The sequence below is a fragment of the Corythoichthys intestinalis genome, chromosome 5, assembly GCF_030265065.1.
Source record: "Corythoichthys intestinalis isolate RoL2023-P3 chromosome 5, ASM3026506v1, whole genome shotgun sequence".
Lineage (NCBI taxonomy): Eukaryota > Metazoa > Chordata > Actinopteri > Syngnathiformes > Syngnathidae > Corythoichthys > Corythoichthys intestinalis.
The window spans coordinates 27,943,504-28,015,592 of record NC_080399.1 but is presented as its reverse complement, the minus strand read 5'-3'; the positions used below and the strand labels follow the sequence as shown (position 1 = coordinate 28,015,592).

Here is a 72,089-nt window from a genome sequence, read left to right as displayed (position 1 = left end):
TGCTCATTTGGCGCACAGAAAGAAAACGGTTTTCTCGGGCTTATCCTTTTTTTTCCATTTAATTTTTTTCTTATGACTGTGGTCAAGCCTGCCTTTTGCCTGAATGTCAAGTTAAAGCTTGCTACTTGTAATAATGCACAGCTCCATCTCTGCCGTCCTACCTACCTCTCTCGGTCTTTTGTCCTCAGTCGGAAAAACACCCAAAAAATCGGATTTGTGCATTAAGACCTGCGGTCTGAACCTAGCAATATTTACTAGAAGCGTGCGAAATTTCCGATTCTTAAATTATTCGCGATACGGTCGTGGAAGATTTGAGAACGATTCAAAAAGATCCAAATTCCGATTAGTGAAATATTCCAAATAAAGCGAAACTAAAACAGTCAGCGCGGTCTTCGGAGCGCAATGGGAAACGGACCGACAACTTATGTCGCAAGACAAAAAACCCATTAATACCTGACTGTGACCAACAGCCGCTTCAATTGCCTACGTTGCTACAAACTACGTCCAGATAATGCTACGGTAGATATCAAATGTATATAGAACTAGATGCGAAATGACAGACTTGCCGGCGTTAGTAAACCTAATTAACTTTTTATCTAAAATACTCTTAAATCGGCAAAATCTTGACTCTATCTTTAAATGATGAAACAGTTTTACAACTTTCACATGTCGAAAGTAGACATAAGGGAAATTATGGAATAACGGGAGCAATTTTAACAACTTTAACTGTTGATTCACAACATTAAATTAATGTAGTTTGAAGCAGCCGATGCAGAATGGGGACTTTAGTATTTTATTTACTGTTTTGAACTGTTAACTTGATAGTGAAATAGAAGTTTATTTGAGCCTGAGAGGATTTTTGTAAAATTTTTGTCACTAATGTATGAACCATTAAAAGCAGCTAATGGCTGGGGGGGGGGCAGAGGTGCATCAATTATCGATTTATAATTGAATTGTAGCCTCTGAATCGTAATCGAATTGTTAGGTGCCCCAAGATTTCCACCTCTAATATTTACATAACCATCTTTCAGCTAAAAATGAACCATTTCAGGTTTTCATGACTATATCCCTAAAATCTTCATGGACATAGTTTATGTTAGCTTCATGAGAATCCCCCACCTGCTCTAAACTGCTTGCACCAAAATAAAAGCATGGCTGAGGATGTGTTTGCCAAATCAGCACATCTCTCCTCTCATTTTTGCTTCACGAAAAGTGTTTTTAGGTCCACATACGGTGTTTTTAGGTCCACATGGTCTGCTACATTGGTATCACTTTTGCACATCGACTAACTTGAAAGGAATTCTTTTCTTTTTCTGGGCATTAGGTTCATTACAGGTAATAACGGTTAGGTTACGTAGAGAATGATTGAATGATTCAAATATATTTGGCTTTTATTTCAACCTGATTTTATCCTTATCATAAAATTTACTGTAGTGTGTTCAGTGGTGATTGGAACAAATTAGGCGATTTCCGTGTAAAACACAGTTCGTTATACGAAAGAAAACTAAAACCATGATTCGAAAGCCACTCCGGAACAAATTAATTTCTTATCTTGAAGCACCACTGTATGTGTGTTTGATGTATTTTTCCAATACATTCTACATGAAGTGGAACAAAATAGCTGCACATAACAGGGAACACTTTAAAGCAATTTACACACACTTTATTTAACACGTGAGGATTAAGCAGAGAGATTGATGTAGTGCTTGACAGATGTGTGTCTTTTGGAGAAGCAAAACAGATTACAACTTGTATATACTGTATCTGGTGATCACAGAACTCACTGTCATCATGTTAACAGCAAGTAATTGCATTACACGTGATGCAACGAAGGTTGTAAATTATATCCCTAATGCTGTGTCAGCGATATTGTATGTAATCCAAACGCCAGTGTAGAGTTTAGTAGAGGCACATATATCGTAATTTTGAAGAAAGACTTTAAAGTTAAAAGTTTAGTTCCCCTTTAATGACTATGTGCCGATTACGACTCACCAAAGCAGCCTAGCATCTGCAGTGAGACCAGCGATGGAGATGCCGATGTGGTTGTCAACATGGAGAATCTTCTTCTGGTGGGCCGCCAGTTCTGACTGAGCTCTCTGCACACAAGATATGCAGTAGATCAAGTGAGCTTATATTCTAGTAAATGTGTGGTTATGTTCTCGCACACGGTAAAAATGCTTTACATACAGTGGGGAGAACAAGTATTCGATACACTGCCGATTTTGCTGGTTTTCCCACTTGCAAAGCAAGTAGAGGTCTGTAATTTGTATCATAGGTTCTCTTCAACTGTGAGGGACGGAATCTAATACAAAAAAACAGAAAATCACGTTGTATGATTTTTAAATAATAAATTTGCATTTAATTGCATTAAATAAGTATTTGACACATCACAAAAATCGAACTTAATATTTGGTATAGAAACCTTTGTTTGCTATTACAGATACCAAACGTTTCCTGTAGTCCTTGACAAGGTTTGCACACACTGCAGCAGGGATTTTGGCCCACTCCTCCATGCAGATCTTCTCCAGAGCCTTTAGGTTTCGGGGCTGCTGCCGGCCAACACAGACTTCCAGGGTTCAGATCTGGTGACTGGCTAGGCCCCTCCAGGAACTTAGGATGCTTCTTACGGAGCCACTCTTTAGTTGCCTTGGCTGTGTGCTTTGGGTCGTTGTCATTCTGGAAGACCCAGCCACGACCCATCTTCAGGGCTGTCACTGAAGGAAGGAGGTTGTCAGCCAAGATCTAGCGATACATAGCCTCATCCATCCTCCCCTCAATACGGTGCAGTCGTCCTGTACCCTTGGCAGAGAAGCAGCCCCAAAAAATGATGTTTCCTCCTCCATGTTTCACGGTTGGGATGGTGTTCATGGGGTTGTACTCATCCTTCTTTTTTCCTCCAAACACGAGGAGCCAAGTTTAGACCAAAAAGTTCAATTTTGGTCTCATCCGACCACACGACCTTCTCCCATTGCTCCTCTGGATCATCCAGATGGTCAGTGGTAAACTTCAGACGTGTCTGGACATGCACTGGCTTCAGCAGCGGGACCTTGCGAGCGCTGTAGGATTTTAATCAATGACGGCGTAATGTGTTTCCGATGGTTTTCTTCGAGACTGGTTCCAGCTCTCTTCAGGTCATTGACCAGGTCCTGCCGTGTAGTTCTGTGCTGATCCATCACCTTCCTCATGATCAGTGATGCCCCACGAGGTGAGATCTTGCATGGAGCCCCAGAACGAGGCAGATTGTCCGTCAACATGAACTTCTTCCATTTTCTAATAATTCGCTCCAACAGTTGTTACTTTCTCACCAAGCTGCTTGCTTATTTTCCTGTAGCCCATCCCAGCCTTGTGCAGGTCTATTATTTTATCCCTGATGTCCTTACACAGCTCTTTGGTCTTGGCCATTGTGGGGAGGTTGGAGTTTGTTTGTTTGAGCATGTGAACAGGTGTCTTTTATACAGGTAACAAGTTCAAACAGGTGCAGTTACTTCCGGTAATGAGTGGAGAACAGGAGGGGTTCTTAAAAAAGAACTAAGAGCCGAAATATATACTAGTTGGTAATGTATCAAATACTTATTTCATGCCGTTAAATACAAATTTATTATTTTAAAATTATACAATGGCATTTTCTGGATTTTTAAATTAGATTCCATCCCTCACAGTTGAAGAGAACTTATGATACAAATTACAGACCTCTACATGGCTTGCAAGTGGGAAAACCAGAAAAATCGGCAGTGTATCAAATACTTGTTCTCCCCACTGTAATTAGCACAAAGAAGCAATTCAAAAGCATCACAGTACCTTCAGTGCAACCAGGACTGCCTGTGTTTTGGATTTGAGTCCTACAGTGGCAGAGCCTTGCTTCACAGCCTCCATGGCGTACTCAATTTGATGAATGCGACCCTGAACACAACATTCATACCATGAAGGATGCATTAGTGCAAAATCGCCACATTTATTCTACAAATAAACATTTAGAGACTCAAAAGACACTTCACCTGTGGGCTCCATACAGTCACGTCGTTGTCATACTGATTGCGAAACTGCACATAAGAACAAAAACAGCACATCAAAAACACTGGATCATAACAACATGAAAATGAAACCAAAGTGTCTTACATAATTGTCTTGTGTCGCCATTCGCTTAAGCCAAATAAAACTGTTGCTTACAGACTCAAGCACCAGACTTTTTGAGTGGGAGGGTTTTATGTTACCTGTTAAATAATTTATTATCGTAACACAAGATATTGGAAGGTAGGAGCCACCAATGAAAATACAGCTGCGATCAAATGAAGTTGGGAGGGGAAAAAGTGATAATGACTGCATAAAAAACAGCATATGAACAAATATATTAACTTATTGGCTGTCATTGACAATGATAGACGTCCAATCTGTTTTGACTGGGTGGTGCTGGCAGCAATCAAATATAACTTTCCAGTTTACCCTTGTCTAAATCAAACGATTGATTATAGTCGTTTAAAAGAGATAGTTAAAGAGATTTTTATTATTATTTTGTTTTTTATTGTCAATATTTTCCTTGTGTTGTTATTGTTTGGGTTTTGGACCTTGAGTTTGTTAATAAGTTTTATCAATAAAACTTTGAATGAATGAATGCTTTATTTGGACATGAGAAGAAAAAAAAATAGACAAACAAAACAAACAAAAACAAAATAAAAAAAATCAGACAGAACCAATGATATTCTCGAGACAACAGCAACAATAGTTAAGACAATAATAATAATGATAATAATAAACAAGATCAGAATTTATTCATCGTGTCCAAAAAGGAGTAGGATGAAGCATTTGCTTATTAAAACCTACCCCCCATTTCTATTCCTTAATTATATCTATCCGCCCTATGTAACTAGTACTCATATTAACAAAGAAATAAACTAAATAACCATATACATAAGATGCAAGAAAAAACAAACATAAACAGGACTTAGCCCCTAACAGATATGTGAAAACCCCCTATAATTGAACCCCTTCCTCTTCACTATACCCAGTGAAAACCATGTGCTTGTACCACTTCCTAAACTGGGTCATGCTTGGACATTGCTTGAGCCCCTCATCTAGTTTGTTCCACAGCTTCACTCCACAAACAAACACAAATACCTTTTAATGTGGTCCGTACCCTCTGATGCTGTAAGTGAAGCTCCCCCCCTCAAACTGTATTGTCCTTCTCTGTTAAAAAATAATTTCTGTATATTGCCAGGAAGTGACCTGTGTAAAGCCTTATACATTAGCTGAGCTGTTTGAAAATGAACCAAGTCCATGAATTTTAATGTTCTGGAATTTAAAAATAATGTATTTGTATGATCCCTATAACCAGTGTTATTTACTATTCTTATGGCTCTTTTTTTGTAAAATGGATAGTGAATTTATTGTGCATTTATAAGTATTACCCTGGACTTCTGCACAGTAGTGTAAAGTATGTGGAGGGATTTATGGTCAAGACTGTGTTTTGCTTTACTCAGGACTGAAATGCTTCTTGATAATTTACTTTGTATATGTTTTATATGAGCATTCCAGTTAATCTTCTCATCAATAACTACCCCAAGAAACTTGTTTTCATAGACCCTTTCAATATTTACCCCATCTATCTGTATTTGTACTTCACTATTGTACTACTATGGAAGTGTATCTGTACGTATAGCAAATATTTTTGTCGTAACCTTCTATATACACTAAAACTACGTTGATGTTAACTTTCATTTTCCATGTTTAGTTGTAAATGCAGTTCACTTGACTGAATCAAAAACGAAAGTCCGCTTCAGCGCTAACCTCGCGCTCGTCTCAAACAGTACAAAGTCGTCTTTCGCCGTCATGCTCGCTTGTCAAATAGAGACACACCAGCTCAATCTGGACTCAAACATACTTTAATGCAAGCTCCACCAAACAAAGAAACAAGCTGAAGGCGTTTTGGGGGCTTTCGCGATGCTAACGTTAGCTCGGGCTAAGCTGTTTTGCTTACTCACAGTACACTCCAAACTTGACTAGCTAACTAGCTAATGGTAGCCATTGGAGACCAAGCTATGTGTGATATCTTTTCCAAAAAACGGTTCAATGACGCATTATATGTCTAACCGTTGTAAATAATGTTATACCGGGCGGTGTTTAATTCATACTGACCATATTTGCGTGGGTTACGCGGCGTCTGTCTCCTTCTTTGCCGGGTGGCTCTTTGCTCGATTGGTTTTCCTGACCACAGTGACATCACAGGAAAACGAATCGAACTTCGCTCTGAAAAAGCCACCGTTTTGCCCAATCAGACAAATTAGATTGCTATGCTATTATATACAATTACATGGTGTAATCGTCTATTAAGAATAACTATATTTGTAGTTACTATAATTAATACATTTTTCAAAAATAATTCTACATACTCTAATACACTATGACAGAACAAGTATTGAGTCAAACGAACACCAGGCGGCAGCACTAAACCTGAAAAAGGCTATTGAACGTTCTGTCATTCAGCCGCATAGCAAGTAAATCCAGCTGCTGCCCACAATACTCGCCTTCCACGCCGCACATTGTCATCCACCAGGGCCGTTCCTGACCACTTTGGTATCCAAGGCAACATATTTACTGGTGATCCCCCCCTTCGCAACAATAGCTATTTTGACCACAAATATTTAAGCACTCACTCTGTACTTCTTTTTCCACTAGCAGTTTGTGTGTGGGAAGGTACTGGACATGGCGGGCGTGGACTTGGTACTGATGTGGATAAGGTGATTGTAAAAGATGGCCCGGGATGTACGGAGGTAGAATGAAAATATTTCAGAAGACTATCTACAAAGAGAAGAAAGTGGGATGTGGCATTATATGAGTCAGATAGCTGTTGATTGTAAAACCCGCATGACATAACCACAATAGCTTCTAACTTTGAGAGCCTACTGTACCTGGCTTAACCAGGTGTTCGGATCCGGCCACTAACTTTGACTGGCGTGGTTGGAAAAAAAAAACAAAAAACAAAACAAAAAAAACAACAACTAATGATGCACTGCAACTACACACGAACATCCATTAATAATGGATTAAATAATATATGATAATAAAAAATGAAATAATTTTTTACATGAACGGAATTGCCATTTAAATTAGTTAATGACACATTTAATAACAAATGTTTGTATTTAAATCTATGGCACTTTTAGTCCCCCATACCACAGAACTATGAAATTATTAATTGCATATTTAGAGGTGTATTTATTTAATTAACCTTGGCACTTTTAGGCAAGGCAAATTTCTTTGAATAGCACAATTTAACACAATGTAAAAGTGAAAATACACTTTATCCAACTTTCTCTGAAATGGGAGAGGGGTAAATTTAACTGACACCAATCCACAGCTGGCTGAATACTGAAAATATTTGTATAACAACAGACCCTGCTAATGATACAATATAATTTAGCTTTAGCAGTATGTCATCTAAACTCTTTGTAAATAACCTCTAGCTTGCAATTGCACGAAGTATACGTGTTTGTGCAATTAAAAAAATTTTTTTCATCACAACAAACCTCTGTTTTTCACGTTTATGCTCTTATTCTTTCTTCTTCTTTCTAGGAGACCCGGTGGGCTTTTGTCTTTTCATGACGTCTTCAACGTAACGTCGCTCAATTGCGGAGGGAAAAAAATAACATAGCTCGCTGGTCTTGGGGGGGGGGGGGTTAGAGACTGTGATGAAATTACAGCATCACAGGAAACAGTGAAATGGGCAGAAGGGGCATTAGAAAAATGATTTCATCATTATTTAAAGACTTATTACTATTTGTATTGTTGCTCCTTTGTTTTATTGTCCTTTATAATTTTTTGGAATACTGCTATTCACAAATATTATTTGAACATTTTTCTTGACGCCCTTTTGGAGGCTGCGACGGCCTAGCCTTTGCCTAGCTCGCCTTATGGACCATACGGGTCTGCCTCCCACCCCCCTTTTTGGGTGCCCTCCGCATCCCATGACGCGGAAAGGGCTTAGGGGCTCAGGGATAGGTTCGTTGAAAGAGTGGAGCCTCTAAAAAAATTCATAGGGGTGGTCAAATGAGTCTGTTTAAAATCTTGGGTTGGCACAGCAAAACTAAAAGCTATAATTTCAGGTTTTTATTACAGTGCTGGACAAAAGTATTCGCACCTCTGGAATTCTGTCAGATAATGCTCAATTTCTCCCAGAAAATGACAGTTACAAATGCTTTGGTAGTAATATCTTCATTTATTTTGCTCGCAATGAAAAAACACAAAAGAGAATTGGAAGACATAAATAAATCATTATCATTCTACACAAAACTCCAAAAATGGGCCAGACAAAAATATTTGCACCCTTTGAAAAATCATGCGATGCTTCTCTAATTTGTTTAATTAACAGCACCTGTTACTTACCTCACCTGTGGCACATAACAGGCAGTGGCAATAACTAAATCACATTTGCAGCCAGTTAAAATGGATTAAAGTTGACTCAACCTCTGTCCTGTGTCCTTGTGTGTACCGCATTGAGCATGGAGAAAAGAAAGAAGACCAAAGAACTGTCTGAGGACTTGAGAAGCAAAATTGTGAGGAAGCATGGGCAATCTCAAGGCTACAAGTCCATCTCCAAAGACCTTAATGTTCCTGTGTCCAGTCAGCAGTGTCGTCAATAAGTGTAAAGCCCATGGCACTGTGGCTATCCTCCCTAGATGTGGACAGAAAAGAAAATTTGACGAGAGATTTCAACGAAAGATTGTGCGAATAAAAGTATTGAAATTGATAGAACTTCACTCTTTTTTGTCACAAAAATGTACTAATTGAACAGTAAACTATGATATGACATATACTATGAGTATTGACTACTCCGGTTAATGTGTGGCTATCAATAATGCTACAATTGATTAAGCATAAATAAAACAATAACAGGATGTTAGAACAATGAATTGAAATGAAGACTGCATGTGTGCGGTTTTGGGATAATTTTAATAATTCACACGTGTTATTTCTATGTCACAGCATTTGAGTCAATACTTTGGATCAACCTCCAAAAGATGACCTTTAAAATGAAGAGCGAGAAACTTCTCTGACTCATATGTTATAAAAACAAAACAAAACCCAAACTGCACAACTTCCAATACCCAGATAGTATAATACAAAAACTGTATCTAGGACTAAAATACTAGTAAAACATAAAATTAACTTTTAATAATCATTATTATTATTAATGATTTCTTTTAAGCCCCTTTTAGACTTATATCCCAGTAAATTCCTGTGTGAAGTGAGGCAGGATTTACCTGCGTCATTGCTTTCACACATTGAGAGATATCTCGGGAATAACGTGGTTTGGACACTTTCACAGACTTGTCTTGTGTTGCCGACTCAGCATCCTCTGTGCGGGGAGGTGCTGCTGGCGCGATTTTATGACCCGGACATTACATCATTTTTGGTCAGCATCTGCAACAAAATAAACCACACATTTCCAAAGATGGACTATTGACTCTCTTCCTCGGCTCTACGATCCAGTACCAAGTATGTTTTCAGTTTAATTTAGCTATTTCCAGTTCGCCATGTTGATAATTGCGATGTTTGTTTACCGCTTTTCATCTTACTTTGGAGGATGATATTTGATATTTACGTCATCAGCCATCGCGCTGTGACCCGGGAATTTAACGCCTGCTTTCACACATACCTCTTCCGGAAAGGTCACAGACAATATACTAAGACGAGACTCGGTAAATGCCCGTGTCATCTCCGTGTCAATCTATACGGGAAACTGCTTTCACACATAAGGGCTACCCGTTTAAATCCCGGGATTTTAACGGTGTTTAGGTATGTGTGAAAGGGGCTCTATTTTCCCATGATTTCTCCCTTGTGATAGTAAAAATATATTCATAATTAGACTCATGTTACCAACTATTTTAATTGTGAATTTAAATCAAATTACGATATTTATTTTGTGCATCATTTTTCATGTAAATCAAACCGAAAAATGTAAAAATATATATAAAATAAAATATAAATCACATTTTTTTGGTCTGTTTTAACAAAAAAAAAAAATCCTTTACAGTTTCTTCCAGGTGGTAAAATGGTAGCCTGGTACACCAGACTCAACGCTGTTCCAGCTATTGAGTCTGGCCACCATTCCCACGGAAACAATTTCCAGGGCGGAGCAAGCCACAGCAAACAGACAGCGGAGTGGACCAATCAGCGACGGGCAGACGTGACGTTAGTAAAATGGCGACCGCAGGACGATGGACTTGCGCGCGGAAGTAAACATACGAAGAGAGCGGAGTTTATTCGACATGGCTAGCGCGAGACAGACTGTTGTCAATGACTCGTGTCGATGTGTTTTTGGTCATTTAAAACTGATTTTACCGTGGATTGGAACATATTCTCGGCTCTGCCGTTCACCATCTGTGCTGCTGAAGAGACGACTTTCGACGCGCAAGAGTGACGTTGCTCGTGAAGAACACGTCACGCAAATAAACGAATCTGATTTGTCGATTGATTTTGTATCTGCTCGAAAAGGCCGTTAATGGGATGGTTCCCAGACTATTTCTCTCAGTGTTTGAAAAATACAGGGAGAATAGTCTGGCAGAGTCAGGCTAGTAAAATGGTGACACAGGCATGGAATAATCTTTTTAAGTTTTTAATTTTAATTGATTTTTTTCGTCCCAGGTAGTGGGTGTCAGTTATTATTATTACATTTCATGTAAGCCTGCATTTCTGTTTTAATTTTTTTTAAAAATTGAATTAAAAACAAAGAAACAAAACATTCTAAATTGTTTATACATTCTGGATAGTGTTACTTTATCATTTAAATACTGCAATATAAGTACTGGGATAGTGCATTTGTTTTTGGGGGGATGTGCACAAATGGTGACAACATCTGCTGTTTAAGATTTTCCTCAACTAAAAGTAGATTTCTGACAAATATGGTGCAGTTCCGTAAAAAAAAAAAAAAAAGTTGGGGTGAGTGGTTTCTGGCTATCTGTCCACCTACGTCGGTGTGCAGGGGCCATTACATCAGCGCGCCGCCAACGTTCTTCTTTTCCTCCTTTGTGATTGAGATTGTAGGCGCTGTGCTGAGATCAGCATGTTTCCTCAGAGGGGCCTCATTTAAATCTGCCAAACGACCCCCCTCCCTTTTTTTTTTAATTTTTCAAATGGAGAGCAGCCTGAGTCACGGTGCGCACTGCCCAGCCACAGCATACGTCTCAGCTGGCACACGTTGCCAGGAAGTGAGGGAACGAGTCAGTGGGAAGGCTGGCGGGTACACCCCAGTCACGCTCCCATTTGTGGGACCATTCATAACTTCTTTAAAACTTATTCATACTGGGTTCACTTGATTTTTTTCTATGATTATGTAAAGGGAATCATCCTCTACACAAGGGGTCGGGAACCTATGGCTCGCGAGTCAGATCTGGCTCTTTTGACAGCTGCATCTGGCTTGCATACAAATCTTTAATTATTTAAAAAAAAAAAAATTTGAAAAATCGTTATACTCCTTTGCGCAATGTGCGAAACGGCGACTGGACCCGTCATAGGCTGGTGTTGACTAGTAATGAGCAGATGTGACTTCTGCGGTGTATGTTAACATTTTTCTAATGCTCCGACAACACTACCGCACTTCGCGCTAGATATCATTAAATAGCAACCTACAGTGTATCACAAAAGTGAGTACACACCTTGCATTTCTGCAGATATTACAGTATATATATATATATATATATATATATATATATATATATATATATATCATAAGTATATCTTTTCATGGGACAACACTGACAAAATGACACTTTGACACAATGAAAAGTAGTCTGTGTGCAGCTTATATAATAGAGTTAATTTATTTTACCCTCAAAATAACTCAAAATATAGCAATTAATATCTAGACCCCGGGCAACAAAAGTGAGTACACCCCTTAGAAACTACGTACAGTGGGGAGAACAAGTATTTGATACACTGACAATGGGAAAGCCCATTGGCAGTGTATCAAATACTTGTTCTCCCCACTGTACATCCCTACACTGTAAAATATTATAAGTTGACTTTACTAAAAAAAAATATGCAAACTTGCTGCCTTAAAAAAATTAATTTATGTTGACTTAGATGAATTAGATTTGATTAACTTAATTATTTTGAGTTGGCAGTACTCAAATTAACTTAAAAATTTTGGATTATAGTCACTTGTTTATTGTGAGTTGGCAGTACTCAAATTAACTTAAAAAAATTGGATTATAGTCACTTGTTTATTTTGAGTTGGCAGTACTCAAACTAACTTAAATAACTGGATTACAGTAACTTGCTTATTTTGAGTGTACAATACTCAAATTAACTCAAATAATTGGATTGTAGTAACTTTTTTTTTTTTTGAGTGCAGTATTCAAGTGATAATTGTGTATTAATTATCTTTAGTTTTCCATTTCATCCATCATATTCAGGTCAACTTAATTTTCTTGACCTAAAAGAATTCCACAATAGAAATTACAACTGCACATACTAATTTTATTAAAAACACATTATCTAATAGTAATGACCCCCAAAACACAATAAATGGAGAACACTCATTGGATTAACTCAGTGGAATTAAAGTTTACTTTAAAATGCTCAAAAGTGCATTTAATGGGAGACACTGGCTCCTGGCAGGCTGAACAGTGTTTGGTTAATTCTCAGTATCAATGAACAATCAGTGGATTAATTATAAACCCACTTTTGCCAACATTTTGCACTTCATACAAAGTACAGTATAAGTACCTAAGATAACCTTTTGCGACAGAAATTACTGAATAATACCTGAACTGCATCAATGTTCACTCCTATCCTGTGATTTCCAAAGACTAACAGGAGAGATCCTATTTTCATAATTTCAGGACATTAACTTAGCATTGAAGACATGGCAACAAACTAGTTGCCCATTATTTTTATTTATTTATTTAATAGGGACAGTGCACATTGATGAACATCTAAAAAGATGTAAATATGCCAGATTGTAGCAAGTATATGCTAATTTACATCTGTAGTCCCTAAACAGGTGACACAAAGATACAAAAAGGAAAGAAATAACAAAATATTACAATAAAACAACAATACGTTACTAAGAACTTAAAAGTCAGTGATTGCAAGACTGATTTGCTTTCAACCACTGCTTGAGCTGAGTTTGAAAGTTCGTATTGTGGGACATTGCCTGATGGCCCATTACAACATGAGCTTGAGCTCTGGTAAAGCTAACAGTTCTGATTTCTTCAACAATATTAGTGATCACAACGAACTACAATCAACATTGCCCCATGGTTTAAACTGTGCAGCAGTGATAAAATAAATATAAAAATACAGAACTCTTTTTAAAACACACAACTCAGTTCAAATTCAAATTTCACTTTAACACCTGAAACAGTGAACAAGATACCTTGTTTTTTTCACATCACCAGAAGAGTACATGCAAAACGTGTACTGGAGTTATACACCTCAGAAACCTAAAATCTTACCAAGAATATGTGTCTTATTTTTATTCAAATTCTAATTTCATATTAAGCTCTATCGTCTAAAAAAAAAGTCTAATTTCTAGTCAAAAGTATGTCATTAGTAGATATATATTTTTTTTCAATCGAAGAAAAAGTAACTTTAAAAAAATCAATTGTAGAAAAAAAGGTTTGAATGTGAAAAAATATTTGAGACTCAGAAATTCACATTTCAACACTTTATTTTTCATTGAAACTGTTTTCTTTGATCGAAGCAATCCTTTTTGTGTTTGAGCCATATTATGGGTAGAGGACATTTGTGTCCAAATCATTCAATCCCAATAAAAGTTGCTTCAATCAAAAAAACTATTTTTAATCAAAGAGAAAAAAATCTTTTGCAAAAATTTTTTGAATTTAAATATATATTTTTTTATTGACGTGTCACTTTTTTTGAAAAGCAAAACGTTTTAAACGCCTTTTTTTTTTTTTTTCTGAAGTGGAAAAAGTTTTGAAGGCACTTTTTTTCGGTTGAGTCATTTTGACACGAAGATACAACTTCAACGCTACTTCCGACATGTTTGAGTGGCAGGTGATTACGCCAATGGCATAAAAGCAGGCAGCAAGAATAATGGCCACCAGGGCTCCATCCAGCCATCGGACTCTGCTCGAGTCCAAGCCAAAAATAGGGCACCGGTAGGGGGGTGTGACATCGGCATCTCACCGGAGTGTCCGCGATGGTACGGTGCCCTGTCTCGGCACACTGGCGGACCCCGATATCACCCCCCCTCCCCGGCGCGGAGGCCGGCTGTTGAGTGGACGGCCCACGAGTGACACAACACTCATTCAAAGCTGAAGCGACGGGGCTCCCGAAGGGGGCTCCCGGCGCGGATGCCGGCGACTCGCCGGTAGTCCACTCGCTTACTGGGCAGGCTAGTGTCGGGCCACTCGTCAGCCACTCACGTACCGGCGCGTCGCGACACTGCGGTTGGACCACGATTGCCAACTATCACGTCAGGGCAGCGGGTGAAGTTCCCTTTGTTGAATGACATTAAGCAGCAGCGCACCATACCATCGCAGGCACTCCGGTGAGATGCCGATTTCACACCCACGTACCGGTGCCCTATTTTCGGCTTGGACTCAAGCAGAGTCCGATGGCTCGATGGAGCTCTGGTGGCCATTATTCTTGCTGCATGCTTTTATGCCATTGGCGTAGTCACCTGCCACTCAAACATGTCGGAAGTAGCGTTGAAATCGTATCTTTGTGTCAAAATGATTCAATCGAAAAAAAGTGCCTTCAAAAACTTTTTCCACTTTAAAAAAAAAAAAAGTTTAAAACTTCATGCTTTGCAAAAAAAGTGACACGTCAATAAAAAAATATATATATTTCAAAAAATATATATTTTCAAAAAAACATTTTAGCAAGAGGTTCTTTTTCTTTCATTAAAAATATTTTTTTTGATTGAAGCAACTTTTATTGGGATTGAATGATTTAGACACAAATGTCCTACCCATACTATGGTTCAAACTCATTTCACATTTCTGCTTTTGTGTGCAGTGAAGGTAGAATAAACAGTGCTCTGAAAGTTACAGTCTTGATATATGCAAGTAACCATTTGCCTCAGCTTAAGATGTCTTCGCAAATGGGTAAAGAAGTCTGCTTCTTAACCAGGCTCCACAAAGTTGCACAACTGACAGTCAAATGCAGTTTCTCCACTTTTGTCTGCATCTTTTTGAGAGTGGCATGTCGATAGGTGTACTTTGAGTGCATTAAAATATTTAAATGTGCAGAGGCAGTCCTTATGAAGACATGGGGAGTAGGGATGTCCGAGTGTGGTATCCATGTTTTAAGCGGTAATGCTTAAGCAAGTAGCCTCTCTTTCCAGCAGAAAATGTGCAGTACTTACAAGTCCACTGCATTAGAGAATACTGCTCTGGTTGACCTGAAAAGACATAATAATTTCAGCATTGAGAACTTGTTAGAAAAAAAAGTTACATTTTTTCTTAACAGTTACAAATTAAAATGTCCAATTATTTTTAATCACAAATTAAAATCTGCAATGAATTAGTTTAATATTCACAAACTGTGTAATAATGAGTTATTTTTAAATTACTGTAATTGATTATTTTTTTAACATTCAAATTGAGATGTACAATTAATTTCTTAATCCATCTGTAAAAACATTAATGCATGTTTGTTATCCCAACCCAACAAATACAAATATTAAATAATTCATTGATCAGTGTATGAGACATACCTGTAATTGCAGAGACTGAGGTATGTGTGGACTTCTGACCATTTGCTTCAGCCTGATTGGGGGACTGTGAAAAAGAACACAAAATTAAGGCAACAATTTCAAAATATAGGCACATAAATGACCAACCTTCAACACACCAGGTTGTTATAGCATCGACTGTGATCTCTGCACTCTGAAATGTGATCTAGTCCTCCGTTTTTGCGATTAATGCATTTTAAAACAATTTCAAATTATCAGTGCAGTTTGATCAAACATGGAGGGGGAGCACTGCACATGAAGAAAAGCAAATGGAAGTGCAGATGACAAACACTCTAAAGCAGGGGTCCCCAAACTTTTTCCTGTGAGGGCCACATGACTTTCCCTTCTCTGATGAGGGGCCGGGTCAGTTTGTAACAGAAACAGTGTGACGATTGCAGCAGTGCCTAAATGTAAAAATGTATTGTTTTTCAGAAAGCCACAATTAAATTACCCTTTCTGGATTCTTCACGCAACAAAATAAAATAAAAATAATACCATAATATAATATGATATAATATCATATAATAATAACACTATTAATTAAAGAGATAATAACCAAATAACCCTGTTTGGGTTCTTCACAGAAAAAAAGCCAGGAAATAGATAACACTATTTGGGGGGGGGGTTCAGGAGGCCGGACCAAATGTGGAGGCGGGCCGGATACGGCCCGCGGGCCGTAGTTTGGGGACCACTGCTCTAACGAAAGAACCGATTACGTTGGCGTACATAAAGTCTGAGTGTGCATTTAGCTCTTACCTGAGCCGAAATAGACAGGCTGAAGCTGACTTAATTCTAGCACTAACTCTGTAAATAAATCACTTTATCGACATTTCTAACATTTTTACGTGAGAAAGTAGCCGTTTAGATCCACAACGTGGAAATTCGGCGCTACTCAAGCTGGCCGTAGTGACTAAGGCACTTCCTGTTATTTTCACAAAATAAAACACCCACTAACGATAGAATTACTGTTTTTATTTTGAAAACAGGAAGCGAACCTCCTCTCGGTCTAGCTAACTTAACTGCTCGGTAACACAGGAAGCGAACCTCCCCTCGGTCCAGCTAACTTAAAACCGCTCGGTAACTGTTTTAAATCGGTTTTAAAAACCTCTCCCATCGCCTAAAAAACGTTACGAGCCCCGTCTGTCAACTTAATCGCCAAGAATTCAAAACGCCGGCATAAATGGTAGTCTACCATAAACTGTAGTCTACATTTGTTTCTGAAAATTATGAGGTTACTGTCACGGTCATATAGCATGCTTGCTAGCGGTGATATTTGATGTAATTGACACTTTTCCTCCCTGGCAGCACACAGGCTACTACACTACAACAAGACAAATAGACGGTTTACAAAAGAGTAAAATATTTACTTACCAAATCAGTGTGCTGAGGACAAATAAACCCACAATGGCGAAAATAAATGAGAAAGGTGTTGGAAAGAGCGCGAAAGTAGGCAGGGCAGATCTGCGCATGTCTGATAGAACGCGCAAAGGACACTGGGTACAATAAATTATTTTTTCTAATTTGACTTAACTGGGATATATCAAGTTAAGCAAGTTCTCCAACCCCAAATTACTACTTACTTATTTAAAAGTAGTGTTCACAACAGGTTGATGAAAACTGAGTTTAGTTCACTTATCAAATTTAATTAATTTGAATGTTAGCATTTACAGTGTAGATTTCCAAATTGAGTATTGCTTACAGTGCACAAGAAAGCCCGCAAACAGTTTACTGAAGACATGTCAAGACATGTCTCTTAACTCAAGGAGATTAAAATAAATGTCAAATCCACTATCCGACTGTTAGAACAGACACACAAATATAAATGATATACTGTAAATGTTTAATGAATATCCATCTTACAGTCTTGTTTAACTGGGAGAATTTGTTCCAAAAGACAGGCTTTAATTTGTTATCATTATGCATATATTCACTGGCATCGTCACAAACGTGATCACACAAAATGCAACCATGCATCACATCCCCGCATTTCCTCCTTCTCCTGAGTCCTCACAAATAAAACATAAAATTTGTTTTTTTTTCAGGCTCGTGTCTACAAATAAAACATAAAATTTCAGGTTTTTTCCAGCTCGGGCGAGCAAATCAAGTCAATTGATCAAGCTTGGGCCGCGTCGGGCTTTAATACCCGCGGGCCGGGCTGGATTTTTTAGGCCCGATCATGTAATGTTAGCATATCGTACACCTATTCAGTCTGTTTTTCTCTATTGTATTTTAAATTGCCTTTCATGACATGTCTGTTCTTGGAGCTGGATTCTATCAAATAAATTTCCCCCTAAAAATGCGACTTATACTCTGGTGCGACTTATATATGTTTTTTTCCTTTTCATTGCACATTTTATGGCTGGTGCGACTTACACTCAGGTTCGACTTATAAGGTCAGGTCCAAAAAATACTGTAATTACTGTCAAATTAACCGTAAAACAAGACCGTTAAACAAACAAACAAACCACAGAGGTGGTTGTTCTTCTTCTTGTGGAAGCTCACTTTGAAATCCTACTCCTCGGCCGTTCAAGAACCAATCGTCTTGAAACTTTTTGTATCAGGGCTGAAGACAAAAATGAAATAAAATTAGAGATAAATGTATTGAAATAAAATGTTGAAAAAAAAAAAAAAAAAAAGATAATAATTTCAATTGTACCAGGTGGATGGGATGTATGGGGGAAAAATAAAATAAAATAAAATTGTTTTTCACTTTAATTAGAGGGTGTTCTCAGAGTTCGTACTGAATAGGTTTATTGCTGTTTGTGCTCGTTTACTGCTCTTTACTCAGCAGCATTTCACCAATTACATTTGCTGGGGGTGCTGCAACATTTTAACAAGCAAACAATAAAAGTGTTGCTAACATGTAGTACAGCTCTGCTCCGTGATTACACTAATTAATAATGGCTGCAAGCGCAATGGGTGGGACCGGGCACTCCTTTCTGACTCATCACCTCACTGCTGATGATTTAATTTATTCAATTTTTTGAAAATTTATATTTGTCATTTTTTCCCTCCGGGTTTGGGGATGTATTTCAAAGCGATCAGCTCTGAAGGCACGTGAGCCTATACATTGACGTCACACAGTCAAACACAATGGACATGAGCCAAATGCACAAGAAGTGCAAAACCAGCAACACTAAAGTCCTATTAAAATGCTCCATTTCCCCATTAAAAGCCATTGAAGGAGTTAGCCACCTTAACATTAAAAATGTTTAGTATTCAGAATATTTAGATATATATAATTAGTTGCAGGGTCACACTGTGGCTTTTGACGTTTAATAGCACTACAGGCAATGGTAAAAAGCTATTCTTCTGAAATAGTGGGGCGCGGCCGCATTGTGAATGTGACCCTGGAGAACAAGCGTTTTTTTCTTCTTCACTTTACTAGTACCAGAACATAGACTTCATAATGGTATTGACGGGTCAGATCGGTCATGCACTGTGCCTCGCCTTCACGTAAGGGGGCCGTCCACATCAAGAGGAGTTATTTACAAACACACGCACGCAGCGATCTAACGCTAGATTTCCGTTGAAAAAGTACGAAAGCTGTACCCCATACAAACGGGAAGGATTGTCTCAGAGTGATTTGATGGAGGATTCAAGGTAATTGTTGTATTTTTCGTACCATGCATCCATTTTGAAACGTGAAAAAAATCAATAGAAGAAATTAGTGTAAATAAACTACTGCGTAGGCATCATAGTTTGCAATATTTACGTAAAATAAATGATAAATGCACGTTTTTTTTCTTTTAACCAAGAATCGAGACTGTTTTATGTCCATATCTATAAAGAATTCGGGGATTTAAGCATTTTTTTCACAAGAATTTTCACCGGAAAAGCTCTGTTTACATTAGGCGGCCGCTAGCTACATTCACTAACAGACTGGCATTGTACTTTGATATTTTTATGTAAAATAAATGCTAACTGCACATTTTTTTTTTTGCTTTTAACCAAGAATCGAGACTGTTTTACGCCCATTTGAGCATTTATTAACAATAATTTTCAACAAAAAAGCTCTTTGTCTGTGATTCCATTCGGTCAGCTTTGACGGCCTCGCAACAATGCAAGCCCCCTATTTATCGATCCCGCGCGCCGTGTCCCTTCAATACATTATGAAGTCTATGACAAGAATAAAGTGTGATTGCAATTCCAATACAGTAGATGGCATTGAAACTCTCTTTGTCAGAGTGTGCAAGGCAGTATTAACTCTGTTTTTTTTTTTTTTTTTTTTTTAAACTGCATATACATGTTTTAATTCAGGTAAAAAGTCTAAAACCCATCCATCCATCCATCCATCCATCCATCCATCCATCCCCTGGCTTATCTGAGGTCAGGTCGTGGGGGTAGCAGCTTCAGAAGGGAAGCCGAGACTTTCTTCTCCCCAGCCAATTCAGCCAGCCCTTCTTGGATCCCAAGGCATTCCCAGGCCAGCCGGGAGACATAGTCTCCCCAGCGTGTCCTGGGTTGACCCCGTGGCCTCCTCCCTGTGGGACGTGCCCAGAACACCTCACCAGGGAGGCGCCCCGGAGGCATCCTAATTAGACCCCCGATCCACCTCATCTGGCTCCTCTCGATGCGGAAGAGCAGTGGCTCTACTCTGAGCCCCTCCAGGATGACCGAGCTTCTGAACTTATCTCTAAGGGAGAGCCCAGACACCCTACGGAGGAAACTCATTTCGGCCGCTTGTATCTGGGATCTTGTTCTTTCGGTCACGGTCCACAGTTCGTGACCATAGGTGAGGGTAGGAACATAGATCGGCTGGTAAACAGAAAACTTTGACTGACCGATGCAGAGTCCCCATCACTGCAGACACAGTATTTTTCTTTGATTGATTTTTTAAAAAATTTGATTGAAGCAACTTTTTTGATTGAAGTAATGTTGATTTGTGTTTGGGCCACATTTTGGCAAGGACATTTTTGTCTTTAATATTCAATCAAAAAAGCAGCTTAAAATATATATATATACAGTGGGGAGAACAAGTATTTGATACACTGCCTATTTTGCTGGTTTTCCCACTTGCAAAGCACGTAGAGGTCTGTAATTTGTATCATAAGTTCTCTTCAACTGTGAGGGACGGAATCTAATACAAAAAAACAGAAAATCACGTTGTATGATCTTTAAATAATAAATTTGCATTTAATTGCATGAAATAAGTATTTGATACATCACAAAAATCGAACTTAATAGTTGGTACAGAAACCTTTGTTTGCCATTACAGATACCAAATGTTTCCTGTAGTCCTTGACAAGGTTTGCACACACTGCAGCAGGGATTTTGGCCCACTCCTCCATGCAGATCTTCTCCAGAGCCTTCAGGTTTCGGGGCTGCTGCCGGGCAACACGGACTTTCAGCTCCCTCCATAGATTTTCTATCGGGTTCAGATCTGGTGACTGGCTAGGCCACGCCAGGACCTTAAGATGCTTCTTACCGAGCCACTCTTTAGTTGCCTTGGCTGTGTGCTTTGGGTCGTTGTCATGCTGGAAGACCCAGCCACGAGCCATCTTCAGGGCTCTCACTGAAGGAAGGAGGTTGTCAGCCAAGATCTGGCTATACATGGCCCCATCCATCCTCCCCTCAATACGGTGCAGTCGTCCTGTACCCTTGGCAGAGAAGCAGCCCCAAAAATGATGTTTCCTCCTCCATGTTTCACAGTTGGGATGGTGTTCTTGGGGTTGTACTCATCCTTCTTTTTCCTCCAAACACGACGAGCCGAGTTTAGACCAAAAAGTTCAATTTTGGTCTCATCCGACCACATGACCTTCTCCCATTGCTCCTCTGGATCATCCAGATGGTCAGTGGTAAACTTCAGACGTGTCTGGACATGCACTGGCTTCAGCAGCGGGACCTTGTGTGCGCTGTAGGATTTTAATCCATGACGGCGTAATGTGTTTCCGATGGTTTTCTTCGAGACTGTGGTTCCAGCTCTCTTCAGGTCATTGACCAGGTCCTGCCGTGTAGTTCTGTGCTGATCCCTCACCTTCCTCATGATCAGTGATGCCCCACGAGGTGAGATCTTGCATGGAGCCCCAGAATGAGGCAGATTGTCCGTCAACTTGAACTTCTTCCATTTTCTAATAATCGCTCCAACAGTTGTTACCTTCTAACCAAGCTGCTTGCTTATTTTCCTGTAGCCCATCCCAGCCTTGTGCAGGTCTATTATTTTATCCCTGATGTCCTTACATAGCTCTTTGGTCTTGGCCATTGTGGAGAGGTTGGAGTTTGTTTGTTTGAGCATGTGAACAGGTGTCTTTTATACAGGTAACAAGTTCAAACAGGTGCAGTTACTTCCGGTAATGAGTGGAGAACAGGAGGGGTTCTTAAAAAAGAGCTAAGAGCCGAAATATTTACTAAATGGTAATGTATCGAATACTTATTTCATGCAGTTAAATACAAATTTATTATTTAAAAATTATACAATGTGATTTTCTGGATTTTTGTATTAGATTCTGTCCCTCACAGTTGAAGAGAACTTATGATACAAATTACAGACCTCTACATGGCTTGCAAGTAGGAAAACCAGCAAAATCGGCAGTGAATCAAATACTTGTTCTCCCCACTGTATTTTCAAAAAGAAAAATCACTTCAATCAAAAAAAGAAAAATTTCAATCATAGAAAAAGTTTTTGAATGCGACAAAATACTTGAGATTGAAAAATTTGTATTTGAAGACTTAACTTTTCATTGAAAGGTTTTTTTTGATTGAAGCAATCCGTGTTTGGGCCATATTTTGGGTAGGACATTTGTGTAAAAATCATTCAATCCCCCTAAAAGTTGCTTCAATTAATAGAAAATATTTTTAATCAAAGAAAAAAAAATCATTTAAAAATGAAATTGCCCTCCCCTATTTTTTAAAAATTATATGCAAAGCAAATGACCGTCTAAGGTTCTAGTCACATGATCAGTTCGAAATACAATTTCTGGCCCTGGCCTCCCCTTAAAATCCGCTCATGTTTATGACATAACACAAAAGTACAAAGAGCTATTATTGCAAATACACAAACATATACAATATGTGAGGATAAAAGTTGTGCGAAGGTGCTGTACAATGACACCTGTGCAAGTGATGAGTAGAGTTGTCTAACAATTTAAAGTGACTAGAAGTGCAGTAACTGTGATAGCGCTACATTTAAAAAATAACTTCACCTAATAACAGTATTGTTGGCTTATCTTATCAGCTACGCAGATGACTTTATAAGCATCATGGCAGAAGAAGGAGCATCGGAGCGAGAGAGGACAGAAAGGTCAGTCGATCAATAGTCACAAAACAAAAGCGCAGAGGAAGAAGACACGAGATAAGATCACTTCATGTTTGAATTTATGGTTATTAGAGGGGAGGCCTTTAGCTGTACAATGCACTTTTGTAATAACCGTAAACAACTGTTGCGGCACGTGATAATCAACACAAAATGAAAGTGACGTCGACAAAATATAAAGGACTAGTATGGAGAAACAAGTCCCTGAAACTGAAACACATCAAAACAAGCATCGAGAAGTGATTAAGTGTTAAATCTATTTTTTGTTGCTCTTTTTAAAACACCAAAGCCGTTTTGAATTACATTTGGGATCAAGGAAGTACATTGAAGTTATACATTTAGGCTGTGATGCTTTCAACATGATACTGAAGTGCTTTAAGATCATAATTTGAGGTACATTTTATAGATATAGAATGGAATGTAGTACACGCACATTCATACTTCACATTTCGGTGGTACGAGCAGAAAAAAAGGCAAAGCAACGAGCGGGAGCTTTTGCCGCAGAGGCAGAGAAATGAAAGCATTTTATTGGGCGGTGGCCAGCTGTCATAAGCGCATAATGTTTAAGTTTCTATAAATACCGCAGGATGCTCTCCAAGTTGATCAGGCGTGATTGAAAGCCAAATGACTCCTCAGGCCAGAGCGGCCAAGTTTCCCTTAAGATGCTTTGGTAGGAGCCGCTCGTTTCCGCCTCGTGTAGGCAGTCTGACGCACTGCCACTTTCACGCAGATTTAAATGCTAAGTTTCTTGGAAACTGCCTTAAACAATATAAAAACCTGAAAAAGAAGCAGAGACACAAAAGTATGCGCCTTTTCAGGCATTTTTGTCAGCAAAGTGTGGTCACACCCAGATTTTGTGCTTCTTTTACAGGCTCTCCCATAGAACGCTGCTGTCATGCTTAGTCTGACCATATGGGTGCTTATCTGTTAGGCTTGTGGGCATCACAATTTTGTCAAATGCTCATTTTGTCCTTCTTTTTGAGTCCGTGTAATGACAATTCAAATGACAAACTCACTGTGGCGTTTGGGAAAGGATGTCGGATGTGACTCATTCAAATAGAAAATAAAAAAAGGAGTGAGGTGCCTCTGACTAATCGATAGTAGGAAACTAACGGATAAAGTACAGGAACACAGAGGAGAGCTTGTGGCTGTTAGAAACTCCATTTATCACGATTACACAAGAAGGAATGAAGTGGTGGCCATTGTGCTTGCCAAGTCAACTGCATAAGATCTTCTATAAGGATCCATCATCCATTTCATCTGTGGCTGTTCCTCTAAGAATAGACTTGCCATGTTGGCTGTGTAGTGGAAGTCGACGTAGGGAGAGGGGCATCACTCACTGTTTAGAGGACTCCACACTCGGCAGAACTGAGGAGAGGTCTAACCTCTGACAAGGCCAATTAAGTAAATGCCAGACGGTAGTAGATTCCAAAAAGTCATGAAGCTCTTTGAAAGAAAGTGCCATCAAACAGAAGATACGTCCCCCCAAAATACAGCAAAGACAGAATATTGACAAACATTTTTGCAACATCCTTCTGAAAAAAGCACACAAAAATAACATTTTAACTGTTCTTATTTTGTTTTTGACAAGCTTTCAATAAGGATATTTGAAATCTAATGAGAATTGGTGAAGTAATCATATTTTTTCAAGATGAAAAATGTCTTGAGAAAATGGCCGAAGAAGATGAGCGATGTTTTTTTCATTCAAATGTCCAGAGGTGGGTAGAATGGGCAAAAATTTTTCTCAAGTAAGAGTAATGTTACTTCAAAGTAATATTACTCAAGTAAGAGTAAAAGTAGTCATCCAAAAAATATACTCAAGTACAAGTAAAAAATGTATCCAGTGAAAAGAATACTCAATTAATGAGTAACATTGTGAGTAACTGCTTATTTTTGTATTATTTAATGTTTTTAACTAGGGCTGTCAAAATTATCGCGTTAACGCGCGGTAATTAATTTTTTAAATTAATCACGTTAAAATATTTGACGCAATTAACGCACATGTCCCGCTCAGAAAGTATTCTGCCTTTTGGTAAGTTTTACAGCAAGGCTTTTTGCGCTGTCCAACGGCGAACTCTTGTGGTCGCTTTGCGACATGGTTTATTATTTTCTTCTTTTCTTTCTTCATTATGGCTGCACGACGTCTCGGGCTGATAATGTTGTGCTTATATGATCCTTGGACAAGATTTGTCCGTAAGTATGGTTGTTGTAAAGAATGTACTTATTATGTTAGTAAGTGAAATGTTCTATTTTTTGTATGAGACGCTTTTTGTTTATGTTTAGTGAACCTGTATAGCGTGCTAAGCTAACGTTGTTGCTAATGCAATGCTTGTGTACTTTTATTTTGTAGTTTTGCGACGGTCTAAAGAGGACAATGGTTTGAGGCCATTTTATTAATAAATCAGATGAAAAAGGAAGAAGTCTAATTATTAAGGCGTCGTTCACTAGCTGTCTAGCTTTGGAAAAAGTAGACGCTTCGGAGTGAGGACAGCATAGACAGATTTAAATGACAGTAGAGTGAAATGCCCACTACAGTCCTTATGTACCGTATGTTGAATATATATATCCATCTTGTCTTATCTTTCCATTCCAACAATTTATTTTACAGAATATATATATAATTTACAGAAAAATATGGCATATTTTATAGATGGTTTGAATTGCGATTAATTGCGATTAATTACGATTAATTAATTTTTAAGCTGTAAATAACTCGATTAAAAATTTTAATCGTTTGACAGCCCTATTTTTAACCCTTTAACACTGAACGTGTTGGCAGCGACGCGTTTACGCATATCGTCTTTGAAGCTTCGTCACGCTGTAATAATGAAACCCACGTTCCGCTGGTTGGTCTCATTTGAAAGTGCGGAAGTTGATGTCCACACCATGTTTTATTTGAAGTCAATCGACCAAGAAAAACGGGAGATAATGTCATTTGAATTTTATATTTTTATTGCACTCATAAATATGCATTAAAAAACAGCATGGATCATGTATCTATCTCCATATTTCCATCATTTCTTGTCCTTTTTCAAAACTGAAAGCAGCACAAAAGACTACATATCCCAAGAGCCTTTGTGTTGTCAAGAAGGACGAACCGAATGTGATCATTTTTAATAAATTTCTGAGCGAGGCGCCAAGTTCGCCAACTAATGAAAGGGAGGCATGCCAGGCAAGCAACGGCTGGTTGGTTTGAGCGAGCGACTTTGAAACGTGCAGAATGAATGTAAAACTACATTTAGCGCAAGCTAATGCATTATTTCATTAACTCAAGGAAGAAGATGAGCCGTATTTGTCGTTGTTTTCTTTGGTTGAGTCGCCATTTCTGCAAGTAGAAGTGACAGCAGCGCGCAAACGGCGAAAGAGTAGTAGTAGTAGCGTTATATGTACTCCGTTACATTTACTTTAGTAGCTTTTGGAGTAAAACTGTACTTCTGAGAGTAGTTTTACTAAGCCATGCTTTTTACTTTTACTTGAGTAGATTTGTGAAGAAAAAAAAAAAATGCTACTCTTACTCCGCTCGCTACTTTGAGCCGACATGGAGGGTCTAAGGATGGGGGATACCCAGGACTTGAATTTATTTATTCATCTTTGTTGCTTCATTTGCTGTTTCTGATTGTGTATCATATTGCCTCTGCAAAGCCCTGTGAGACAACGTTGTTGTGATCCAGGGCTATACAAATGAATTGAATTGAATTGAAAAGTACAAAGAGCTATTATTGCAAATACACATACATATACAATATGTGAGGATAAAAGTTGTGCGAAGGTGCTGTACAATGACACCTGTGCAAGTGATGAGTAGAGTTGTCTAACGATTTAAAGTAACTAGAAGTGCAGTAACTGTGATAGTGCTACATTTAAAAAATAACCCTTTGCAAAAAGTTTGCGTGTAGTTCCTTCGTAGTTACTATTACGAAATTAAAAGGATCATATCTCTGGGTTTCCGTGGTCAATCGTTGCCAAATAAGAACTGGGAGAGAGGTTTAAATCTGCGCTTTCGAGTCATGGTGAGGGCAGTGCTTTATGTCAAATACTTAATCTTTTTTATGGTGCTTTAAGGACGCCACTTGATTGAACTGGCTGGTATGATGATAGAATGGTAAGCTTGCGTCTGATTGGTGTAATGGAGTCATGTGATTATTGTTGCAACGTCGGTTAAATTAGTAGCGCTACTCTTGGCAATGGCATCGCCAATATTAATAAATCTAATATGTAGTACAAAGAGGAAAAATGTAACGACTCTTGTGTGCTCAAAGTAGCGAGCGGAGTAAGAGTAGCGTTTTTTTCTTCACAAATCTACTCAAGTAAAAGTAAAAAGCATGGCTTAGTAAAACTACTCTCAGAAGTACAGTTTTCCTCCAAAAGCTACTAAAGTAAATGTAACGGAGTACATATAACGCGTTACTACCCACCTCTGCAAATGTCCGTAGCAATCATCCTTTATTCAAATTCAGTGGTACCTCAACATACGAACGCATTGACATCCGACGTAAAATTTGACTCGTCATTTGCCTCGACATATGACGACATGGTTGAAATACGATGATTTACCACAGTGTCGCAATTTCATCGTTTTCCCGCAAAACTGATTTCCTTGTAAGAGAAATCAACATGGATCCTCAGAAGGTCAGTGCAGGAGGTGAAAAAAGGAAAAACGTAGTGCTTCCTATTGAAATTAAGAAGGAAACGATAGAAAAAAAAACTATGAGCGTGGTGTGCACTTCAGTGAACTGACCCGACATTAGCCGCGTTTACATGCTGACTTTTATTCATACCGATTCAAATCATTCCGAATGGAAATTTCAGATCAGCTTTTTACATGTCACTTCATCTATTCCGATCCAGCGTTTACATGTGTCTGCCTTTATTCTGAAAGGACATTTGACAACTGCCGTCTGACATGCGCAGATTAATCAAAACAAAGCGTCACGTTGCAAAACATGGAGCTCGATCGTCAGAAGGCTGCTGTTTTAACTTTAACCCACTTGTTGTGTTTGTGGGGTCGTATCCGCTTCTGCTGTTTTGCTCTTTTGCCTTGTAGTAGCCGATTGTCAGCGTTTTCCACCGGTTTCTAATCTGGTCAACGCTCCGGTCTATTCCGGCTTCGTGTAACCTCTCGTGAACTTTTTTAAATAGTTCACTGTTCCTCGTTTTACGCCCGTCTAAGCGAGCAATTATATTCAATTCTTTTAAAGTTTGAATTAAATACAATCTTTCCGCCGGACTCTAATTAGGTGCGCTGTGCTTGGAAGCCATGTTGCAAGTGACGTTACTTACGTCACCAAGTGACGTCACCACGGAGCATGTGCAGAAAGAACGCAACCAGACACCATTCCGCTTCCCTGTTTACATGATATAATTTTACTTCTAATCGGTTTGGGAAAAGGAATATTCCACCCCTGTGAATCGGAATGAAATTCCATTCGGTTTGGGCCTGATCATTCCGAATGAGGTGTTTATATGGAACACATTTATTCGGTTTGAACATCTAAACCGATTGTAATTGGAATATTTGGCTCCATGTAAACGTGGCAAATACGGCTGGAATATGTTATAAGATCTCGACGTTCCTCAAGCAGGCAGCAGCCATCAAAATTGTCAAAGCATCCAAGGGGACAACTATCCTCTCTAAACTTAGTAGCGGTACTACTGTATAAGGACTTCTTACACTGATTTTGATAACTGATGTAAAATTTTCAGCTCTTACAATATTTGTATTACTGTATTGAGAAAGCGAAAACTTTAGGACATTTTTTTTGGACATATGATGGCTCTACAGACATAAACAGCGTTTAAAACATGACTTCATTATAGAAACCTTCATGTGAAAGTTTCTGAGGTCAGAGTTAATTACCAAATGATGTGGAAAATTTTCAAAATAAATACACACATTGCCTCAATTGGGTGTCACAACTCATTTTTACACATTGCCTTTTTAGTATCTGTGGAACGGCTTACATATTGGAAATTTTACACAGCAACACAGCATCACGGAACCTCTCAAACCAAGCAGAAAAAAATCCCCGAGTGCAGTGGTTGAGCTTGAACTGTCATTTAATCAGGTGCGAGGCCCCTCATTGGTAGCTAGCGTCTGATTAGATTTGAAGATGGAGAGCCATTAGGGGGATAGTGACTTAAGTGGTGGTTCTCCTCGGGAAGTGATTTATCCTGAGCGCCATGGCTCGAGACGACCGGGATCAGTTGCCGGTAGTGCAGGTGGCCGATCATAAATCATCTAATTTGCCATAACCCGATGGACGGATGGCTTCTATACATGTGTGACGTTATTGTACTCGCATACGTAGCTTCTTGGCTTTCTTCATCATGCCGTGGTGCAAACACATCGACGTCTTCCACTTTCTCTGTAGGCGGTCCCTGCCACTTAAAATATTGAATGTGACGCCTTTAAATTGTTTTTCCCCTTCTCTGGAAGTCAAAGACATTCATTAGTCTGCTCTCTGCCGATATCCAACACAAACAAGCTTGCGCTCATTGCGAGACGTAGGCGGCTATATCAGTCTGTCTGCAAAACCTCAAAAGAAAACAATTGGTCCTCTCTGCATATGATAGAAATAAAATATTCTACTGCCATCATAAAATAAACATTCTTAATTGTAATAAGCCATGATATGTTGTAAACTAAGTTTACCACAACAAGTTAATAAACAATGAAACATTTCTTAACATTAATGTATAAGGGATCACTCAAAGATCATCTGGCCCACTCCTTCGAAGAAGTTAATAATAATCGTGCCAATGCTTCGAAAGGTGCATTCAAACAAATAAAAACTTTTGTTGAAAACAATTATATGTACGATATGTGCCTTTCATGCTTGTGACCAGTCAAAAGATGCAGTAGATTTGGGATCTAAGCAGAAAAGGAGTATACAGGGTGTTCCAAAATGTTTGACCCCATTCTGTAGGCCAATAATTTTGACAATTTTCATTGGAATGACCTCAAATATTCACCGCTTGTGTAGAAACGTTTCAAGTTTTTGTGTGTAGCATTTGGCATTTCTATCTTTTCAGGTTAAGAAATGCCGTTCACTTCAAAGGAAAAGGCATTTTGCGTGTTAGAGTATGCTCGGACTGAGTCACCGAAGACAGTGCAGCGTGCTTTCTTCACAAATTTTGCAAAAAAGGCACCAACTACAAGACATATTAGGACTTGGCACCAAAAATTTCAAGAAATTTCAGCGAGTTTGGCATGAGCTCGAATACCGACGCAATGTGTGCAGAGCCACAGGCGGCACTCGTATTGAACATTTATGAAAATCTGTCATAGAACCAACAAATATTTGTACTTTTCTTTGTAAATTTAACCAATAAAACGTATGACCTTCAACATAAAGTGTATTTAGTTTCATTAAGATTCATCATGTAGTTTCCGAGATATGGGCGTTTAGAATGGGGTCAACCATTTTGGAACACCCTGTAGCTTGGGTTTATACCCACTCTCATAACACAAAACACTGTTTTGTTAGTCAAATCATCTTTCCAGATAATTACACAGCAACATAACATATACACTAATAAAATAACAAATAAATAATCAAGAAAGAATTCCACAATGTGTACGCATCATTGTCCATTTGCATTGTGCGTCGTCTGATTTGCAGACATTGACCACCATGGGGCAGGATAACACAGACATGAACGATACACAAATACTGTAAGTTTTAAAAAAAAATTTTTTAATACAAATAAGTAATTCAGTATTACTCATTCTTTTCACATAATACAAATTGTGTGTGTGGTTGTTAGTTGTCTTTCATTTTCTCCCTACTTGTTTCTCTCCTGTTTATTTCGAAGAGTATGTTGCACAAAGTGGTATAACTACAAAAACAATGATGCTAGTTTTGCTAGTCTGTGTAACACTTTTGTTTCTGTGTTAGCATTAAGGAAATGGAATATCATAAGTTGCATGGGTTTTCACTGGCGCATTACATTTAAAGGGAGTGTGAAGGTGACTGCTCATTGTCTACGAAAGGATCAGCAAATGAACTCACCCAGAGCAGCGCAAACCGTCGTCTTTGAACACCGCAATTAATCAATGCCTTAAATCAGGGGTGGGCAAAATATTCCACAAAGGGCCACAGTGGGTGCGGGTTTCTGTTCCAACCCAAAAAGAAGAAACCTTTTCACCAATGTGATGTCTCGTAAGCACAATCAGTTGATCGCAGTCAGGTGCTTCTTGTTTCCACTGAAACCTCATTGGTTAAACTGTCTGTGCTGGATCAGTTGGAACAAACACCAGTACCAGCTACAGCCTTTGAGGACATGTTTGCCCACCCCTGCCTTCGATGATATGGATGCATGTATACCAGGGGTGGGCAAACTATTCCACAAGGGGCCGCAGTGGGTGTGGGTTTTTCTTCATACTCATCATGAGGCCAACCTTTCATCAATCTGGTTTCTTACAAGTACAATCAGTTGGTTGCAGTCAGGTGATTCTTGTTTCCACTGAAACCTCATTGGTTAAACTGTCTGTGCTGGATCAGTTGGAACAAAGACCAGGACCCACTGCGGCCCTCGAGGACCGGTTTGCCCACCCCTGATGTATACTGTATGATAATATAAAACAGTGTGTCTAAAATTAGATTCCTTCTAAAATCAATACCTAACTTACGTTGCCAATATCCCAGAAATGTCTTTTAAGACCAGATGGGAATTGAAATGATAACCAATAACTTTTGTAGCATCAATGCAGATGTACTAATTGGACCCCCTTTGTGTCGGGTATCAGTCAAAAATCAATAGGGTTACTTATATACGTACAGTTGTGGTCAAAAGTTTACATACACTTGAGAAGAACACAATGTCATGGCTCTCTTGAGTTTCCAGTTATTTCTACAACTCTGATTTTTCTCCGATAGAGTGATTGGAACAGATACTTCTTTGTCACAAAAAACATTCATGAAGTTTGGTTCTTTTATGACTTTATTATGGGTTAACAGAAAAAGTGATCAAATCTGCTGGGTCAAAAATATACATACATGGATCTGAAAAAGCGAATCATTGACTTGAACAAGTCAGGAAAGTCACTTGGAGCCATTTCAAAGCAGCTGCAGGTCCCAAGAGCAACAATGCAAACAATTGTTTGTAAGTATAAAGTGCATGGCACTGTTTTGTCACTGCCACGATCAGGAAGAAAACGCAAGCTATCACCTGCTGCTGAGAGAAAATTGGTCAGGAGGGTAAAGATTCAACCGAGAATCACCAAAAAGCAGATCTGCCAAGAATTAGAAGCTGCTGGAACACAGGTGTCAGTGTCCACAGTCAAGCGTGTTTTGCATCTCCATGGACTGAGAGGCTGCCGTGCAAGAAGGAAGCCCTTGCTCCAAAAGTGGCACCTTAAGGCTCGACTGAAGTTTGCTGCTGATCACATGGACAAAGATAAGACCCACTGGAGGAAAGTTCTGTGGTCGGACGAAACAAAAATCGAGCGGTTTGGCCACAATGCCCAGCAATATGTTTGGAGGAGAAAAGGTGAGGCCTTTAACCCCAAGTACACCATGCCTACCGTCAAGCACGGTGGTGGTAGTATTATGCTGTGGGGGTGTTTTGCTACCAATGGAACTGGTGCTTTACAGAGAGTAAATGGGATAATGAAGAAGGAGGATTACCTTCAAATTCTTCAAGATAACCTAACGTCATCAGCCTGAAGATTGGGTCTTGGGCGCAGTTGAGTGTTCCAACAGGACAATGACCCCAGACACACATCAAAAGTGGTAATGGAATGGCTAAATCAGGCTAGAATTAAGGTTTTCGAATGGCCTTCCCAAAGTCCTGACTTAAACCCCATTTAGAACTTGTGGACAATGCTGAAGAAACAAGTCCATGTCAGAAAGCCATCAAATTTAACTGAACTGCACCAATTCTGTCAAGAGGAGTGGTCAAAGATTCAACCAGAAGCTTGCCAGAAGCTTGTGGATGGCTACCAAAAGCGCCTAATTGAAGTGAAAATGGCCAAGGGACATGTTACCAAATATTAGTGCTGCTGTATGTATATTTTTGACCCAGCAGATTTAATCACTTTTTTCTGTTCACCCATAATAAAGTCATAAAAGAACCAAACTTCATGAATGTTTTTTGTGACAAAGAAGTATCTGTTCCAATCACTCTATCAGAGAAAAATCAGAGTTGTAGAAATAACTGGAAACTCAAGAGAGCCATGACATTATGTTCTTCACAAGTGTATGTAAACTTTTGACCACAACTGTATATATTAAAAAATAGATATATATCAAATATATTAATATATGAAACATGATCAAAAAATGATAGTAGTTGGAAGGCTCAAAACTTCGAGAAACACTGGTTTATTGTGTATTAGGGTGAGTGCGCTGATAGACAAAGGCGGGGGCAGCTGCTTTCAAAGGTTACCGTATTGACTGTTGAGGCAAAGTTTTTTTCTAGATTTATTTACATGAACAGAAGGGAAGCTTTGAATGAGTCAGGACAGCTGAGCTAACCCCGCTCGTTGCGGAATGTGATGTCGATGAATCGAAAGATGAAACCCACGCCGAAATACTGACAAAATCAATTATCTGAATGTGCAACTGACAGTTTTGTCATAGTTGATTGACTAATGAAAAAGTTAATTATTTTTATTGTGTTGATCTAAAGACAACTGGATTGTCTATTAAATAGACTCTCATGTGAATCCAAACAGGAGCTGATTCACTTTCAGTTCATTGTCAATTGCAGTAGTGCTGACAAATCTCATTGTTGTCTATTTTAAGTCTAAAGAGTAACCATTTTTTTAAACACCTTGGGAACTTGAGCGTCTTTTAAATATACCATAGACCTCATGATATATTGACGGGACACGGGGCGGATTAATAGGGGGCCTATCTCCGTCAAAGCTGACCGAGTGGAAACAAAGTCAAAGGGTTTTTTACGTTGAAAATTCTCGTGCATATATGCTTAAATCTCTGAATTCTTTATAGATATGGATGTAAAACAGTCTCGATACTTGGTTAAAAGCAAAAAAAACAAACAAAAAAACCCCAATCAGTTAGCATTTAATTTACATAAATATGTCGAATGTGCTGCTAGTCTTTAAGCCACTGTGGTGTGCCGCCTTATCACCACAAAGAGCTTTTTACGTTGAAAATTCTTGTGTATAAATGCTTAAATCCCCGAAATCTTTATAGATATGGATGTGAAGCAGTCTCGATTTTTGGTCAAAAGCAAAAAAAAAAAAAAAAAAAAAACCCAATCAGTTAGCATTTAATTTACATAAATATGTCGAATGTGCTGCTAGTCTTTAAGCCACTGTGGTGTGCCGCCTTATCACCACAAAGAGCTTTTTACGTTGAAAATTCTTGTGTATAAATGCTTAAATACCTGAAATCTTTATAGATATGGATGTGAAGCAGTCTCCATTTTTGGTCAAAAGCAAAAAAAAAAACAAAAAAAAAACAGGCAGTTAGCATTTATTTTACGTAAATATGTCGAATGTGCTGCTAGTCTTTATGCCACTGTGGCGCCACCTTATCACCACAAAGAGCTTTTTACGTTGAAATTTCGTGTACATAAATGCTTAAATCCCTGAATTCTTTATAGAAATGGACGTAAAACAGTCTCGATTCTTGGTTAAAAGCAAAAAAATAAATAAAAAAATGGGAAGATAGCATTTATTTTACATAAATATGTCAAATGTGCTGCTAGTCTTTAAGCAACTGTGGCGCCGTCTTATCACCACACAGAGCTTTTTACGTTGAAAATTCTTGTGAATAAATGCTTAAATCCCTGAATTCTTTAGAGATATGAACGTAGCACAGTCTTGATTCTTGGTTAAAAGCAAAAAACTGGTTAGTTGGCATTTATTTTACCTAAACATTGTGAATTATGACGCCAATGCCGTAGCGGTTAATTTCTCCCATTGATTTTTTTCACAACGTTTCAAATTGCATGCATGGTACGAAAAATAAAATAATTAGCTTGAATCCTCGAACAAATCACTCCTGAGACAATCCTTCCTGTTTGTATGCGGTACAGCTTTCATACTTTTTCAACATAAATCCGGCGTTGCGTTGGTTTTAAGAATTACTGCGACCGACTGCGAAGCATTACTTAGCCTTAAATGAAGCTGAGTGTGGGCAGGCCCCCTACCGTAGGCGTGGCGCAGGATATGGCGAAAGAGTCATGTATACAAGTCAATATACAATGAAGCCTATGAAGTATACAAGCCTATTCTCAACAATTGGAGCTTAGCCCTCAAAGTGAATGAGAAGCGGATCAACAAAAGGAGTTACTGTTTATAATAACAATGCAGTGGATTTACTGTATATAGCACTTTTCTTAACACTCAAAGACGCTTTACATTATATTGCATTATTCAGTCACACTCACATGGACAGTACTGCATTTATCCAGTACCTGAACTAACAGGTGGGTGCTGCCATGCAAGGTGTTTCCAACCCATTGGGAGCAACTTACAGTTCCGTGTCTCCCCCAAGGGAACTTCAACAGTCGGCAGTGCCAGGAATCGAAGCGCTGATTCATTGGTCTCAGGATAACTCGGGCTACCTACTGCTCAACAGTCCATATTCTAATGGTGTGGTCTACTTTGAGTCTGAGGAGTTTCCCTTGTTCTTATAATTCCTAATATTGTGCGAGCTGTGACTATTCAGACTCGAGTAAATCAGTTTGTCTTCCAAAATGTCAAGTCCTAGCAGAGAGCCAGTAGTGGGCTGCATTTAAAGGGAATGTGAAGGTGAGTATGGGTGAGTGCTCATTGCCTGTGAAAGTATGAGCGAATGATTACCCTTAAAGCAGCATAAATCGTCTTTCAAATGGACATGACTGCAAGCTCCCACCTAAGTCACTGGTGCTGGACAATGTTCAAAGTCAGTAAAGTTACCTTTTTGTTGCAATAGGTACGCCTCCACTTTGAAATCATTAAAAACAAACTGAACTCTGTCATCAAAGTGGCTCAAATGTGGAAAAGCAGAAATGCAAATCTGTTCTTTTCAACTGAATTTCACTGGCTCACTTGAGTCAACACCGCAGCGTCAGATCATGTTGACGTATGTGCAGAAAATGCTATGGATGTCAACACTGGGCATGGGAAGACCTTTACACCCTCAAATAGGCCTTGAGCTAGAAGAAGTGGGTTTAGAAGATGCGGGGAGAAGGTCCACGGAGGGTTAGATTCAGATCCGAGGCATCCGGAGATGATTTAGCACCTGACACGGGTGAGCCCGCTAAGCTCAATAGCACTAAAAGGCTCATCCTGTCTAATGGGGTTCCTCTATGACGCACAAGCCCTCCCCTTCCTGCTTCTCTGACATACAGTACCACACACATTTATTGGCTTGACAGCGTGGTGACAGACAGGCAGACACACACTGACTGATGAAAGGGAATTAATACGATGTCTGACCAAGTATTGGGTTAGTTTAATTAAAAAATAATTATCATTTTTGTTTTTTGTGTGTGTTTGTTTAAATAAACATTTTTACTTTACATTGGAGAATAGTTATTTTTAAAAATAAAAATTAGATGCTGTAACTGCCTATAGATGCCACAAATTGTTCGCAAAGCACAAGTTTTACCTAAGCGGAGCTCCTTAATTCAGTTCAACATTGTATTTTACACAAAAATAACCACCAAAGAAATTTTGCTTTGGCTTGAGGACAAGGACAGTGCATCATAACGTTTACATTAATTTCGGTGTAGTTATGTTTTAATGAAAAAAAAAAAAAAAAAACTAACAAAGGACTTAATGCATTTTTTTTTTTTTTACTGAAGGGAATAGGTACCTTTCTCGCAGACACCATATACCGTAAGTGTCTACATTAGTCTAAAACATTAATTATAGTAAAGCAGTTAGGGAGAGGTTACTACATGCCATTTGACACAGTAAAGTTGATCGGCATTTCAGCCTTCGCCTGGTAAGCGAAGAAAAAATGTCATCAGTTCTCCGGTGGGGTCAGGATGCTCCCGTCCTGCCGGGACAACATGTTGATAGTGCAACGCCTTGGACGTCAAGACATGCATCGGTTGCCGTGGCAACCATGTCCCAGCGACGAAGGATGACGCCCAAACCTGCCACAGAGGGAGGATCCCAAGAGAACACCCAGGAACGCCTTCCGCCCAGCCCACTCCACCGCAGCTTTCAAAAGACTGAACTTTTAGCGAACAAGGGTTGCTTCTCTGGGACATTCCGATGTATCCGTTGTTTCGCGGACCTTGGATTTAACATTGCCTCTCTGTCGTCTGTTTTTGCCTTGTTTTTGACCATTGTTGACGACTAAATTGTCAACCTGTTTTCGGTGAGCCTTCTTTAAACCGTTCAAAATGGAATCAGTACAAACAGTTAACACCGAAGTAAACGCGCGGGATTTTGGCCCTTCCCGGACGACTTGCGGGAGCGGTGCCAGTGGAACACCATTTGGTTCGGCTGTCTCTGTTTCAGCGGCTTGCCCGGGGGTGGGGCCAAATTGCTTCATGACTAACATTTCAGTTAAGGATTTTTTTGTGACATGCCAATGCCATGTAAAGTTATCTTTAACCATAATTTTAGTGTGGTTACACATTTACAAGAATTTTGGACATTATTTTTGTTTTTTTTAACAGTTTTAAATCAGTATTTCACAAAGTTTTGTTTAAATCGACAGAAAAAAAACAATTTCTTCTAATTATATTTTGACCATTACTTTACCACAATATTGACATACTTACAATATATTTTTGTTTCGTTTAAGCTTTTTAAGTTGTCAATTTTAGCGTCACACCTTTTGTTGATGCTTTGGAACATTTGCACTTTGTCCACATGAATGCAAACACATATACAAGGGCACCCGTATGCACACGGCTGCTAATGAAAAGGAATTGAGACAACGGCACATGACAAAGAGTCGTGTAATTGCTTTGGGGAAACAGCGGCCATCGATCGGAGAACGGACGACTCGTTTGCTCAACGCGTGGGTGGCGGCGGCCCAGTCGGGCAGCGGCCCGTCCACCCCCCGTCGTTAGTGGCTCCAATCACTCCATTAGCTCAATAGACTTTGATGCTTTGCTCTTGCTATCACGCAGGGTTGTTGTGTTGGGAGCGGACATGGCGTGATACCACCAAAACACGCTAAGTGTAAGTGGTGAGTCACATCATTGCATAAGAAGTTTAAGTGTTAGTCAAAAGAGTTTTTCTACAAACAATTTTTAATATTGATATTAGCATAATAGTTTAAACGAATACTTTAACAAACATTGAAGTGTTAGACATGTTTAATATTTTGTTGCCAGTATTTTAAAAAAATTGTTCAAGGAACAATTTTTTATAAAAAGATTTTAGCATTGTTACGTTTGAATATTTGGAATTAATCTTTTCATTATACCGTCGCATGTTTTTTTTTCTTGTGAAGATGTTTTAAATCAGTTTTTGTTTTAGCCCCTTGATGCTTATTGTACCAAATTAGGCACATACCACAGCATAGCATCCTCTTTTCTTTTTTAACATAGATGCCTGTTGTTGCTAATTTGCATCATACATAAAATTATATATGTATTTTCTAATTATTATTTCTTATTGTGGATTTTTATTTTGTTTTAACCCCTTCAGACCTAAACATGCTGTTGAAGGACATGACGTGTTCATGTCTCGAAACCAATAACACACTGAATTTATTTGCTATTGCCACTTCGAGGCGATGATTGGATGAAACTTTACCCATCGACATCAAATCATGAGCTATGGCAAGTCCTCTTTGCTATTTTTGGCTCTTAGAAAATGACTGACCAAACACAACATCAAAAAGGATAACATAAAGTGCACATTTCTCATAAAAACACATGAACATTAACATTAAAAATAACCAATAAAAGCATCAAACATCCCCGGCCAAAAAACTGCTCTGAGGTGTGAATAGAGTAAAAATCAGTGCAGATTTTTTTTTTTGCCCAACAGAAAAAATGAAGGTCTCAAGGGGTTAATTATTATTTATTACTAACTGTCTTAACTTGATTTAGCATTTGCTTGAAAGCAAAAACAAAAGAAAAATATTCAGAAATATATATATATTTTAAAAAACAATAAATCTTGACATCAAGGGGATAAAGCTGCTGTGCAAAACTTTACGTTTACTAGAAAACTATTTCAAAACTTTTACTTTCAAATTTTCACTTTTTTTTTCAAGACATTGCAATGCTAGCTTTGCTATGATTATCTGTGATCACCTAAACACTTCATGCTGATTTTGGGGCATTTTGGAGTCACTTTGTGGTTATTTTGGGGAATTTCGGAGTCACTTCCTGTTGATTCAAGGCCATTTCGAGGTAACCTCTTATTGATATCGGGTCAGTTTCTGTTGATTTGGAGGAATTTCAGGTTCACTTCCTGTTGATATTAGACCTTTCTGTTAGTTTGGGAGCATTTCGGTGTCACGTCCTATTGATATGGGACCAATTCCTGTTGATTATAACCCGATATCAATAGGAAGTGACGCCGAAATACACCCAAATCAACAGGAAGTGGCCTAATATCACAGCAAAACTATCGTCGCAATTTCTAATGGCATTTTCTTAACCTGGCACGCCAGATTAATTGTTCCACAAACCCGCAAAGAATATATTTCACATAACTATCTGGGAAAGATCCAATCGACACCTGTTTGATGGCGGAACCACCCCCCAAAATATACTGGTGATTTGACGATGGCTCTTCTCGTCACACTCGCCAAAACATTGTTTTCCGTCCAAAAAAGCTTTTATTGATGTTCCTTGCCCCTTTTTAATGAGGAAATTAAGTGTGTTTCAGAAACAACTTGGGAAATTCACCTATCTACCATATTTTTTGGACTATAAGTCGCACCTGAGTATAAATAGCACCAGACATAAAATGCCCAACGAAAAGGAAAAAAAAAACATATATAAGTCGCACCAGAGTATAAGTCGCATTTTTGGGGGAAATTTACTTGATAAAATCCAACACATAGAACAGATATGTCATCTTGAAAGGAAAATTAATATAAAAATACAATAGAGAACAACATGGTGAATAAGTGTACAGTATGATGTTACATGATGCATGAACAACGAAATGCAAATATACTGTCCTCACCAGGACGCTACGGCTCGGTCCTGGCTATACAGCGAGCTAAACTTTCAAATGACGATGCTGGATGTCCGTATAATTTGCTGAATCAATTTCGTCCTGGATACCAAACAGGTTCGCATCAACATAAGTAAATGATAATTAGGTGCTATTATGACACAAACGGTTAGCATGCGTTCGCTAGCATTAGCACATCGTTCAAACAACCACACAACTGGCTCTAAGTGTCCGATCGCAGGTGGAAAACACACAACAACCACAAAAAAAGATGATACACACAGGTGTTGCCTCTGTAGAGATATTTTACAAGCATAAACAATGAACGTAGGTTCGCAGCCGTGTCTCTCTCTCTCTGTCTCTCTATGTCTCTCTCTCTCTCTCTCTCTCGCCCACTCGCTCAGAGATGCTGCGTAACTGTCCGTCTTCTTCTGGCGTGTGAGCGCTCTTCTTCGCGTAAACAAGTGCAAGTGCGCCCCCACTTGGGCGTGAAAGTGCCACAAACTAAAAGCATGCATTTCAATATAAGAAAGTTAATAATAAAATTGAACAAACATTGCCAAAGGCAGAACGCGAACGTGGCCATAACAATTAAGAGTTATTCAGATAACTAGCATAAAGACCATGCTAACAAGTGTACCAAACCATCACTGTCACTCAAAACACCAAAATAACATGTGAAATGATATCACAATGTGTTAATAATTTCACACATGAGTCGCTCCTGAGTATAAGTCTCCCCCAGCCAAACTATGAAAAAAACTGCGACTTAGAGTCCGAAAAATACGGTAATACATCACTTGACTGGAGAAGTGTTTGGATTGCTGTGGTTTGCAAGACAGTACAAGTATGATGTAGTGGTTCGCGGAAAAGCAAAAACATAGTTTCCCATCAAGAAAGGCTTTTTTTGACGTTTAGTCCTCTTGATATATTTGTAATGAAGAAATTAAGTGTATTTCTGACATAACAGAAATTGACCTATCTACAAGAACAGCTTTGCACTCCAACACTGTACTCAACCACATGCTCCCTGGTCACGTCTGCAGCTCCCGCCTCTTTCTCCTGATTGGCTCAAACATTATATGGCTGAGGAAGTGGTTGGACTGTTGGGGTTTTTTAAAACGGTAATGCAAATGGAAGTACTGTCTTTGTAGTTAGGTTTGAAATTTTTGCGCTCTTGGAAATGAATGGCACTGGGGGTAGATTGTAAAATGTAGGTCAAAAATTGTAAAAAAAAAAAAAAAAAAAAAAATTGTTCGAAAATGCGAAAATTTGAAACTAGACGAAATGTTTGGTGAATATGTTGACGTTGGGAATCATGTGAACGCCATGAAAACGGATTGGGAATGATTTGAAACCGAAATATTGAACAAGCAATTGGAAATGAATGGAAATTGGTGAAAATTGTGAATTTTTGGTCAAAAAAGGGGAAATGTTTGTCAAAAATGTGGGAATTGAAAATATGTCAAATTGTCAAATGTTTGGTGAATATATTGAAGTTGTAATCATGAGATTGCCATGAAAAAAGAATAAGAAGATTTTGAAGCTGAAATATTTAATTTGCCTTAGGAAATGAATGGGCCTTTTTTTTGTGTCCAAAAAAGTGAAATTTTGGCAGCATTATGGCGAAAAACTGGAAGCAGTTTTGAACTCAAGTGAGGAGACTAATTAAGATGATGAGAAAAAAGACAAAGAATAATAAAGAAAGAAATGTTATGCAATGTTAGCTTTATCATTTTGACCGAAGTCACTACTATGAGAGGTGACACGTTGCAGTTTAAGCCAGTCAGTTCCTAACATCTCGCTATAGTCTATTTTCTAAATAGTTTTTATGTGTTTTGTGCACTAGTGAAATTGCTGGCTCACTGGAAATTATGCGTTTAATCTTACAGTGGGCGCAGCGAGGCTACTTGTTTGTAAAAATGCAACTAAACATTAGTTCAGACAACGTTAACATACAACAATTTCATCTTTTGGAAATTCGATCTTTTTCTACCATCGGCTGTCGGTCAACAGAGAATAAAATTTTTATCACATGATGCGCAAGTGTGGATTGGACACAGCATTTGACGTCAATCGAAGTGATGACTATTTTAGGCAGGACTGGAGCAAAAGGGGCGGCAAATGTTATGCATTACAGCTTTACCATGCGTACAGTATTTCAGTATTTTAGTGGGGTTAGGTTATAATAAACTTTATTGAAGCATAGTTTAGATAACAATTTTCTAATCGTATTTCTATAATACTTTTTAATCAAACATTTTTAAAAATAATTTTAAATACTGAAATTAAGTTTAAGTAAAACAGTTCAGCATAGTTAAGGATATACTTTTTACCTTTGTACCTCTACATACAAAGTTAATTGGCTAATTGGTTAATTGGTTAATTGGACCTTGTTTGTAAGTTGAAATGGTCATATGTCAAGCAGGATTTTCTCATTAATTCGTTCCACAGCCCGAAAACCTACACTAAATCCTTAATAAATACTGGTGGTACTACTGCAAATAGCAATTACGCAGAGCAAAACAAATAAATTATAAATAAAAATTGGAATAATAATAATAATAGTAATAATACTACCTGTAATAATGTAATGAATGGGGTCCTAATGTGGCAGATGTATTTTTACGTGGTAGACCTGAACGCACTGACATGTCAGAATGAGGGAGGACTTTTTCACTTCACTTTTTCAGCTGCGGCGGACAGTAGGCATGTTGTGTTGCACAAGTTCCGAAATAAATGATTAAAAACCTGACGAAGCTGGCAATTTCTTTGGCGATGTTACAAATAATAATTATTGTCACCTTAACTTATAAAGACTGGCGAACGCGTTAACCGCCGAGATCATAGACCGTCTACGGCCGTATTGTTGAGCCAGTTCACGGATGCGCATACCACGCTCATATATATATATATTTTTTATCATTTCCATCTTTATTTCAATGTTAAGCCTCACCTTTTTCCTGTTCTCTCCACCTGCACTAACATTGTTGGAACCCATGTTGATTTCTCTCACAAGAAAAACAAAGAAACTGCGCCGCTGTCATAAATCATGGTATTTTGAGCATGTCGTCAGATGTAGAAACAAATGGCAAGACAAATTTTACGTTGGATGTCGAACAGATCATGTGTCAAAGCGATCGTATGTCGAGATACCACTGTAGTTTCCTAGTTATTGTTGTACATACTGTATATTTCTTTATTTTCAATGAACCCAATAGATCAGCAAACTATTCCACAAAGGGCCGCAGTTACTGCGGGTTTCCGTTCCAACCCATTAAGAAGAAACCTTTTTACCAATCTGGTGTCAGTGCAATCAGTTGCTCGAAGTCAGTTGGTTCTTTTTTCAGCAGAACCGTCATTGGTTAAACTGTCTGTGCTGGAACAGTTGGAACAAAGACCAGGACCCACCCCTTGTCATTGCGCTTCTTTTTTTGGTATTACAAACGTGTCGTGAGTTGCCAAAACATGCTACGCCACGTCTGAGTGGTGAGTCACGTCATTGCATAAGGTTATGAATGAGTGCATCTACGTGTAGTGTGCTCCATCACCAGTAGATGGCCCATGCCCAGGCTGCATGACATTAAAAAAAAAAAAAAAAAAAAGTAGATGGGGGGGGTCCTTTATCGATTTGAGGAATGTAACTTTGCCCATTTAATGAATGACATCAATGCAAATGAGGCGGATTTTTGTGAATGGAGCGCCTGTGCGGATGACGTACACGTGCCCCGCCGCCCTCCCATTGGCTGTCGTTGGACCCGGCTCACCGTCTGATTGGCTGGCCTGCGGGAAAATTAACCACCTCCACATCCGATGCACAAACACGGGTGGCGGGATATATAGGGGGCCGCTGCCTCAGTGCTGCATGCCAAAACACAGCTCATAGCGCCTGTTTCGGACCCCAAAGTCCCGCAAATTTGAGATTTATTTATTTTTGGTGCTTCTCGCCGAAGGTGAGTGTTTGTTTTGCGATATGATATGATATGTGGTCATTGTGATGGGATTGGGGGCCAAAATGGGGGTTAAGGAATGAGGGGTTTAAAGAGTGTATATAGGCTATAGGACAGGGAGCATTTGTGTGAGTGTGGGAGGCAATGGCAGCTCATTACACTAATGCACTCCTCAGGGAAGCTTGGATGGAGTCACCACCTCTTCCTCCTGTCCGTCAGCTCTCCATTTCAACTCCTCCTTGCCTCTGCATTCATCTGTTGAGCATAGTTTTCTCTTAACCAACATTTTTTAACAAATGTTTGAGCATATTAATGTTTTAATTATCATTACAACTAATGCTGTAACATTTACAGCTTACCGGTAGTTGATATTTCAACAAACATTCACAGAATATTAATTTTTCAACATTTTCAACAAATATTTTAGCGTAATTATATTGATTAAACAAGTTCTAGCTAATATTTTTTGAGTAAACAGTTAGGTAAGATATCTTTTAGCTTAAACAGTTTATTTATTTATTTATTTATTTTACACAGGAATGTTTTTAAAGAATGATTGAGTTGAGCATTTGCTCCGAGCATTTTTTGTAGTTATATCCCAACAAAAACATATTTACTCACAGTTCAGTATAGTTATTTTAAAAAAGTTGAAATATAAAAATAAATTACTTTTTAGAGTGGATAAATTACAACTGATATTTTATTATAGTTATGTCTAACATAAGTAAAAAAAAAAAAAAAAAAAAATAACTACATTTTGAACATACTAGCAGCGTTGTTCGACAAAGAGCTGATTTTAGTTGTTTGTTGCATCTAACAATTTGATTTAAGAATTTTAGTGTTGTTTAAACAGATTTTTGGCTGGATTCACCATCTTTTCCTCCCTGTCAACCCCCCCCCCCCCCCCCCCTTCGTCCTCCTCCTCATTCACATATATTGTAAGCACACACCCCCACCCTTCACACACGCACACTTCTGCAGCCATGTCCCACCCGCCAGAACTTGCAGTTCCTCCATCCTGGTCGGTTGCTTTCAGGGACATTAAGGGTATTCTTGAAATGGCACTTTTAGTGTATGCGCTTGGGTTATGTGTGTCTCGCAGGGGGGTACCATGGTCATGTTGAAGGTCTCAGCTCTTCTCATCGCCTATGCCCTGGTTATCTGCCAGATGTACTGCTCGCAAGCCGCCCCAGCCAGGTAAGAGTCGCACCCCGCGTTACGCTACCACCTTTTTTAGAAAGGTACAAGAGTACAGTAAGCACAAACGTGCGCATATTGTGTATGATAACGGCATGAGTTGAAGGAGATGTCATTGTGTCATAAAGGCTAATCCATTTAAAAAGTTGTTGCATCCAATTATACTAATAGCATTCTCAGGCTGATTACTATAATCCGATAAAAATGAGGAAATGGCATTTAATGCAAGTGTACATAGACATTTAAAAACTATTAGGTGCACCTGATAATGACCCCGATACAAGAACTGTGTAAAGAATGTGCTCAGTTATGGTTTCAACACTATTTTTGCATTCTTCTTCCTAATATTAATATTTAAAATTTGCATTTTAAAACAAAAATACTCAGTAATTGTACAATTCAATTCAAATACAGTATCTTAACACTCCTAATTCGTCATTATTGTTCTGCATATATTTTATATTTTTTATTTAAATATTCATAAATTATTATAATCAAAGGTTCGCAAAAATGTGAGAAAATTCACAATATTAATTTTAGACAGTTATAATAATTGTTTTGACAGTACTGTGTTTCTCTGCATCACTACGGGAGTGGTTTCCAACTTTTTGTGAAAAGGCGGAGAGTGAAAATGTGAGAACAGCACCACAGTAACAAAGGCAATGCTGTATGAATATGAATCAAAAGAGGACATTATGAATTTGGTGGCAGCACAATTTTTTTCAAAACAACGCTAGACGCGCCTAATAGATTGTCCAAACATTTTGTCTATATTTACACAAGGCCTGGTAAAAGCATCAGTAACAATATATCTAAAGGCAGATGCACATTAAGATGAGAAGGCACTTTGCGCAGATTGTTTTACAGTGTTGGCGGGCAGCCCTCTAACGCCGACGTCATTCCTCTTTGAGCCTGTGACATCAGCTCAAACCCCCTCCACGCCACCTTGACCCCACCCACATCACATTACATCCATCCATCCATCCATCCATCCATCCATCCATCCATCCATCCATCCATCCATCCATCCATCCATCCATCCATCCATCCATCCATCCATCCATCCATCCATCCATCCATCCATCCATCCATCCATCCATCCATCCCATTTGACCCGGGAGGACACACCCTTCTAGCGCTCCACAATAGTTTTATGTGAATTTGTCAAAATTTTGGAAAATTTATGTAAAAAAAAAAAAAAATTTCACTTCACTAATATTTTACCTTGCTTGTGTTTCTTACTGTAACTAAAACTTTTTAGGTACCATATGCACTCCCCCCTTCACACATACATACACAGATTTTGAGCTATCATCTTAGCGTGCTCATATTTCTGTTTACCATTATTTTCGTGAAGATATGTTTTAATAAACTATTCTTCAGAGATTTTAGAGTCTTTGTGTTTTAACAAACAATCTTTACTCACGTTTAATGTACCTGTAGTTCTGTTTGTTAAGTTACGGTTCTTTCTTCTTTGTTTGCACGTGCAGACCGGTGTTGGAGTCCATGTCGGAGCGGGTGACGCTGACAGACTATGAGGCGCGGCGGCTTCTCAACGCCATCGTCAAGGAGTTTGTGCAGATGACGGCCGAGGAGTTGGAGCAGCAGCAGGTGGCTGAGGGCAACAGGTACATCCACACTCATATATTTAACTTTAACACTAATATCACTGTTTATTATTATTTTAGACTACTTTAGACACTTCACAAAAAGCTTCAAGTTAACGAGATATAAAAAAGTTTCTCACCTTTCACATTTCACCCCAAAACTCTTCAGCTTATTCAGGAAATTATGGGGAATATTTTTTTCTTTTCCCCACATTCATCAGTTTTTCTTATTTCACATTTTGTATTACAATAATGGATGCAGAAATTTTACACAATAACCTCTTCTTTCCATATTTAGTGAACAAAATTCAAAATGTGTGCTATTGATCAATTTCCAAAATACCATATTTTCCCACAAAAACTCTAAAATTAAGGGATATTTTATGTATTTCACATAATACCCGCTTCTTTCTATATTTAGTGAACAAACTTCAAAATGTTCAACTTACCTAGCACATAATACTATTTTCACATAAAAACTAAAACCAGAGGATAATTTTCAAATTTCACATCCTTTAAAATTCGTTGAACGATCAAACTATTTGAACTAAAAAAAATCAGCACATTCAGGACATCTGTGGAACTTTATCACATTCCTCAAATTCCCAAATGTTCACTATAAAATTCCAAACAGAGAAGCCATTTTACATATCGATCAAATGCAACATTTCCAATGAAGTCCAGATGTTGTGGTAAATCTAAATACAAGTAGAATACTATGATATACTAGTTCTTCTCAACCTGTAATCAACTGAATACACTACAAAGATAACAAATTTCATGTTCAATCTGATGAATGTTATTGTTTTATTTGCAAATGTTCTATCATTTCAAATTCAATACCTACAAACACGTTCCAAAAAAGCTGGGAAAGGTGCAACAAAAGACTGGAAAAGTTGGGGAATGTGAAAAAAACCTTTCACGAGTTAACAGGTTAATTGGGAACAGCTGGGTGTCATGATTAGGTCTCAAAAGATCATCCATCAAAAGGAAGGTTGCGTAAGTTTCACCACTATGTGAACAACTGCGTGAGCCTAAAAAGTTTGACGGTTTAAAAACTTTTCCCAAAGGATAATTGCAAAGGATTTTTAGGGTTTCATCATATCTTGTCAGTAACACTACCAAAGATTTTTAGAATCTGGGGAAATCCCTGCCCAAAAACAATATTAACTACCCATGAACTTTGAACCCGAAGGCAGTGCTGCATTAAATAGTGGATATAGCTAAGGACCTCAGGAACCCTTCAAAAAACCATTGTCCACCAACACAGTTCATTGCTACAGCTACGTACACCTTTGCTTTTGGAAATGATGGGTGTACTTCGGGCCAAAGATGAAAGAGACCATCTGGATTTAGGGTAAAGTTCAAAAGCCAGGGTCTGTGATGGAATGGGGGTCTGTTAGTGCCCTTGGCATGGGTAATTTGTTAAGCTGTGAAGGCACCATAGATGCTGAGAGATACATTTAGATTTGGAAACAATATACAGTATGCTGTTATTTAAGCAAAATAGGTCAGCCAAGGCCATACTGTTAAGCAACTAAGGTTGTATAACATGCAAGGATTCAATTCAATTCAGTTCAATTCAATTCAATTCAATTCAATTCAATTCAATTCAATTCAATTCAATTCAATTCAATTTTTACAGCACTATATCACAACAAGGTTGTCTCGGAGGGCTTTGAGTCAATATGATACACAGGCAGATACAGTAGATGAATTAGATGAAATCATGCTCAGAGCATCCCCATCCTTAGACCCTCCATGGCGGCAAGGAAAAACTCCCAAAACCCAGTGGGAAAAGAGAAACCTTGGGGAGATCCACAGTCAGGAGAGATCCACTCCCAGGACGGACAGGCTATAGATGCACCAGGACTGACGATGGGTATTAGCAGAAGGAGTTCCAGTTTGTAGCGATGCAATGGGGTGAGGGAACATGAGGGGGTCAACAGGGACGTCCATCCAGCCAGGGGTCAGGCGGCTGCGGCTGAAAAATAGCCCCTCCCCCAGAGGGGAGGGGGGAAAGGGGACACCGGGGGACTAGTGATGAAGAGACTAGTCAACTAGATATTAGAATTAGAAAAGAGAAATAAAGTAAAGACAAGTGGTAGGTAGAGTGAAAAACTGGGGATAGGACCCAGTGGCTGTACTTCCCCCAGCATTATAGCTTCTAGTGCAGCTTAGACTGAACTGTGAGTCCAGCCTGTTTTCAACTAGCCTGACCATAAGCTTTGTCAAATAGGACCGTTTTTAGTCTAATCTTAAATGTACAGACTATGTCAGCCTCTTTAATAGTAGCTGGAAGCTGATTCCATAAGACAGGAGCTTGGTAACTAAAGGCCCTAGCTCCTACTGTACTTTTAGAGACCCTGGGAACTACCAGTAGACATTTATTCTGAGAACGAAGTGTTCTTTTGGGGTGGTATGGAACCAGAGCATCTGTGAGATAAGATGGCCCCAAACCGTTAATGGTCTTAAATGTAAGAAGGAGGATTTTAAATTGAATTTTAGGGGTGATGTGCTCTCTTCTATTAGTTCCTGTTAAAAGTCTTGCTGCTGCGTTCTGGACTAGTTGAAGACCTTTTAGGGAACTTTTAGGACAAGCTGCGAGTAAGGAGTTACAGTAATCCAATCTCGATGTAATGAACGCGTGAATTAATTTTTATGCATCGTTTTTAGATGCATCGTTTTTAGACAGATATTTCTAATTTTGCCTATGTTGCGCAGGTGAAAAAAGGCTGTTCTGCAGGTTTGTTTAATATGAGCTTTAAATGATAGGTCCTAGGTTTTTAACTGTGGTGATGGAGGCTACACTCACATTGTCCAGAGTGACTTTAAAGGAAGTTAGAGAGTCTTTCACACTTTTAGGGCCTATTATAAGGACTTTTGTCTTTTCAGGGTTAAGTAAAAGATAATTAGTGCTCATCCAGGTTTTTACATCTGAGACGCAGGTACTTATTTTATCCACTTTCCTGATCTGATCAGGTTTAATTGAAAAATCTAATTGTGTGTCGTCAGCGTAACAATGAAAATTAATGCTATGTTTTCTGATGATATTGCATAAAGGCAGCATATATAGTCTAAACAAGATGGGCCCAAGGACCGACCCTTGCGGCACACCATAACTGACTCTGGAATACGGTGATGATTGCTGGTTTACATTGACAAACTGGTACCTACTAGATAAATAGGTTTTAAACCAGCAGAGGGCTGCTTCTCTAATGCCTATGTCCCATTCTAGTTTCTGCAATAAGATATTATGGTCGATTGTGTCAAAAGCTGCACTCAGGTCCAACAGAACTAGGATTGAGACTAATCCATCGTCAGCAGCTAAGGATATGAAGGAATTCCAACTAAAAGTGGCAAACAATTTGTACCGGCTTTTTTGGAAGGTGTTGCAGGCATCACATTTAGAATTACTGAATACTAAATTTAAAAAAAAAAAAAAGAAGAAAAAACAGCATTGAATGTAAGTTAAAAAATCATGGCACATGCTTATCTAGGTTTTACACAACTTCCTAAATTGATTGGAATCGAAGGTCATTTAACATTACTCAAATTCCCATTTTTTTAAACAATATTTTTTGCAGTTGAATTCCCAAATCAATAGTTATTAAAACTTCAAAAAATATGCTCCTCAGCTAAAAAAAAGTGTATCCTCTAGACAATTGTATTATTTTTATTTATTTTTTTAAATTAAATTTGAAATAAGGCCTTGAATTCAAACATACGTATAATAACACAAGCAGTCATGAAGGCTCTCCCGCATGAACCACCTGCTCTAAATTATAATACATTAAATGAAGTGCGCATGATAGTCCTTTGCATGGGAATTGTTCTATGAGTGTAAAAAAATGTGTAGTTAAAAGGGGGGAAAAGATTTGGTGAGAGGTGCATCATGTGCGCATGAAAGGATGGGTGGGTGGTGATTTAGTGAGCATGAAGTGAGAAAGAAGACGTTAGCTCTTAAAGTGGTTTGCCGGCACGAGCAAGATTGGCATGCCTGCATTGAAAATGTGAATGAAATTAAGGGGAATAAAAAAAAAAGGAAAAACAAACAGTGTATATTGTGTACAAAATGCATGGTTGAAAAAATGCATGTATCCCACTGGAGATCTTATGGATGAGCAATGAGCATCGGATTGCGAGTGTGGTACTAGCAGTATGTGGTATTAGCAAGCCTTTTTAACCAGCATTTTCTTGCTGCTATTTGAATAACCGTACTTATAAACTGGGAAAAATAAAAATTTTAGCATCGTGGTAATGAATAATTTTATCTCAGTATGAATAGGTTTTCCCAAAATTTTACTCTCATCTAAATATCAGTAGGTAAATGCAGGTTAATTATGATATTCTGCCATCTAGTGGAAAAAATATTGTATTGCTTAAAAAGTCAACATCATAGCTAGCCACAGTATTTGAATTAAATTGCTCAACCAATGTTAAGCAATCGAAGAATTCCAGTGGGATCCAATGATTCTTCCTGCATGTTATGGTTTGATTTGTCCCGCTCGATCCCACCCCTGTGCATGTGATCTGTATGTATTGTGTACCCCAATTCTGACAGCATGGCCCGGCCGCTAACCAAGCGCTGCTCCAACCTCAGCACCTGCGTACTGGGCAAACTCTCTCAGGAGCTGCACAAGTTGCAGACGTTCCCGCGCACCAACGTGGGAGCGGGAACGCCCGGCAAGAAGCGCAGCGCTGCTGACGGCGAGCGCTACGCCAGCTACGGCGAGACGTTTGATACCGTCTAATCAGCCCCTTTTATGCCGTTATCCTCTGCCCCCCTTGCCGCCTTCTTTCTATGTCATCACCTCCCAGTCGTCTTCATTGGCCAGTGCATGTTGGCGTGACTTGCCTGACTGACATGTGAAGAGAAATGAAACAGGCGTCCATTTTGGGTGTCAGACTGGGGCTGGGCGATAACAGCAACCCATTTTATGGACTCTTCCAGTACAATTTTACTGATGAAAACGAATTATATAAATTTCCCAATATATTTTTTTTTGCAGTTACTCTTTTCTGCGCATATTTTAGTAGATGTTAAAAAAACAAACTAGTTCTGCAAGAACGCACCATCTGGAGCAGTTCAGAATCCATATTTACCTTATCACATGGCGATATCATAAAACAACAATATTTGGGTTGCATCGATCCGCGTTTTTTCAATTCCGATCCGATACAGATACTGTACCTGAATCAGAATATCTGTCAATCCCAATAGAATTCCGATACTAGATCTTGTTTTTTCTTTTCTTTTAATATTATTCAGGCCTTGCCATTTGAAAAATTCAGGAGAAAATGTTTTTTTTTTTTTCGAGATCATCATATCATCAATACCATCGATAAAGCTGTGCATAATAATTCTTAACTGTAACTTATGTTTATTGATGTACATTATTGAGAAAACAGACTACTGTAATTTTTGCACATCAAGGCGCACCTGACTATAAGACGCCACCCGCCAAATTTGACACGAAAACAGCATTTGTTCATATATAAGCCGTACTGGACTATAAGCCGCAGCTGTCCTCAATGTATTATGGGATATTTACACCAAAAGATATCAACTGGTAAAACTTTATTTGACAGCGGCATCATAAGATTGTCATATGACCAAATGAACCACCATGACGCTCTAAACCAATTGGCTGCATAGCTTCATTGCTTCAAGAAGCTTCATTTGGCCATCACTGTTCTCTTGTGGGGGACAGTCAACCTCTGCTGCCACCTGCTATCAACACTGTTGTCATCCAACATGCCTCCTAGCATGCATTGCAGTGCTACAGATGTAAATAACAATCAACATTCATGTGCTAATTGCTAAATGCTAATTATTTCTTCAGTTACTGTTGTTTACCAGTTGTTTCATCAATTGCTAGTTATGGAATTTGGTAACACTTTATTTGACAGTGGTACCATAAGACTGTCATAAGACCATCATAATTATGACATGACACTGCCATGAGCATTAATGAATACTTATGACAGATAAAGATGCCATTTTGTGTACAACCCTCAAATTATCTCCACTTTGAATGGATGTAAAAGATCCAAGGTGGACATAAATGGAGTTAGTGACATAATTTGCCGGATGACACTTAATATTTGTCATAAGCATTCATTAATGCCCATGATAATTTCATGTCATAATTATGACGGTCTTGTTGCAGTCTTTAGACCCCGCCGTCAAATAAAGTATTACCTATTACCCCAAATAAATCAAAAAGCAAGCCGCACTGGACTATAAGCCACGGGATTCAAAATGAGGGAAAAAAGTAGCGGCTTATAGTCCGAAAATTACAGTAAATGAAAATAATCAATAATTTTTCAGTCTATGTTACCTATTTGTTAATTTTTGTGCTTGTGCACAATGTTTGCTCACATCCTGTGGCTCACCTGTGGGCTAGCCCCTCTATCCTTTAGGCCTAGTGACACCCCTGAGAGGTGGTCCCTAAACTGGGCGTAAAAGCTAAAAAACGGGGCGATTTAAGGCTTGTCGACAGGCCCTAACAGGCCAGGTTGCTCGGCGCGAGTTGGGAGTTCCACCTCATACATGGCTGTCTCATGGGTGCTGAGGGTGGCTCATTTTGGGCTTGACTCACTGAAGGGTCCTTGCCAAATCCTGATTCTTGGCAAAACTCACTTTTTGAGCCAAAAATGTCCAAAATGGAGCCCTTGGAGGTAAATTGACTTGTGTTAAGTAAATGTAGAATTCCATTAAAAGTCATTTAACACTAGGTTATTTGCGCCGAACGTCGCCAACTCCATTATAAATAGGTAGTTGCCATGGACTTGTATACACGTAACATTGTCGTTGGCCATGAAAGTGGATCCGAAATTGAATTTTAGTATTGCGTATCTGGTGGCGAAATGAAAAAAAAAACTGTGGAGCACTGCAAAGACTCCTCATCAATCACATTTTGGACCACGAACACGTTCATACAACTTAAATGACGAGATCTGAGATTAGGCGCATTGATCGAAATTATCAATGAACTAAACTTGTATCGGGACCCGATACTGATACTGGACCAGATATGCCCCTTTTCTAATAAATACAGTATAAATTAAAATGATTTCACAGCATGTTTAGTATTCAAAGAAATGAAACAAATCTCAAAATGGCAGGAATAATCAGACAAACTTCATCCTTATTTTCCGCATTATAAGGTGCACCCAAAGGCCTTCAATTTTTCTCAAAAGCCGACAGCGCGCCTTATAATCCGATGTCTCTTTTATACAGATCAATATTCGTTAATCATGCCCTTTAGCGCAGTTCTATCTAGTGGATACATAACACAACCTCAACCACTACTACTACTACGACTACTGCACCTTATAATGTGGTGCTCCCAATATGTAAACAGTTTTAAAAAAGGTAATTAATTCAAGGTATATATACTCCAATGTGCCTTATTATATGGAAAATACTGTAATTTTGGTTTTAGCAAAGGGGGATTTAAACCAATTAAACAGGAACTTGTACGTTTCACCCCCCCCCCCCCCCCCCCCAAATGAAGGATTTTATTTTCAGGCAATATCGCCCAGCCCTAAATCAGACAATCAGATGTTCTTTGCTGTACACCACCACACACAGACGCACAGACGCACATGCTTACTTTTCACATGTAACAAGATTAACCAGGTGCAGCCATGTTCTTCGTTCAATAAACATATTTTTCTACCAGAAAGCCTTAGCTGAATTTTCATTTAGTGCAATAAAGTGTGCTCTGGACATTATGATAAATGAAGGACTTTGAGCGTCTTTGACAAGAAAGAAGCAATTTTCGAAAATGTAAGAAGGGAAGAAAGTAATATAATAGGAAGGGGAGGCCTTTCAGCTCATTCTGTACTAAGGTAAGAACAACATCAAAACTACATGAAATACACAAGGTTACCAACAGGATGAACAAATACTGTACATTTATTTGAAGAACATGTCAGCGTAATTGTGTTGAAACTAGGAGTGGGAACTTCTTGGTACCTCACGATACGATACGATTTGCGATACAAAGCTAACGATAGCGATGATCTGACGATATAGCGATACATCGATTATCGATACATTGGTCAGGAAATCATTCTAGGATATTCTACAAACAACTAATTAACAGAAAAAGAAGCTTGTAGTGTGAATTGAAATGAGTTTATCACTAGTAGACGTCAAATCCATTTGAACTGGGAGGGATGGCAGCGAATGGACATTCGTTCATTCGCTGCCATCCCTCCCACTTCAAACGGATTGAACATCTATGGCTGTCAGTGGCAGTCGTTGCCAGGCAATTAGGTAATTTCGGACCATTTAAGGTCTCACTGGAACAGCACCAAACAAAAGTTCCAGCATCATCACCTTGTCAAGAGTGAAGAATCTGCATTGGACAAGGTGTCAAAAGTCAAGAATCTGCATTGGACAAGGTGATGATGCTGGAACTTTTGTTTGGTGCCGTTCCAGTGAGATTTATAAAGGTGACTGCCTGAAGAAGACATCAAAATTCCCTCAGTCCTTGATGATATGGGGTTGCATGTCAGGCAAAGACACTGGGGAGATGGCTGTGGTTAAATCTTCAATAAATGCACAAGTTTACATTGAAATTTTAGACAGCTTTCTTATCCCTTCAGTTGAAAATATGTTTGTCATTTTCCAAGATGACAATGCATCATGCCACAGACCTAAAACTGTTAAAGCATTCCATGGAGAAAGACTCATCCAGTCAATGTCATGGCCTGCAAACAGCCCTTGACACCTTTTTAAAACGATATATTGATTCTTGGCAGGAGCATATCGATAACCTTTTGGGATACAAAGTATCACGATATGTCACCATTTCGATATTTTGTCACACCCCTAGTTGAAACTATCTAGGTGAACTAACATTTTAATGTCTTAATATCTTAATATCGTAGTTTTAATGAATGTCAGCGCAGTTAAAGTCTAACTTTTCATGACTAAATAAGTAGTTCTGGTTTAATATTCATGTTATCTAGATAGGTGTTAGCTAACTGTTTTTGCTTGCTATAGCCACTAGGTATTCTAGCATATTAGTTTAAAACTAAATTTAGTGATATGTTGCAAAGGACATTTTGGTGGTACAGTAGAAATTTTAATTACCTCTTGAAACTGACATTTTAAGAAGATTAGATTAGAGAAATTATTTGAAATAAATATATGAGTGTAACACCTGGCCCAATGTGGGCCGGGACTAGGACTGCTGATTGGATTTTATCGTCCGAAAATTTGGATCTTAAAGAGAGACTGGTTTGTGTATGATGACAGTGATACAGCGGCAGTGTGAAGATGTGTATTTATAATTATAGACATACAGCAAACATACATACAACAAAGATAAACATCTGGCCATGAGACCAAAGGAATAAGGTTACCTTGTTTCTTTTTTTCCAAAGCTATATTAGTTCATTAGGTCCACCTGATTGAGAAAAAAAGGTTGTCAACCTCTGTATTGTCAAAGGGGTGGAAACCAATAATCGAGGGGAATTACACCCTCAGAACTAAGACTCAAGTGATTAAACATTAGCGTAGGTTTCTTTTTTCTAATTAAAGTGTTATTACTAAGTGACATTTGAGCAACTGTTAAACATGTATCAGTTATTTTTTGGCTCCCGATAATGATTCTGACACCAGACTGTGTGGCATCGAACGATGCCAAAACTGTACCGATACCACGTTTAAAAAAAAAAAAAAAACCAACAACTTTTATTCCATTTAATACTAAATGGGATCATGGCTGGGTCAGACACCGCTTAACTCATTGTCTGATACTGAAGATGCTAGATGTCCAATCGATTTGAAGTGGGAGGCCTTGCAATGAAAGAACAAACGTTCATTTTCTGCCACCCTCCTACTTCAAATGTTGATGTCTGTTAGTGATGAACTAATGTACTGGAAGGTGCGCCTAGGCCGAAGGAAGAATCTTTTTTTTTCACCTTTTTGCGTGCCACTGACAGCGCTTGAAGTGCAATCCATTTGAAATATGAGGCACCCTGGCACCCTCCCACATCAAATGGATTGGACATTTACTTGTGATAAACTTTAAATTCACAGAAGAACGATGAATAGATGCTGCACAATTGGACATATGATAATTATTTTGGGATGGGCGACAAGTGCTCCTTTTTTTTTTACGGCAGTGTGCATGGCTGGCGGCCATCTTGGGTAGGGCGACCAGTAGTTGGCACACTAGATCTCGTAAAGTACATATTGCATAGCATCAGCACATTATTTTATTGTACTCTGCAATACCGATGAAATAATTTTAGTGCGGTATTAATACTAGTATCAGTATCGATGCAACACAAAAGTGTATTTGTTTTAACTCATATTTTAGCACAGTCATAACTAACGTATGGCTAACATCTCAGTAGGCTGTATTTGGTTTTTAACATTTTTCTATAAACAAAAGCAGAAGTTCTACATATAAAAAAAAAATGACGTACTGTGTATTAATGTTTTTTTTTTGTGGGGGAAACCATCTTAACCACCTGCTCTGCTTCTCCTGAAGCAGCGTTACAGCACAGAAACGAGCCTGCAACACAGCCACCTGCGTTACTCACCGCCTGGCGGACTTCCTCAGCCGGTCGGGAGGAATGGGCAGCAGCAACTTTGTACCCACCAATGTTGGCGCAAAAGCTTTTGGCCGGCGGAGGAGAAGCATCGCCATGTGAGCGTCTGAACACACATTGGGGGAAAAGGTAAATTAGCACAGCATATATCCATACTTGAATAGAACCAATGAGACAGAAAAAAAATCCGATTTTAGCAAACATTTTATCATAGTTCAACGAGATTTTAAAACTACGGTAATATTTTTGCCTAGTTAGGTTGTCATGAATTATGAAAATTACATTTATGAATTATTATTTTTTTCACCATTTTTAAAAAAAACTAAAATGTTGGCATATCCATGTTTTAATTGGAATATTTCCAAAACATTCATTCAATCATTCATTTTCCATGTCACTTATCCTCACGAGGGTCGCGGAGGTGCTGGAGCCTATACCAACTAACTACAGGCAGTAGGCAGGATACACTCTGAACTGGTTTTCCAAAACATTTTTTCTTGAAATTAGGTTTTGGATAACATTAGACGAGTTATTGACAGAAGTTCTACACAACATGTTCATGTTAGTTAAAACACGGTAGTTAAAATTTTATTTTAACCTTTTACAATAGACAATATATGTGACTATGTTTCAAGTGTCTTTTTAAACTAACATTTTATTCTGGTAATGTTTAAACAGTAGTTAAAACAAATATGTGTACTCATCACTAACAACTTTTCAACTGCAAGTATTTTTTAATTCATATTTTTATGTAGTTACAGTATATTGACAGTTTCCAGTTTCCAGAACAAATACTTTCGTGTGGATTGGCTTTTCTTATTTTCCTTTTCTTTTTTCTTCTCTAATTTTCTTAACTGAGATTTTAGCTTTTTTGTCTTAATTCTCTGGACAAGAAATTCTGTAAAAGTTTAAAAAGTAAAACAATAATGTTACATTTTAAACCGGACCAACAGCATCAATATTTTTCAACCTCCTACTTAAATCTTATGGGGACATGCTTGAATTTTTTTTCCTTCAGTAAACTGATATATTCTTTTTTTGTGTTCCATGCAGACTGACACATGGTGAGAAAACATTGGGATTAAACACACAAAAAAAAAGAAGAAGAAGGGTAAAACAATATCAACAACAACAACAACAATGAAGCAGAAAATCAACAGTGGACTGGCCCTTTGCATACACTCACATTCATGAAACAACAAGTTTTCATCCTGCTTTTGGTCCAAAAAAGCACTTTAGTTTGTGTACACTTCTTGTCTTTTATACATTCGTATCATGGGAAAAGAATTAAAAACAACAACAACGTGCTCACCAAGTGTTTGCACCTCACCTCCCTCCCATCGCGTAGCGTCATCCAGCCAGCGGACCCCTATCAGCCTACCCAGGATCCCCCCTGGTTTCCTTCCCCCCCTACAATGGGCTGTTGTCTTGTGCCTTGATGTAGAACAATTTACATGATTGTATAGTTCTGTGTAGAATGGAAATGATGGTGATGATGCTGATGAATACTGTCAACAATATTGTTGGAAAAAAGACATTTGAGCAAGATTAAAATGTATTTTAGATACACTCGGGTTTGGGGTACTTGTGTTGTTCTTTGCAGGTCATTAAGGCTGGGGGCACTGACCACATACTGTAATTATATTTGTACACATTTTAAACACTGTCAATCAACTATCAATGATCGATCGAATAATAGTGTTATAACACTATCAGAACAGAGTGACGTTTGTGTATGTGTGTGATTTATTGTTGGGAAACAACATATCAAACATGCAGGACATCTTCAAATGGGTTATGTTTGGCAAAATATGGGCCATAAGTGCATGGGTAATTGCAGAATAAAAAAGGCAGTGCAACCTGCAATCAGACTTGTTCTTTTTGGAACGTCAAAAGACAGAAATGCTCTTCTTTATCATCTTGACCGGTATCAATATACTGTTCATCAGGTGACACAGACATTTTTAAAACTGATGCTACAACTTAGGGATTGATAAATGCAAAGTTGATAGCACACTTCTGAAGTAAGCTATATGCTGAAAATTGCTTTTAATTAATGCTATTATTAATTATTACTTAAAATCATAAGACTTTCTCATGAGGGTTTTATATCGTAATCAGGAAAATGGTGCAGGAATTACAGCGTAGGCTTTCGTAGGCATAGGTTTGCATAGGGACAGTAGGGACATAAGACTAACAACTTTTCAGGATGCCCAAATTGACCCCACTTTTAAGCAACCTTATTTGCATTATATAATGAGACTTTTTTCCCATATGTTGTAAGGATCCTACCATTATTAAATGAATTATTTTCATAATGTTCAGACTTACATTTATTTACCCCTTTCACTTGCTGAATGTACCGGTCCATTTTCCCCCCTCAAACCCACGTTTGATTGGCTGATCACTTGCATTTATTGAAAATGTATTTCTTTATTTTCTATATTATCGATTTAAAAATATTTTTATTTCCAGCCTATGCAGACATTTTTTCGGATAGTCATAAATTAATCATAGTTGAGTTTGTTGAGTTTTGCTGTCCTTGTGGACAAAAGCAGTAGTGTTTTACCTGATTAAGATGTGTTATCAGTTATATTTAAGTGATTTATTTAGACAGACAATGTTATTTTTTGCATTCCTGAATATTTAAGGGATTATTAACAAGTTTGTATTTATTGTGTATGTTAATATAATTTAAGGTATATTCAAAAATTGCAATTTAAATTTGCTAATAAAATCCAGACATTTATTTTGGAAGTTTTCAAAATGTTTCTTTAGAGGTTTTTGAAAACAAAGGTTTGAATTGAACGGTGCATCACCTTAACCAGTACACATGAAAGCTAGTATGAGTCAATACAGATTTATTTTGCAATGATCATTTGGCCTATCAATTATTTAGGTTCATTTCGGGAGAAATGTTGCTCTGATCTCCGTTCACCCAATCTGTTTGGTCTTATTAATGTCCCGTCCCCAGCAAAAAGTATACATTCAGGTTATACTGTTGTATCGTCCATACCAATGTTGAGACCAAACCTACACTCTTGCTTAACTGTTACATAAAATTCTACTTCTTTGCGTTTAGGAAAAAAAAATACAAAGTGGAGGGCACAAGTGCTGTAATTCCTTCCCTGTTCACCTGATTTGAATGTGTCTTTAAATTAAAGCTCAATGTCTGCATTTACAGTAAAGCATCTTGTTCGTTGTTGTGTTTGGAGCCAAAAAGATGATGTCCGAATATACATGGTCCAGAATAGAACTCTGAAATATGAAGTAGGTGCTATACTATCTCTAACTTTAGGAAATTAGATTGATATATGTATACAAAGCACAAGCCTATAAAAGAGGACCAGATGTGCAACTCAAGTGGAATGAACACCACCGACTGTTACTCACCGATAAGCAGGCTTCTTCTCATTTCCTTTAACAACAGCCCGATCTTGTCCTCTACCTGAGAGAAGGAAATATTGAATTGCTCAGTGAATGGTTGATAGTGGGCTTGGTTTATCAAAGTAAAAGCAGACCAAAATGGTGGAATGGGCCGGATCTGCTGGTGAAATTGGCACTTAAAAAACACCTTCTAACCCGACTGCTCATACCTGTGTCCAGTCATTTTTAGGCATGTTTTCAGCAACAATACGCCTTGTCACGCTGTAAATACGTCACCCACATGCTGCTGGTTGGTCTAATTTGAAAGTGCGGAAGTTGAGGTCCATGCCCGTTTTTACCTGAAGTCAATCGACCAAGTAAAACGGGAGATCATGCCATTTGAGTTTTATAGTTTTATTGCCCTCATAAATAAGCATTAAAAGGCTGCATGGACCATGTGGTTATGTCCATATTTCCATTATTTCTTGTCCTTTTTTCAAAACTGAAAGCACCACGAAAGACTACATATCCAAGGAGCCGTTGTGAGGTCAAGAAGGATGAACCTAATATGAACATTTTTAATAAATTGCCAAGTGAGACGCCACCTTAGGAAAGGGAGGCAAAGAAGCAAGCGATGGCTGGTTGGCTTGAGCTAGTGACTTTGAAACATGCAGAATGAATCAAAAACTAAAGTTAGTGCAAGCTAATACTTTACTTCGAGGAAGAAGATGGACCAGATTTGTCGTTGTTTTCTTCGGATGAGTCGGCGAGTTGGGAAGAATGACAGGCTGACAGCGCAAATGGCGGAAGAGTGGGCTGTGTGACGTAGTGTATCACATGGCCCTTTGTGTTGTTTAAGGAAGAACTGAGTGGCATGCCTGATAAAATTTAACTGAACTAGCTCATTGTCAATATTTTTGAAAAGACTTTTTCTCAATGATATATATTTCGTTTTTTTCACAATTAATTCTTTTCAATTTGTATATAGATGAGTGTGTTCGAGAAGCTTGATTGCATGTACAGTATATACCTTTGATAGATGATGGGTATCATACAGTGTGTCATAAAAGTGAGTACACCCCTTGCATTTATGCAGATATTTAAATACAGTGGGGCAAATAAGTATTTAGTCAACCACCAATCGTGCAAGTTCTCCTACTTGAAAAGATTAGAGAGGCCTGTAACTGTCAACATGGGTAAAACTCAACCATGAGAGACAGAATGTGGAAAAAAAAAACAGAATATCACATTGTTTGATTTTTAAAGAATTTATTTCCAAATTAGAGTGGAAAATAAGTATTTGGTGACCTACGAACAAGCAAGATTTCTGGCTGTCATAGAGGTCTAACTTCTTCTAACGAGGTCTAACGAGAAAGTACATATCCAGGCCCATCTGCGGTTCGCTAGAGAGCATTTGGATGATCCAGAAGAGGACTGGGAGAATGTGTTATGGTCAGATGAAACCAAAATAGAACTTTCTGGTAGAAAGACAGGTTCTCGTATTTAGAGGAGAAAGAATACTGAATTGCATCCGAAGAGCACCATACCCACTGTGCAGCATGGGGGTGGAAACATCATGCTTTGGGGCTGTTTTTCTGCAAAGGGACCAGGACGACTGATCTGTGTAGAGGAAAGAATATATGGGGCCATGTACTGAGAGATTTGGAGTGAAACTCTCCTTCCATCAGCAAGGTCATTGAAGATGAGAATTGGCTGGGTCTTTCATCATGACAATAATCCTAAACACACAGCCAGGGCAACAAAGTAGTGGCTTCGTAAGAAGTATTTCAAGGTCCTGGTGTGGCCTAGCCAGTCTCCAGATCTCAACCCCATAGAAAATCTGTGGAGGGAGTTGAAAGTCCGTGTTGCCCAACAACAGCCCCAAAGCATCACTGCTCTAGAGGAGCTCTGCATGGAGGAATGGGCCAAAATACCAGCAACAGTTTATGAAAAGCTTGTGAAGAGTTACAGAAAACGTTTGGCCTCCGTTATTGCCAACAAAGGGTACATAACAAAGTATTGAGATGAACTTTTGGTATTGACCAAATACTTCTTTTCCACCATGATTTGCAAATAAATTCTTTAAAAATCAAACAATGTGATTTTCTGTTTTTTTTTCCACATTCTGTCTTTCATCGTTGAGGTTTACCCATGTTGACAGTTACAGGCCTCTCTAATATTTTCAAGTGGGAGAACTTGCACAATTAGTGGTTGACTAAATACTTATTTGCCCCACTGTATATCTTTTCATGGGACAACACTGACAAAATGACACTTTGACACAATGAAAGGTAGTCCGTGTGCAGCTTATAAAATTGATTTTCCCCCTCAAAATAACTCAAAATATAGCCATTAATATCTAAACCCCTGGCAACAAATGTGAGTATACCCCTTAGAAACTACGCACATCCCTAAATGTCCAAATTGAGTACTGCTTGTCATTTTCCCTCCAAAATGGCATGTGACTCCTTACAGGACTGCTGTCAGCATTGCTGCAGAGATTGAAGAGGTGGGGGGGTCAGCCTGTTAGTGCTCAGATCATACGCCGCACTCTACATCAAATTGATGTGCATGGCTGTCACCCCAGGAGGAAGCCTATTCTGAAGACGGTACACAAGAAAGCCCGCCTGTCTCATCAGACCATAGGACATGGTTCCAGTAATCCATGTGCTTTGTTGACATGTTTTCAGCAAACTGTTTGCAGGCTTTCTTGTGTACCGTCTTCAGAAGAGGCTTCCTCCTGGGGTGACAGCCATGCACACCAATTTGATGTAGAGTGCGGCGTCTGGTCTGAGCATTAACAGGCTGACCCCCCCACCTCTTCAATCTCTGCAGCAATGCTGACAGCACTCCTGTAACGAGTCACATGACATTTTGGAGGGAAAATGACAAGCAGTACTCAATTTGGACATTTAGGGATGTACGTAGTTCCCATGCGGTGTACTTACTTTTGTTACCAGAGGTTTAGATATTAATGGCTATATTTTTAGTTATTTTGAAGGGAAAATCAATTAACACTATTATATAAGCTGCACATAAACTACTTTTCATTGTGTTCAAGTGTCATTTTGTCAGTGTTGTCCCATGAAAAGATATACTTAAATATCTGCAGAAATGCGAGGGGTGTACTCAGTTTTGTGATACACTGCACCTAAACTTAAAAAGAGATATCCTCCAAACCATTTTTGTGTTAGATGATATATATGTATATACAGTATATATTGACTATTTTGCACTTTTGATCTACTGTTTAGAACCTGTTGGCACCATAGTATGTATAAATGCCAAAAACGCCTATGACCATCTGCTGTTTGTGTTGAACTGTCAAATGTAAAACTATTCAGTCTTATTTTTCTCTGTTGAATGATCATCCTAAAGCCTGAGTTATACTCCCGAGTTGCGGTGACGGTGCAGCGACTACGGCGTCATTCGACATTCGATAGTTCTGCGTTGAGGGAACGCGTTGCTCTGTAATTCACCGCCAAGCCACTAGAGGGATGTGGCATTATGTTTGTACGGTTTTGGGGCATGCTTGTTGACTTCCGCTAGTCGGACAAAAAATAAACAATGCAAGATGGAACTCTTGAAAGTAAATATTCTGCTCATCAACACTGAATAAATATTGAACATACAAATGCTGAGGGGCAGGCGACGCAGAAGACGGTTTCGAGGCGGTCTGGCCGACTTTTGATGCCGCACAGAGAGTTTTAGACTCGGGTGGAGAGAGCTAGCTGTCGCGGCTAGCTTCAAACTGGCGTCGAGCACTGCGTTCAAGGTCTGCAAAGCCCTCCAGCCCGATTTGTTTGCCGTGTCGCGTTGGGAGCCTTGATTTTAACGTTATCATAAAAAGCACCGAGGCTCTCTCAATCACTGATGATGTATCGTGTGTGTGAACTGTCTGTTATTGAAAATTAAAGATTAAAACAACTCTTTTGACACCAAATCTGTGCTTTATTCTTCATATACTTGAAGTGTTACACATAAATAAGTCACAGACTCACAGCAAACATATGTACACAATAAATGATGAAGTGCACCAACCAAAAATACAACATAAAGTGATAAAAAGTTGGCAGTTTTTGGCCGACTGGGTCACCGCTTCATGTGGCCACTCGATTCCGAACACACACGTCTCGGTGGTTCTTCCATTTTTTTTTTTTTTTTCAATCTCCGACCTTGCCATTAGGCAATCACAATAATGTCTTGACGAGACTTGCTCTTCGATGATACTCCCGTCGGCTTGGTCCATTTTTGCGTGTAGAAAATAATGTTTGATTCTATTCTACAATGGCGGTGATTTCGCGCTAAATCGGAAACAACAGTCTGAGCGGACCAATCACAGTCCGTTTTCGCCACGTCATACACGTCTACGTGACGCGAAGGTTAGAAAATTCGAGAGGCGCGCGTCAGGCTACGGCGTAGGGTCGTAACCCGGTTCTTCCTTGACGGGGTAGGTCTGACGCGGAAGTATAACTCGGCCTTAACAAGCTGAATAAATATTACCAAGTGTCAAAACGGTTTGTCAAGCATGTTTGCTTGTCAATGGGACATCAATATTTCAAATTTTGACAAAAGACTTTGGGTTTTATTTTGGTGTCTTTTTGGGTCCAAAATGCTGATTGTAATTAGTCAGTGAAGAAAACAACAGTTTAGACATTATGGTTATGGTGTCTTAAAAAAAAGAACCAGGCCATTGTGAACATTTTTTCTTTGAAATGTAAAGGCAACATCAAAGGCATGTAAATTCGGACAAAATAGGCTCAGGTGTTAAAGGGTTAAATTGTATCTGAATTGAACTGTACTGTATGCTAACTATAAAATCATTGTGTGTTTATAATAATAAACCAATACGTTGTATTAATGGTATATTAATTAAAAAATTGTATTCATTTTGTACAGTGGAATCTCGAAAATCCTCGGTCGCTACAGTCGTGGAATTTGGAAATCAACCCATTTTTTTTTTCAGAAAAAGTACTGCTTAATTGTGCTTTAAACCTCTTTATGCACTTTTATTAAAATCAAGCAAGTTACATTTTTCATGTGTTGTTTTGAGGATGCCACACACCACGTGAGCAGTATAAAACACAATTTTGTGATCTTTTCCTTGTCATGTGTAGGGTCTTTCTAAATTTAGAGGTTAAGAACCAGTGTTCAGAGTACAATGCCATTCTTTGAATACAAAAAACTGACATTAAACCTAAAATTAACTATGCAGTCTCAGTTTCAGAATGAAATGAAGCTCTGCATCAACTGGGGCTTGACAAATCAGGGGTATGTTGGCAACAGTGTTTGCGCACCGAGCGTCATAACGAGCCCATTCAATAAGGGTGAAATTGCAAAACAGGATATAGTTGATCCTATTTGGAAACATGGGTGAGTGGCGAGTGTGCGCCCGAGCGAGGGCAGGAAATTTGTCGCCATTCTGAAACCAAGGCATGAGGGTGTTATTTTGTAACGGGAGGAAAATATTTAACAATGCAATTGTGGAAACATGCGCGCTCAATTAAATGATATGTATAGTTAATAAGAAAATGAAGCTATTTGCATGAACGTGATGGGGGTTGGTTTCAACCCCCTTCCTCCCTGTCTAAGTGTCCAGCTGGAGAAGAGCCACAACCACACTGGGATCCGCACGGAAACTTTTCCTGGACGACGCAAGTGGAGGAAAAATATGTACATCTGATCTCCGCGTTCTGGTACTTTGTGGGGACGAGTGGGGGGCAGCTGGAAGACAGCTTGGTGGGTTGCTCTTTGGTTTTGGAGCTTGTGTCCCAGTAGTGATGTAAAAAGACAGCAATGGTGCTGCTAATGGCACACAGATGCACTGGATGGGGCGCCTCCACATGGAAATTAAAGGGTTTATATAGGAGAAATCAAGCCCCCACCTCAATCCAAATTGAAGATGACCCCAGTCCCGTTCCCAGAATCCAACACCACAAAAGCTGTTTCCAAACCAAAGAGCTTTGGAAGATGCGTGCTTTTTTAATTCTTCTTGAAATTTACTTTATGCCTTCCCCGTAAAACGCGACCTCAACCATGGCCTAATTGACTTCATTGACTAACTTCTTTGTTCAGATATATACAACCAAGACACAAAGTATTACACAGAATGAAAGGTTTACAATACATTAACACTATTACCTTCACTGTCCCAGATGATGACATTGCCACACAGGTAATTGTCTGTACGCGCAAAGCTGAAAGAGTTCAAAAAGCAATGTTGTGCTTAACCGAGTTTCGTCTCAAAAGCAGAGATGAATAAATCAAGGGACTACTGTTACGCTGCAAGCCACTTTTACATTAGGCATGAACAAAGTCGGCAGTTTGTTGTCGTTACTTGATATGATATGCATGGATGTTTTGTTACGAAATAATTACTTGCTTGAAATTTAGATTTTGGCACTAAATTGGAACCAGGAACTGCAATTCAGGTACAGTATTCAGTAAATGTCCCCGTATAATCAATTGACTTGATTTTTTTTTTCTTTTTTACAAATTGCTTAGTTTGCTGCTTCTATAGGTATGCGACTCGTACAAGCACAAGAGAACAAATCCGTTGTCTACTGTTATGTCACAAGTCCCATTCACACTGAGCATCAAAGAAGTTGATAATATGTAGTCGTCGCTCAATCAGAAGCGCCGTACATGGGTGAAAAGTGATATTGATTCTAAGGGCTCATGCCCTGATGGGGCCCACAGAGAAAATTGGAACATTAGGTAATCGTTTGCAAATTTAAATATTATTCATTATAATTTTAATAGGAATAAAGCGAAAGGTTTCTTTTTCTTGTTTTGTTGTTGTCAAAAAGTAAACACCAAGAGAGCATATGTATTGCCAGCCACCCCCAACCCCCGTATTTTCATTAAATGGTTTGGTCCGCCCTTCCTTCGATCAGACCGGGAGCAGCGGTGCACATTTACACTTGTCAATGACTTGGAGTGCGCGGTACTGCAGAAATGTTTTCAAAACAAAAACGGGTTATCAAAAAAGGAAAGAAAAGAAAGCAAAACAGGAGAGGGGTAGAAAAGGCCAACAGGATGTGAAGTACTTCACAAAGGAAGGTTGGTGTCTTGTGTCAGTGTAGCGCTAAAAATTAACCTGTTATCTTAGCCCACTCCAGCCCCATCTGGAACCTCGCGATGTCTATTAAAAAGCTCCGAAGCGAAGTCCCAGCTCTCTCCGTAAGAAATACAGGATTTTCCCAGCCTCAATGAGCGACATTCACCTATTCAAAAACATGAATTCCAAATAATGACGGCAAGTTGGTGTGGAAACGTTCTTTTTTAAAATCGGCTTGAATCCAGTTAGTCAAGAATTTATTGAATTTAGTTTGTCATCAATTGAATTTAGTTTGCTAACAAGGGACCTCGCTTCAGAGCTGTAGCCTTAAGTGGAGATTGTGAGTTTCCAGATGGGGCAAAGCCTACTCCATAATGAAATACTGTAATTGTTTGCTAGCTAGTGTTTGCTTCACTTGTAGCTTACATTTAACCAGTACAGCAGGTAAACCCTTAGCAAGCTCTTCATACTAAAACAGTTGTATACTGTATAATAGCAGTGCAATGGTTTGCGGTTCAAAACCAAACCGTACGGTTCGCCCTGTACGGTTCAATAGCCTTTATGAACCGCGCCTTTTCGGTTTTGAAATTAATTTATTCTGAACGCTTGTGGAATGAATTGGTCGAGCTCTGCTTGACTGTGTGTGATGTTAAGCACAGCTGTGGAGAAATTCCCGCCCCGCAAGAGAGACCGAATTTTGCTACAGAGTGCTACCACCTAACTGTGACGGTCCACTATAACGTTTCGGCAACGAGACAATGTGTGTTAGAGAAAAGTCAGAGACACGGAGAGGGAAGAGGGTTTGTTGTGACATTGTAGCAAACGCGATGCTAGGCTAGGTGGCTCCAATATTTACTGACTGTAGCCGACAGCAATCTACGCTTAGATATCTCATGCATATAGAACTACATGCGAAATGACAGACTCGGTAGCGTTAGTAATAAGCCGCCATTTTAGAGCAGTAAACTTCTCAGAAAGGCTCTTTTGTAGTGAACCTTCCTAGCGAACCTAAGTAACTTTTTAATCTAAAATACTCCTAAATCAGCAAAATCTTGACTTGAGTCTATCTTTAAAGGAAGAAACAGTTTTAAAATTTTCACGTCGAAAGTAGACAGAAGGGAACTAATGCAAAAACGGGAGCAATTTTATCAACTTTAACGGTTGATTCACAACATTAAATGACCTCCAAACATAGCAAAGGTTACTATGTTTCTTTTTGTTTTTTGTTTTTTAATTAAAATGAAAAAAAAAAAAAAAAAAACATGAAAGGTAACACCAGTTACTTTGCCAAGTAACTTTTTACTACTGTGTGTGTATTTCAGTAGTCAGTCACTACACTTGCCAAAGAGCTTACAGGCATTTTAACATTCAAAAATGTTTACATTTTGAGTGTTTATTTCATTTTCTTAAAAGCAAAATAAAGGCAGTTTAAAAAAAAAAATAAAAAATGCAAAACGCAATCCAAAACCGAACCAATATCGTGATCCCAAAACCGAGGTTCAAACCGAACCGTGGGCTAACTGAACCGTTGCACCCCTACTGTATACTGTAATGTATACTGTAGTATAGTTAAGTTAAAACAAAGCAATTATTCTAAGTCATTCATTATGGTATTTGCTTTGAGAATATTTCTAATGAAAATATATTTAGATTGTAAAAGATGGCCTTCAGTACATTTCTTATAGATGATATCAGTCTATTCATTATTGCTCTATACGCTGTATGTTTACATAAATATATTTTCATCTTAAATTAATGCAGAAAATGCACAAATTAGTGTGTAAAGATTCACCAGAATGCAGGAAATTATGTAGTTGATACTCTAAATGTGTGTGTGTGTGTGTGTGTGTCCCGGCACTGGTGGTGGGTCCCAAAGTGATATCTTTTCATGGGGTCCAAAATCCCTGGCAGCGCCCCTGCGTTCAATAGCCTAATACTGTACGTTAAAGATCAATACTCTCGGATTCATCAGTCAGAAATCGGAATTTGGAACTGAATCAAAATTGAAATGCACGAAATGTGTGCACGCAGGTCCATTTTGTGTGTTGCACAGGAAACCTGCTAGCCTGGGGTTTTAGCCTGGCAGTTAAGTGTGCTCTCCTGCTGTGCTGGATGTGCCGTGCGGGACAGGTTTGAGTCCTGACCTTGACGAGGGGCACGGATTGCCTCGTGTGGCACAGTTCAATGCAGACTGGTTACATTGGTGCCGTGAGCTGAATAAGCAGTGAAGGTTTCGAGGGGTGAGTGTAAACAGATGCAAACAGGTCCATTGTGTACGTTGCACAGGAAACCTCCCTCCTGAATGCCTTCAAAAGAGCATCCTGGCAGATAGAGCTGCTAGCCTGGGCTTTTGGCCTAGTGGTTAGCTTAACTGCTGTGCTGCACACGCCCTGTGGCGGGGTCCTGACTTTGACGAGGTGGACGGATCATTTCATGCGGCACGGTTTCATGCAGACCTGTTACATGTAAATGCGTAATTGTTACTCTTCCATATAATTTAGCTACTGTAGTTACTGTACTTTATTGAACAAGTACTCTCCAGTTTCATTCATAAGGAAATGAGGTCAAATGTGAGCGGAAATCTTCTGTTTACCTTAAACATTTACACTGATATTTAAAGACTGAAGGTGCGAATACGTGGCCAACATGTTATTCAGTCACTACGTAAGCTAATGTGAACCAGCCGACTGCCGTTTGGACTTGAACTTTCTTTCGCTGTCTTTAAGAGCGCCCCCCTCCTGACCTGCTTTTTCCACAAGGGTGTCACTTCCAAGCGTGAAAGCAGACACCGGTGGGACAAGTCAAGGAGGTACGGGTCCAGAAACAACAGAGAGTCTGACCCGACGTCCTCTTAACTTTCCCGCTATCCCCCCTCTCGTCTCGTCTGCGTGCGATGCTTTCCCGGGAAGGTAAACAAGCTTTTCGCCTGGTCCGAAATGGGATTTCATTCTGCAGCTGTAGCACTTTCTCTCCATCTTTTCAGCCCCTCCCTTGCTGACTTCTCCTCCCCTTTGCCCACACATCTGGAAGCCAGCTCCTCATTTATTTATGTTTTTTTCCCCCTTCCTTCTCCAGAGTCTCATTCTAAAAAAAAGTTCTATACCTTGTCATGCAATTACATCTCAGTATGCAATTACACCAAGACTTTCTCCCGCCCCTTCAATCTGCAGTAGTGGCGGCGCTCACATGGCAGTAGACGGAAATAGACTAGCTTCACGTCTGTTTGGACCATGGCCCGGCACAAACTATGCTCCACCACTTGACTGACAGTGGGATGTGGGCTTTCTCCAGCCAGGCCAGTCTGCGCAGTACTCTGCTCTGGTAGGACTCAGTAACATAGCTCTGGGACAAGAAAACCTGAAGAAGACAGAAGAAGAACCAAGTGGTGATAGCTATGAATCCCGGCGGGAACACTTAACCTTTTTAAATTACAGCAACAGGGGTGAGTTCAAAGAAATTTTTGCATTGGAGCACATCTGAAAATTGGTGACATTTGCTGATTGTAAACACAATACAGAGATGTTACTTCATGGAATTTTGTCTATCTGGAGATTTATGAAATTTTAAAAGTTTTAAAAACTTTTTAAAGCAACTTGATGCAGTTTTCAACTGGTTGACAGGATTCAACTTGAAATCCCAGACTTTAAAAAAACTAAAGCTAAGATACTGTGTACCACAATTGTTTGGGAAAGAACCACCCCCCAAAACAGAGTGAGTTCAAATGCAGTTTTCAAGTGGATATCAAGCATGCTGTAATTGTTTTTCCTTTCTGGATTTTGATCCATGAATGTTTGACAGCTTTAATTAAGATGCCTGTGGACAGTTCTGAATTATGAAATCAATGCATTATTTACCTTCTCTAAGCATCGTGGGACATTTTGTAGAAAATATGTCAGTGTCTTGACAGTTGGGGCAAATGTTAAGCCATGTTTAGTTATTTTTTTTAATTTATTAATACAGTTACATTTTTTTCCCCTTCCATTCCTATCAGTTTGACTCACAATGGAGCAAATGACTGATTCAGAATTTCTGCGATGACAGTAATGCATTTGAATCTAATGCAGCTTTGGGAAGAAAATACTAGAAGTTTTTTATCCTAACTGGTGTGATGAATTTATGTCCAGTGTTTTGTTAACAATGGACCTTCATGATGATAATGATCCCGAACTAGTTCATTTGAGTCCAATGTTTTCTGAGCAAAGCACCTTGGTTTGGATCTTGTGTGACTTGAGTGGTGCAATTTAGTCCAAATTTAAAACAAAACAAAACAAAAAAAAATAGATTTAAAAAATATAAAAAATATACATCATTTTGATA

General features: G+C 38.8%; 2 protein-coding genes and 1 long non-coding RNA gene across 4 annotated transcripts in view; 1 reads left to right on the top strand and 2 right to left on the bottom strand.

Moving 5' to 3' along the window:
• The window catches only part of psma1 (proteasome 20S subunit alpha 1), a 9,809-nt gene extending 3,574 nt beyond the window's left edge, over positions 1-6,235 (bottom strand). The window contains exons 1-4 of the mRNA XM_057837916.1: positions 6,130-6,235; positions 3,996-4,040; positions 3,799-3,900; positions 1,993-2,096 (exon numbers count right to left, since the gene is read on the bottom strand). Of these exons, the coding sequence (XP_057693899.1) occupies positions 1,993-2,096; positions 3,799-3,900; positions 3,996-4,040; positions 6,130-6,132 (254 nt within the window). The 5' untranslated portion in view covers positions 6,133-6,235. The remainder of the gene's footprint in view (positions 1-1,992; positions 2,097-3,798; positions 3,901-3,995; positions 4,041-6,129) is intronic.
• Positions 6,236-14,699: 8,464 nt separating this feature from the next.
• LOC130916432 (uncharacterized) lies at positions 14,700-17,359 on the bottom strand. Its single transcript, XR_009063283.1, has 3 exons — positions 17,069-17,359; positions 15,680-15,731; positions 14,700-15,364 (listed from the first exon to the last, which is right to left on the bottom strand). It is a non-coding gene; the product is annotated as an uncharacterized LOC130916432 (long non-coding RNA).
• A 26,532-nt stretch (positions 17,360-43,891) lies between these two features.
• Positions 43,892-59,192, top strand: LOC130916426 (calcitonin gene-related peptide-like). 2 transcript variants are annotated; one of them, XM_057837144.1, is made up of 4 exons: positions 43,892-43,964; positions 45,064-45,158; positions 46,649-46,786; positions 51,330-51,519. In XM_057837144.1, the coding sequence occupies exons 2-4, from the start codon at positions 45,073-45,075 to the stop codon at positions 51,517-51,519; spliced, it is 414 nt and encodes a 137-aa protein (XP_057693127.1). In that variant the 5' UTR covers positions 43,892-43,964; positions 45,064-45,072. The 2 variants fall into 2 exon arrangements, with proteins under 2 accessions (XP_057693127.1, XP_057693126.1); XM_057837143.1 differs by lacking the exons at positions 43,892-43,964; positions 51,330-51,519 and adding exons at positions 57,289-57,475; positions 58,400-59,192 and having other exon boundaries at positions 45,021-45,158.
• Positions 59,193-72,089: the final 12,897 nt, after the last annotated feature.

Bases quoted from the DNA above. Each gene is read 5' to 3' on its own strand.
- LOC130916426 (XM_057837144.1), top strand. From the start codon at position 45,073: ATGGTCATGTTGAAGGTCTCAGCTCTTCTCATCGCCTATGCCCTGGTT. The intron at 45,159-46,648 runs GTAAGAGTCGCA...TTGCACGTGCAG, and splicing joins TCGCAAGCCGCCCCAGCCAG to ACCGGTGTTGGAGTCCATGT. The intron at 46,787-51,329 runs GTACATCCACAC...CAATTCTGACAG, and splicing joins CAGGTGGCTGAGGGCAACAG to CATGGCCCGGCCGCTAACCA.